Source organism: Elaeis guineensis, chromosome 12, assembly GCF_000442705.2.
Source record: "Elaeis guineensis isolate ETL-2024a chromosome 12, EG11, whole genome shotgun sequence".
In the NCBI taxonomy this organism is placed as follows: Eukaryota; Viridiplantae; Streptophyta; class Magnoliopsida; order Arecales; family Arecaceae; genus Elaeis; species Elaeis guineensis.
Genome location: NC_026004.2, coordinates 11,279,615 through 11,351,703, shown reverse-complemented (window position 1 = coordinate 11,351,703; position 72,089 = coordinate 11,279,615). Strand labels below are relative to the sequence as shown.

At 38.1% G+C, this 72,089-nt stretch overlaps 5 protein-coding genes and 1 pseudogene across 9 annotated transcripts; 2 read left to right on the top strand and 4 right to left on the bottom strand.

Annotated features, from left to right (window-relative positions):
- The first annotated feature begins 16,515 nt into the window (after window positions 1–16,515).
- Window positions 16,516–18,231, top strand: LOC140852815 (glycosyltransferase family 92 protein RCOM_0530710-like; annotated as a pseudogene).
- Window positions 18,232–23,714: 5,483 nt separating this feature from the next.
- Window positions 23,715–33,102, bottom strand: LOC105055227 (uncharacterized). 2 transcript variants are annotated; one of them, XM_010936991.4, is made up of 9 exons: window positions 32,568–33,102; window positions 31,894–31,939; window positions 31,720–31,795; window positions 31,540–31,585; window positions 31,313–31,411; window positions 25,902–25,970; window positions 25,423–25,786; window positions 25,104–25,261; window positions 23,715–24,795 (listed from the first exon to the last, which is right to left on the bottom strand). In XM_010936991.4, the coding sequence occupies exons 1-9, from the start codon at window positions 32,982–32,984 to the stop codon at window positions 23,947–23,949; spliced, it is 2,124 nt and encodes a 707-aa protein (XP_010935293.1). In that variant the 5' UTR covers window positions 32,985–33,102; the 3' UTR covers window positions 23,715–23,946. The 2 variants fall into 2 exon arrangements, with proteins under 2 accessions (XP_010935293.1, XP_010935294.1); XM_010936992.4 differs by having other exon boundaries at window positions 31,720–31,786.
- A 6,449-nt stretch (window positions 33,103–39,551) lies between these two features.
- Window positions 39,552–44,002, top strand: LOC105055228 (uncharacterized). Its single transcript, XM_010936993.4, is given in 6 exon segments — window positions 39,552–39,712; window positions 40,775–40,797; window positions 40,800–40,963; window positions 41,790–41,996; window positions 43,447–43,641; window positions 43,727–44,002. Coding segments are annotated over 6 exon segments (807 nt in total). The 5' UTR covers window positions 39,552–39,629; the 3' UTR covers window positions 43,862–44,002.
- A 1,159-nt stretch (window positions 44,003–45,161) lies between these two features.
- Window positions 45,162–54,602, bottom strand: LOC105055230 (pentatricopeptide repeat-containing protein At2g01860). 3 transcript variants are annotated; one of them, XM_029267622.2, is made up of 2 exons: window positions 54,465–54,602; window positions 45,162–47,114 (listed from the first exon to the last, which is right to left on the bottom strand). In XM_029267622.2, exon 2 carries the CDS (start codon window positions 46,932–46,934, stop codon window positions 45,378–45,380), a length of 1,557 nt encoding a protein of 518 aa, XP_029123455.1. In that variant the 5' UTR covers window positions 46,935–47,114; window positions 54,465–54,602; the 3' UTR covers window positions 45,162–45,377. The 3 variants fall into 3 exon arrangements, with proteins under 3 accessions (XP_029123455.1, XP_010935300.1, XP_010935299.1); XM_010936998.4 differs by lacking the exon at window positions 54,465–54,602 and adding an exon at window positions 47,189–47,433; XM_010936997.4 differs by lacking the exon at window positions 54,465–54,602 and adding an exon at window positions 47,206–47,433.
- LOC105055229 (uncharacterized) lies at window positions 48,346–54,624 on the bottom strand. Of its 2 annotated transcripts, none has more exons than XM_010936994.4 (2): window positions 54,465–54,624; window positions 48,346–49,471 (listed from the first exon to the last, which is right to left on the bottom strand). In XM_010936994.4, the coding sequence occupies exons 1-2, from the start codon at window positions 54,479–54,481 to the stop codon at window positions 48,607–48,609; spliced, it is 882 nt and encodes a 293-aa protein (XP_010935296.1). In that variant the 5' UTR covers window positions 54,482–54,624; the 3' UTR covers window positions 48,346–48,606. The 2 variants fall into 2 exon arrangements, with proteins under 2 accessions (XP_010935296.1, XP_010935298.1); XM_010936996.4 differs by having other exon boundaries at window positions 48,346–49,385; window positions 54,465–54,600.
- A 2,089-nt stretch (window positions 54,625–56,713) lies between these two features.
- On the bottom strand, window positions 56,714–65,606 carry LOC105055231 (protein GET1). The gene is made up of 7 exons (XM_010936999.4): window positions 65,363–65,606; window positions 61,694–61,773; window positions 61,402–61,472; window positions 59,186–59,256; window positions 59,021–59,102; window positions 57,122–57,171; window positions 56,714–57,007 (listed from the first exon to the last, which is right to left on the bottom strand). Exons 1-7 carry the CDS (start codon window positions 65,468–65,470, stop codon window positions 56,915–56,917), a joined length of 555 nt encoding a protein of 184 aa, XP_010935301.1. The 5' UTR covers window positions 65,471–65,606; the 3' UTR covers window positions 56,714–56,914.
- Window positions 65,607–72,089: the final 6,483 nt, after the last annotated feature.

Here is a 72,089-nt window from a genome sequence, read left to right as displayed (position 1 = left end):
ATCTGAGCTCTGAAGGATGTGCCCTGCTCTCTGACGTGGAGCTGAAGTATATCTCCTCACAGACTCTGAAGGGCCAGTCTCGTGATCAGATACAAACTGAATATCTGGAGATACTACTCTGTGATCATGAAGAGGTGAGGATAGTCCTTCCTCCTCTGCTCTATCCTCAGCTCTCTCTTCCACACCTTTTGTCTAACCGCCATCAGTCTTAAAAAATTTCATGCGATGCAGTGTGTGACGGTTGATAGTGTCGGAGTGAGATAATCTAGCAACTGCCTCCCCCTCAAAACTAACTCCGAACCTCCTAAAAACTAAGGTGAGAGCCATACCAAAAGGCAAGTGTGCCTTGGACCTGTTCAAGGTCTCTCTAATGGCCTCAAACATCAATGCAGGGAGGTTCAGGGGGGTTTGTGTGATCATATGGTACATAATACAGATGTCCCTACCAGAAAGAAGATCATGTCTACCACTTTTAGGGAAGAATAATTTGGTTACCATGTGATGTAATAGCCTCATCTCAATAGAAAGAATCTTTGCCTCTAATTTATTCAGACTTTCAGTAAAGGTTCTCCCTAAGATAACATTGATTCTTTCTTCTTTAATAGGGAGTTTCATGTTGGTATACCCTCACAAGGTAAATGTAGGATCTATCCCAAAAGCACTGGATCTAGGCTAATATCTACACCCTTTACTGTAGATTTCACTGTTTCATTGCTATACCCCAAATTTAGGTAAAATTCTCTGACTAGATCAATATATGTATTTTCTTTTAAAGAGCAGTAAAATTTTCATCCTTGGTCTTTGATCTTTGATCCAATAGTGAACCCTTCTTTTTCAAAAAATTTGAAATCAATATTTTTTTCAGGTTCCACTTTCCTATCAGAGAGGGGTACCTTGCCTGGGCTGATTGGAGACTGAGTTGAAGCTGAAGCAGGATCTGGAGCAGGGATTGGAGCAGGAGAGGGTTCGGCTGCTAATCTCTTTCTGCGCACACTCTCTTCCAACCTGCGAATGAATTTTCTCCTCTGTGGAAGCTTCATCTTGGGAGCCATTTGCACAAGAAGGACTTGCACGGAGCTTTAAAAACTAAATGTGAGGGAGAGAGGAAAAGATTCTAGTGGAAAGGCAAAGATTTTGGAGAGGTAATGTATCGATTTGGAGAAGACGGGTAGAGTCTAGGGCAAGCTCGAACCATCTCAAATGAGGAGGAAAGAGAAGAGGAACTTAGTTCCTAAATGGTCGATTTGAAAGATGAAAATGAGTGGGAGAAGAGATTTGAGAGTAATCTAGGTTTGAGGGAGAAGAGATGGAGAGCCTTAGGTTCGGAGGGAGGAAGAAGGTAGAGAGCTGGGTCGGCTCTAGGAGAAATTTTCAACAAAAAGAGAGCGTTCGAAGGGTTTTGATAAAATTACAAGTTTGCCCTAGGGTTGACCCTGGGGGTCGACTCATGGCACAGAGAAATTCAAAAAAATAATGAAATAATTTTAAAAAAATTTAAAATTTCAGAAGAAAGATGTTTATCCAAATATTAATCATGTGAATGATAATTTGAGCTTTTGAGCTCAAAACAAAAAGAAAATTGAGCTCTCAAAAATTGGTTCAATAAATTTTTGGCATTAAGAATTTGGAATCAGAGAGATACTTAAGCTGATGGATCAAGGATTCCTAATTCTCTTCTAATTTCATAAAATCTATCTTCACTTAAGACCTTGATAAAGATGTCAGCAAATTATTTTTCAGTACAAACATAATCAAGAATTATATCTTTATTTTGGACATGTTCTCTTATGAAATGATGTCTTATCTCAATATGTTTTGATCTATAATGCTGAATTAGATTTTTAGTTAGATTTATAGCACTAGTGTTATCACATCTTATGGGAGTTTCATTGAGTTTGATGCCAAAGTCTTCAAGTTGTTGCTTAATCCATAGGATTTGAGCACAACAACTTCCAGCTGCAATGTACTCGGCCTCGGCCGTAGACAGTGCTATCGAGTTTTGTTTTTTGCTAAACCAAGAGATTAAGTTAACTCAAAAAAATTGACAAGTTTCACTAGTACTTTTTCTATCTAATCTTCATCCAGCAAAATCTGCATCTGAATAACCTATTAAGTCAATTAATGAGTCCTTAGAATACCATAGTCCTAGAGTTTGTGTACCACTTAAGTATCTAAGGATTCTTTTAACAGTATTTAAATATGATTCTTTTGGATTTAATTAAAAGCGAGCACAAAGACAAACACTAAATATAATATCTGGTCTACTAGCAGTTAAATACAGTAGAGAACCAATCATGCCTCTATAAAATTTTAAATCTACATTTTTACCTCCTTCGTCCTTGTCAAGCTTACATGATGGGCTCATGAGTGTACCAATTACTTTGAAACCTTCCATTCCAAATCTTTTGAGTAGTTCTCTTGTATATTTGGTTTGGGTGATGGAGATTCCTTTCTTTGTTTGTTTGATTTGGAGTTCGAGAAAGAATGTAAATTCTCCCATCATGCTCATCTCGAACTCTCCCTGCATGAGCTTAGCAAAATCTTGACAAAGAGTTTCATTAGTAGATCCAAAAATAATGTCATCGACATATATTTGAATAACTAAGATATCATCTTGATTTCTTTTAATACAAAGAGTTGTGTCTACATTTCCTCTTGAAAAATTATTATTGAGCAGAAATTTGCTTAGCCTTTCACACCAAACCCTAGGTGCTTATTTCAAACCATAAAATGCTTTGTTTAATTTAAAAATATGATTAGAAAAAGTATGATTTTCAAAATCTGAAGGTTGTTCTACATAAACTTCTTCAGCAATATATCCATTTAGAAAAGTATTTTTGACATCCATTTGAAATAACTTAAAATTCATAAAGCAAGCATATGCAAGTAAAAGTCTAATTGCTTCTAATCTAGCAACAGGTGCAAAGGTCTCATCAAAATCAATTTCTTCTTCTTGATTATAACTTTTTGCAACTAATCTTGCTTTATTTCTTATCACATTTTCATGTTCATCCAATTTATTCCTATATACCCATTTTGTGCCAATTATTGAATAATTTTTAGATCTTGAAACAAAAGTCCATATATTATTTCTTTCAAATTGATTAAGTTCTTCTTGCATTGCATTTATCCAATTATAATCTTTTTCAGCTTCATCTATGATTTTAGATTCAAGATGAGAGATAAAAGCAAAATGATTGAATGCATCTTTAAGTGAAGAGCGAGTTCTTACATCATATGTAGGATCACCAATGATTAGTTCCTTAGGGTGATTGTGATCATACCTTCATTCTTTGGGTAGATCATTTGTACCTGCAGATTGTTCTTCACCTTCCTCATCCTGTTTGTCTTCATGTTCTTTATCATCTTGAATGGTTAAGTCTTTTAGAGTGATCTCCTTTATCCCTTCTATAAGAGGATCTGCATCATCAATACTTTCGTTCTTCCTTGAAGGAAGATCATTAGTTTCATCAAAAATAACATGTATTGACTCCTCGACTATTAAAGTTCTTTTGTTGAAAACTCTAAAAGCTTTGCTAGAAGAGGAGTAACCAAGAAAAATCGCTTCATCAGATTTAGCATCAAATTTTTCTAGTCTTTTTTTATCGTTGTTCAAAACAAAACATCGACAACCAAAAATATGAAAATATGCAATATTTGGTTTTCTTTCTTTTCAAAGCTCATAAGGGGTTTTCTTTAAAATTGGTCTAATTAAAGCACGGTTTAATATGTAACATACCGTGTTAATTGCTTTCGTCCAAAAATATCTTAGAATATTGCTTTCACATAGCATAGTACAGGTCATTTCTTCAAAAGTTCTATTTTTTCTTTCTACTACCTCATTTTGTTGGGGTGTCCTAGGTGCTGAAAAGTTATGGTCAATACCTTTTTCATCACAAAACTTTTCAAAATCTTGATTTTCAAATTCGATTCCATAATCACTTCGAATATTTTGATAGAATTTTGAGAAAACATGAAAAATTTCATCCTTATGTGCAAAAAAGAAGACCGATATAAAACGAGAGAAATCATCAATAATTACAAAATCATATCATTTTTCACCTAGACTAGTAGTTCTAGTGGGTCCAAATAAATCCATGTGCAATAGTTCTATTGGCCTAGAAGTTGAAACAATATTTTTAGATTTGAATGAGACTCGTGTTTGTTTACCCATTTGGTATGCATCACAAATTCTATTCTTTTCAAAATTCAATTTGGGTAAGCCGATAACCAATTTCTTTTTAATAAGTTTTGAAAGTGAATGCATGCTAATATGTGCAAGCCTACGATGCCAAAGCCAACTAGTCTCATTAATCTTAGCATTCAAGGCTACTGGACATTGCATGTTTATTTTGGAAAGATCATTCAAATCTATCATATAAATATTACCATATTTATGCCCAACAAATTTAATGTCTTTATTAATAGGACTAGTTACAATGCAAACTGGTTTCATATATCAAATATATGTAGTTTCAGATCTAAATAAAAATGCATCACATATACATCAAATTTCAGATCTAAAACTAAATTTACACATATCAAATATATATATAATTAAATCTAAAATAATGATTAAGATATTTTAAAAATATCTTTTCAAAAATTGATTCATATCAAACTAGGACAACCTTTACAATATAAGGGGTAAACCCTATATCAGAACAATCTTATATCAGTTTGATGTGAATTTTTTAATCATTCTAATTTTAGAACTAAATTTAAATTAAGCATATCATATATGCTAATTTTTAGATCTAAAAGATTTGATTTAATTATGAAGATTCAAAAATGACTTTATATCCTTTATCACAAAATTGATTGATGCTTAATAAATTATATTTTAAACCATCTACTAATAAAATATTTTCAATATACTTGAAGAGAGTGATACTAATGTTACCTATACTGATGATCTTTCCTTTGCCATTGTCTCCAAAGGTGATCATCCCTCTATTTTTAGCAATAAGTGTGATGAATTGGGATTCATCACCAGTCATGTGTCTTGAGCACCCATTATCAAGATACCATCTCCGGTTTACTCCTTGGGATGCAAGACACACCTGTACACAAGAATCAAGTTTTGACTTTTGGTATCCAAATTTTTTTGGATCCTTTTTGGTTAGTCATAATGGTTCCTTTTGGAACCCATATTTTCTTTACATTGAAATTTTCAGATTTGTTAGAAAAATATGAATAGGATTTGTGTCCTATTCTACCATATTTAAATCAAGTTATATTTGAAAACTTGTTGTATGATGAGTTTACAAAGATATTTTTCAAAAATTTTTATTTCTTTAAAGGGTTATATCCAAGACCGGCTTTATCATAAATGGCCTTTTGATTGTCAAGTATCATGTGAAGTTTATTTGAACTTAAAGTATATTTTTCAACCATTGGTTTCAACTTGACAATCTCATTCTTTAAATTCAGATTTTCTTGAGACAGGGTAGATTTTTTATTTGAAATGCTCTCAATTTTTTTTAGTAAAGATTGATTTCTTGACTTTAATTCTTTGTTCTTTACCCCTAGCTTCTTTAGTTCATCAATTAGATCATAAAAAGCTTCATAAAGTTCTTCAAAGATAAAATCAATAGGAGTTTCAATATTTACCTCATTTTCATGTGCCATAAGGCATAAGTTGGCTTGTTCATTTGATTCTTCTTCTTCGGAGCTTGACTCATCACTTTCGCTCCATGTAGCCATCATGGCCTTCTTCTTATACCTTTTGGAACCCTTCTTCAGTTGTGGGCATTCAGACTTAAAGTATCTCGATTTCTTGCATTCATAACAAATAAGGAGTTGATCTTTATCCTTCTCTTTGCTATGTTTTCCTTTTGTAGGTGGCCTCTTCCTCATTCCTTATCTCCTTTCCTTCAAAAACTTCTTAAACCTTTTAGTTATGAGAGCCATTTCTTCATCTTGCTCTTCATTTTCTGTATCATCAGTTTTCTCATCAGGTTGAGCAGTTGATTTGAGGGTGATTATCCTCTTCTTTTTGACATCTTCTTCTTAATGTTGTTTCATGCTCAGCTCGTGAGTCATCAGCGATCCTAGAAGCTCTTCCAAAGGTAGGATGTTCAGATCTTTGGCTTCTTGGATTATGATCACTTTGGCCTCCTAAGTCCTTGATAAAGACCTAAGAATCTTCCTCACGAGGTCACTGTTAAAATAAGACTTACCAAAATTTTTTAAACCATTAATAATATTAGTAAAATAAGTAAACATTTCAGTTATTGACTCATCATGCTCCATTTTAAAAAGTTCATATTTATGCACAAGCATGTTGATTTTTGATTCCTTCACTTGGTTAGTTCCTTCATGAGTTACTTCTAATCTATCTCAGATTTTCTTAGCGGACATGCATATTGAAATACGATTGAATTCATTAGCATCTAGAGCATAATACAAAATATTCATGGCTTTTGCATTTAGTTGAGCCATTTTCTTATCAACCTCATCCCATTCTCTTTCGAATTTGATTGATTTCACACCATCAATTATTTTAGTGGGTGTGTGCGATCCATTTACTATGATACTTCACATATCATAGTCAAGTGCTTGAATAAAGATTTTCATCTGAGCTTTCCAATAGGTATAGTTTGACCCATTGAAAAGTAGAGGTCGGTTAGTGGACTGCCCCTCGGCTAGTGAAGCACTAACTTAAGTTGCCATAGATCTTTAGCTCTTTGATGGTTAAATCAAAGTAGAGCTAGAGCACCGAGCTCTAATACCACTTATTGCCCAGCTATGCAACCCAAGAGAAGGGATGAATTGGGTTTTTAAAAATTTAAATTAATTTATAACTATGAGGATTATTTAACAATGAGCAAGATAAATGTGGAGAGTGAAATTTATGCAAAGTGTAGAAGTTGGATGCAAGAATGCAAGAAGATAAAAAAATTTAAAAGAAGACCAAGTAAGCACAACACAAACAAAAAGATTTATAGTGGTTCGGTGCCAACCTTGCACCTACATCCACTCCCCAAGCTCCTACTTGAAAATTCAAATCCACTAATCCGTATTCAAACCGAATATATCGTCGGAACCTCCGACTCTAGCTATTCTAAACTAGAACACTTATTTCTCAGGTACAAACCAATCCAATACAATCCGATTCAAGGTTCGGATCAATCTTTTCATGTTTTGGAACCCTTCCAAAACAAAAATAACAACTCAAAAGGAGTATGACAGTTAATTGCACAGAAATATAAATGTAGCTCCTTTAATGAGCGAATAAAGCTTTAAATACATTTTATACAATAAGAAGCAAGCTCTTTTGATTTTTCTCAAGGTGGTTGAAGACTTGAGTGAGCTCTTGAAGGGTTGGTGAACTTGAAATAAAAGCTTCTTTAACTTCAAGATGACTCTTTTGTTAGGGCTGAAATGAATGCTTGAAGAATCATTTTCAAATCCTCTCTCTTGTTATTGATTCCCTCATTTAAGTGTCTTTTATAACTTTAAATAATGGTGGAGAGTAATCTGGGCTGAAATAGAGCCGTTAGAACACATTAAATGGGCATTAAATGCAGCCAGAACGATCAAAAAACTAACCGTTGCGGAGTTTTTCCGTCACAGGGGTCGACTCATGCACATGAGTCGACTCATAGGGTCGACTTCTGTGGCACAAAATAGAAAATGACTTCTGTAAATTTGGCTTATACTGCAGCAGAGGTCGACTCATGCACAGGGGTTGACTCATGAGGTCGACCTTTGTAGCACAGAACAGAAAACAACTGTTCTGTAAATTTGGCCTGCACTGCTGCAGAAGTCGGCTTATAGGATCGACTCATACACAAAAGTCGACTCATGGAATCGACTCATAGGGTGTGCCAGCCAAAAATTCAGTGTGCTGTTCAGCCCCTTTTGCCATGAGTCGACTCATGGGGTCGACTCAAATATATAAACATGATTTTCTTTCAAAATATACATCCAAAAATATTGAAATTGCCTCCAATAGATTACAAATCTTCTGCTCTTGCTCTTGAGGCTTCTAAATCAGAACTTGATAAAATTACGATTTTGTCCCTGAAATACAATAAATCATTTTCCAAGCCAAAATCGTTAGTAACCCCCTCAAATACTTTGTAATCATCAAAATCAATTCAAGGAGCAACAGTTAGCAAGATAATAAGCATGCGAATCATGGGCACAAGTATGCGTATAAACATAATATGGGTATCTGAACGACTGAACCATATATATATCTGAACGACTGAACCATATATATATGGGTGGAAAAAATTGACTGAGCTTAAAAGATTAAGGATTTGTGATGTCATTTACAAAATCATGACTTAAAAAATCTTGTAGACAACGATAATTGTACCATAATCTGAAATATATAACAACTATTATTATGTTATTTTGCCTATCCAATTCTCCTAGTTTAATTTCCTTGTCGGCACAAACAATTTATCTTTGTCAAGAGTGAACAAGTAGTGGTGCTTTTAAATAGGCATAATTTGACAATAGTGAACCATATATAATATCTCTAGATACTCATAAAATCTTATTTTGAAAGAAAGATTAGACCCAATCAACCTCCTAAAATTTTTGTTATAACTCCACATGTGCCACACATGATCGACATTAATATATAAGAGAGAGGAATATTCACTCTTTTTTAATAAAAGATTGTGATTACATCTAAACTAGAGAGAGAGAGAGAGAGAGAGAGAGAGAGAGAGGAGAGATCAACATTTCCAACTGAAAACATGAAGCTGGGGTTTTGGATTATTTTGGAAAGCATAACATAAGGGCCCTAGAGTCATAAAGACAAAGTAAAAAAAAGAGGCATGCGAATTTCTTGTTATATATATTTTAGATTATATTAAGCTAAAAGGACTCATCTACGCTACAATGTGTGTGTGATTGTGCGTGTGCACGCATGTGCGTGCGTGCGTGCGTGTTTGTGTGTGAGAGAGAAAGAGAGAGAGAGAGAGAGAGAGAGAGAGAGAGAGAGATCAAAATTTCCAACCATTGGAAAACATGAAGCTGGGTTTTTGTTTCTCTTAGAAAAAATAACATGAGAATCATAGAGCCATAAAGACAAAGTAAAAAAGAAGAGGCACCTGAATTTCTTGATATATTTTAGATTATATTAATCTAAAAGGACAAACATTGTAGATGGCTTCACCAGAACATTGCATGGCATTGCTCAATAATTTAGTCCCCCATAAGGGAGACACAAGTCACATTGGATACATGGGTCCTTTGGCTTTCTCACCCGTCCACGTTTGGGACTTCTCGCCATCCCCGCCTACCTCTTTGCTTCCCAACGGAGAAAAGCTCCCTCGGTTCTCTACTTTGTTCTCTTTTATTCTCTCCACCTTGGGGGTATCTATCCATTATAACAAACTTCTTGGTGTCTTATCTTATCTGTGTGGCTGCTTGGCGTATAAAGTTCACAGCCATCAACTTCTTTTTCAGACATTGATGTTTTTGGACTGCTGTTTTTGGACTTTGAAACATAACGAACTTAGTAATATTAATGAGATTACATGCATGGTTGATCAACCAGGATGCATGTATACACACATGGGTCGAAGGCTCAACTAGGCCCCATCATGTTAATCATGTAACTTGATAGATCGATGAAGTCCGGTGGAGCAATTCAAATTGCGAGGCATGTATGCGATGGATAACAAGATGAATTTTTATCTCTGTTTGATTTTGAATAATTTAAATATAAAGATGTGTAATATGGCGAGTGACCATTGGACTGGTTCATTGGATATGATCCATCTAATAATTTCTTCACGTTTAGTATTATACAACTCCTAACATAATATGTTCCTCTGCTCGGTTGGTTTACTTGACTTTGATTTTTGTAGATGGTGTCCTGTTACTGTTATTGAGTTACATATCTACTTGCACACTAGATAACAGAATTTATTAACAAGAGAGGCATGATCCAGTGGTTCTTACTAACTAACCTCTCTTTGAAAGAAGTTTCAAGGTTTAGTCCTGGAAATCTTGTGAATATCGATGGCAGAATAGATTGTAGATTGAGTAATATCTGGGCTGTCGTGGAGTTTATGACTGATGTCTTCAGCACTTTCGCCCAATTGTGACCTAAAAATGCAACTGGGGAGCTTAAACTTCTACCTAGTTAATTTTCCCTGCCAGACACCAAGTCTCCTTGCAAACCAATTTGATTGATACCAATCTGTAGTCTGGTTTATTAATTTTGAATCGAGGGAGTGAAAGGAAATGTAAGTCTCTGTGATTATAAACAGTTTTGTTTCTAGATACAAGAGACCAATTTTAAATAGATTCAACACATAACTTTGGCTTCTCTCCTCTAAATTCTAATAGGAAGTGAGAGCCCACTTGATACGCATAACTTTGGTTTCTCTCCTCTAATAGAAATGAGAACCCACATGATACAAATCAACTTCATTTTTAGATCCAGAATACCAATTTTGAATGGAGTCAACAGATATCTTTTGATTTATCTTTTCTTATAAATATTTCATATATTTCTTTTATTTGTTTTGGAAGGTTATCTATGCACTAGTAATCCTTCATATAACTGTAATTGTTTCCCTTTTAGAATCATTTTCTTTAAACAGAGTCCTTGTCACATATGAATGAATCTCTATAAATGCATATACTACTCTCCTTTTTCCTCATGTGGAAGAGTAATTTTATTAAAAAAAAAAAAATCTTTACTTCTTTAGAACTATGTAGATATTATTTCTTTCTTTTTTGATGGAATCATGATTTACTACAGGTGCTCATAGGCATTTTGTTTTGAGTGAGGACTTTCAGAAGTATTCAAATGTTGGTTGACATTCAAAACAAATTTGCTGAAACCTAGGCTTTGGCTCGAAGTACAGCAAAGTATACAAGGATTCCATGAAAGATTTGGAGTTCCGTAAATAAAGCGATTTCGTGACCACCCTTTCCATTCGAAAGAAAGGCTACAGAAAAGTTTCAGAATGTCTTCTCTCAAAAGCTCGGATTCCATCTGCAATGGATGGCCAGCCCCTGGAACAATTAACCCCCCAACTACACTGCTAGTTGCAGTGGTAGGTAGCCGCGGATTTAGAAGAGATTATGCTTTGAAATCTTGAGAAATTCTTTGTGCATCGCGGGCGGCGTAGAAAATCCAATGTGGAGCGCATCACTTTATATAATTAGTCTACATAATCATCACTTTCCAACATGTATTTAATATCTGCAGTTCTACTTTTTCGTTTAAAAATTTTATACGATGAAAATATCTCCATCTTTTGAAAAAAATTATGACATCCTGTGGCATATTATGACTTTCTACACACGGAATGTCATAATATACCCAAAAATTTATGACATCCGGTAGCATATTATGACATCCTGCGTCAAATTATGATTTTCTGTATGCAAGATATCATATTATGGTCCAGAATGTCATAATATAGAAGGGATATTTTTGTTCAATCACTTTTCAATGCATATTTAATGCCTGCAGTTTAGTTTTTTTCGTTTGAAAATTTTGAATGATCAAAATGCCCCTGCTTTTTAAAAAAATTATGACATTCTGTGACATATTATGATATCCTGCGTCAAAATTATGACTTCCTGTACGCAAGATGTCATAATATAGACATAAGATATCATAATTTTTTTCAAAAAGCAAGAATATTTTCATCATTCAAAATTTTTTAATGAAAAAATGAAACTACAGATATTAAATTTGCGTTAAAAAATGATGGCTACGTGAACCAATCACGTAAAGCGATACACTTCACATCAGATTTTCTATACCACCTATAATGCACAAATAATTTCTCAATCTTAAATGTTGTGCCTTCAAGAACTTCACTGTATGTCCTTTTTTTTCTTCCTTTTTACTTTCTAATAGAGTATATCTTTAATCCTCTCCAAATGCTCGAACTTATTATATATAATAAATAGATAACCAAATCTAGCATATTTAATCTATTTAATAAATAAATTACCTGCTTAACCTATTAATATGGATTTTGCTACAGTGCTCCATTAACCCTCAACTTTGAAATATTTACAGTACCAGCCATGCACTTTGCATTTCAATTGGTTGAAATCTGAGTGGTTTATCTTTAATCTAACGGTCAGAAATAGATAAATAGCAAAATAATTAAAAAAATTTTGAAGTACCGTAGCAAAATTCTTAATATCAACTATATAATCTATTAATTCATTAGCATAATAATCTATTTAATAAATAGATAATTTATTTAACTCGATCTGACTCGATTATCAAATAGTTTAAATAAAATAAAAAGATCAAATAAATCAATCTAAATCTGATCCAATTATTAATTAGTCTGAATTAATTGATCTATTTACAATCTAAATATATTTAGTTTAAATTTGTTAGGATTTGACGCCTCAAGATTCAGCCCACATTGAGCCCACAGCGAGGTTCGCGGCGAAAAATGGAGTCCAACGAGACCAAGATCACCTGAATCGGAGCTCGGATGGAGAAGATACGAGCTTTCGAAGATAGCACGAAAACCGAGGCGGCGGAGGACCGCCGGCGACCGGCGGCGGGCGGCAGCGGCGCGGCCGCAGGCGGCGGCGCGCGGGACGCGCGTCCCAGGCCCGCTGGCCCGCGTGGGACGCGGGACCCAGGCCCGGGCGGGACGCGGGACCCAGGCCCGCGCGGGACGCGCGTCCCAGGCCCAGGCCCGCGCGGGACGCGCGACCCAGGCCCAGGCCCGCGCGGGACGCGCGACCCAGCAGCCTGCTGGCCCATTCCCGGTCCACCGTGGACCGGGTGGTCCACGGCGCGGCCTGTGGACCGCGTGGACGTTTCCCACTCGTTTCTCGCGGTCCACGGCCCTATTCCGTGGACCGGAGCGTGATCTAAGGGTCCAGAGAGCTCCCGGTGTTGATCGGACGGCTTGGGACGTGATTTGGCTTGATTAAGGATTCCTAATCACCCTCTAACCTATGTTTAAGCCTTTAAAAGGCCTGAGAACGAACAGAAGGTGTGTGATCGGGTTTGGTTTCTCGCCGCCGTACGAACCGAGGAGAGAGAGAGAGGCGTGAGGCGCTGTGAGAGAAGGAGCAGGAGGCTCCTGGACAGCGGTCGCCAGGCTCTTCAGGGGTTCAGGGGGTCTCCAAGAGAGAGAGAGCTTTTGTGAGGGGAACTTCATGTGAGAGAGAATTGGGTGTACAAGGGTTGAGGGTGAGGTCTCCTCTTGTAAAATTTTCTTTTCATAGTGAAGTTTGCATGCCCCGTGGAGGCGAGCCCTTTTGTGGCTGATCCACGTATTTTGATTGTTTTTCTTTTTGTTTTGTTTCTTCTTTCTTCCTGCTGCATCGCGTGGTACTGAAAGGATCTTGGGAGGTGGTGTCCTGGCCAGACATCCACCCAACAAGTGGTATCAGAGCCAGGTTGGTACAAGGACGCAGATTGCAGTGGTGGTGAGCAAGACTGAAGATGGAGAAAACAGGAACAATCAGGATGGAGATCAACAAGTTTGATGGTAAGAGCAATTTCTCCTTGTGGCAGGCAAGGGTGAAGGACGTGCTCATCCAACAGGGGTTGATCGAAGCTCTCTTGTGCGATGAGAAGCCGACCACCATGGAGGTGCGGGATTGGAAACGGCTACAGATGCAGGCGGTGAGTACCATCCGTATGTACCTGGCGGATGAGGTGGTGATCCATGTGCTGAGCGAGACTTCCCCGACGGTGCTGTGGTCGAAGCTCGAGGAGTCGTACATGGCGAAGTCTCTCACCAACACTCTTTTCCTCTGGAGGCAGTTTTACCAACTGCGGATGACTGAGGGACAGAGCGTGCAGGAGCATCTGAGCCACTTCCAGAAGATCCTCACCGACCTTCTCAGCGTTGGAGAGAACGTTGAGGAGAAGACCAGGGCGCTGGTTTTGCTGGCGTCGCTTCCTTCTTCGTACGAGTCCTTGGTGACTGCTCTTCTAGTGGGGAAGAGCACTATCAAGATGGACGAGGTCACCGCGGCGATACTCCAGAACGAGGTTCTCAGGAGGGAGAACCCAGCTTCGAGCTCAGGTGTCGATAGCTCAGCTTTGGTGGCTTCTGGAGGTGCAGGAGGCGGTAGACGGAGCGACAGGAGATCGCATCGAGGGCGGTCTAAGTCCAGGAGGGACTTGAGCAAAACCAGGTGTTACCGGTGTGAGGAGTTGGGGCATCTAGCCAGAGATTGCCCTCAACTGAAAAATCGGACGGTGGCTGCTGTAGCGACGGCCGGCAGTGATTCAGATGGAGATGTCCTGGAGATATCTGACGAGGTATCTACTTCTTCCCAGCAGTGGATATTAGATTCTGCATGTCCCTATCATGTGTGTTGCAGAGAGGAGCAGTTTGACTTCCTGGAGAACAGTGAGAGCACTGTATATCTGCCGAATGGATCGAGCTGTGCGATCAGAGGCATTGGGACGGTCAGCTGGAGGACACATGACGGTGCAGTGAGGAGATTGGGGGAGGTCCGATACATACCCGATTTCAGGCGGAATCTTATCTCACTTAGCAGACTGGATTCGAGAGGCTACAGGACGGTAGCTGGTGGAGGAATCCTGAGGGTGCTACGCGGCGATAGGATTGTGCTGGAGGGGAAGAAGGGGAGCAGAGGACATTATTACCTGGCAGGGAACCCAGTGCGAGGTGGAGCATCGGGAGCCAGGTGGAGCCCAGAGCAAGGTGGAGCTCCAGGAGGCGGATCGGGCACGAGACAGGAGACTCGGGAGGACGAGAGGCGACGTCGCAAGGTAAGATTCCTATTGCCACAAGATGATGCCCCGAGCAGGTCTCAGGTCAGGAGGAGCACAGCATACGACGGAGATGGGATCGAGCAGCCTGGCTCGACTCCCATGTTTGCCCATCCATGATCAGCAGGCGATTGCCCCAGGGCATGGGGGCGAGGAGATCCAGAAGCTCTCAGAGTTTGGAGGAGGCTGAATATCGAGTCGAGGTGGAGATTGTTAGGATTTGACGCCTCAAGATTCAGCCCACATTGAGCCCACAGCGAGGTTCGCGGCGAAAAATGGAGTCCAACGAGACCAAGATCACCTGAATCGGAGCTCGGATGGAGAAGATACGAGCTTTCGAAGATAGCACGAAAACCGAGGCGGCGGAGGACCGCCGGCGACCGGCGGCGGGCGGCAGCGGCGCGGCCGCAGGCGGCGGCGCGCGGGACGCGCGTCCCAGGCCCGCTGGCCCGCGTGGGACGCGGGACCCAGGCCCGGGCGGGACGCGGGACCCAGGCCCGCGCGGGACGCGCGTCCCAGGCCCAGGCCCGCGCGGGACGCGCGACCCAGGCCCAGGCCCGCGCGGGACGCGCGACCCAGCAGCCTGCTGGCCCATTCCCGGTCCACCGTGGACCGGGTGGTCCACGGCGCGGCCTGTGGACCGCGTGGACGTTTCCCACTCGTTTCTCGCGGTCCACGGCCCTATTCCGTGGACCGGAGCGCGATCTAAGGGTCCAGAGAGCTCCCGGTGTTGATCGGACGGCTTGGGACGTGATTTGGCTTGATTAAGGATTCCTAATCACCCTCTAACCTATGTTTAAGCCTTTAAAAGGCCTGAGAACGAACAGAAGGTGTGTGATCGGGTTTGGTTTCTCGCCGCCGTACGAACCGAGGAGAGAGAGAGAGGCGTGAGGCGCTGTGAGAGAAGGAGCAGGAGGCTCCTGGACAGCGGTCGCCAGGCTCTTCAGGGGTTCAGGGGGTCTCCAAGAGAGAGAGAGCTTTTGTGAGGGGAACTTCATGTGAGAGAGAATTGGGTGTACAAGGGTTGAGGGTGAGGTCTCCTCTTGTAAAATTTTCTTTTCATAGTGAAGTTTGCATGCCCCGTGGAGGCGAGCCCTTTTGTGGCTGATCCACGTATTTTGATTGTTTTTCTTTTTGTTTTGTTTCTTCTTTCTTCCTGCTGCATCGCGTGGTACTGAAAGGATCTTGGGAGGTGGTGTCCTGGCCAGACATCCACCCAACAAAATTTGAACTTTATTAGCACAAATCACACATCAATTAGATTGACGAATTCGATCATATGCTACGGTCATGAACCTACATGTTCTTTCTCCCCCCATCCATTGTCAGCTTTGTCATCTTCTAACTATCACCTAACAACTTAGTGAAAATGGCACTCCCTTCTCCCTCTCTCATTGTCCTCCAATAATAGCCATTTAGCGCATCCCGTTCTATGATAATTAAAAAAAAAAAAATAATGAAAAAAAAAAAAAGAGATTTTGGTCCAACACCTACCTCGATTCATCAGATCATTTCATCTCCCTGAACCATTCTTTCCCCGGCATTTCTCCCAGTATATGCGCTACATTAATAATTAATTGCCCAATAACTGCATTACTCTTGTTACCAAAAATTTAAAAAAAAAATAATGGCATTACTCTTGTACCTTAAAATTCTTTTTTTAAAAAAAAATAGCTTAAAATTTAATTTTCTATATCAAAAATCTATAAAATGCTGCTAATTTTCCTCCTCCATCTGGTCCTCATTTCACTCCCTTGTACACCTCCCCTAATGGAAGGATACCACGGAGTTTCATGACGTCGCTTCTTTCTATCGTCATCTTTGTCGCCGTTATCTGCTCCTTCTACCTCCACCTCTTCGGCGACCTCCTCCCCTTCGCCACCCTCGATGGCCCGCCGCCCCCAGTGGCGGCCTTCCCCCTCATCACCACCCTCACCCAGCCACTCTTCCACCGCCACAACTTCGCCGTCCACGAGCTCTTCCACCACCCATCCAGTCGCCTCTCCCCTCCTCCATCGGAGTCCATCATCTTCCCCGACTAGGAGACCTTCCTCATTCTCCCCCTCCATTCTGCTGCCGTCGCCAGCGGCGATCATCGAAACCTCTCCTACCTCTTTCACAACGGCGCCGTCTCCCCCACTGGCTTCATCGGAATCCTCCCCACCTCCCCCGCCCGCACCGCCTTTCGCTGCCCCATCCCCACAAACATCTGCCGCCTCCGTCCCTTCTACACCCCTCGACTCATCAACCCCACCGCTGCCGCCCCCATTTCTGACGGCCACGATCCCACCTCCGAGATGATCAGGTGGATCCGCCTCGTCTATGAGGCCCTTTCCACCCCCACCGACATTGTCGTCTTTGCCAAGGGCATTGACACTCGCCAGGGCGTCAACCGCCCCGCCTCCGACCTCCACTGCTTCTTCTCCTCCCATACCGGCGGTGCCGCGGCCCCGGTCGCCACCACCTCCGACACCGGTGGCGCCCAGGAGGTGTTTTGCTGCCCTCACCCACCCATCACAAAATCCAAAACCGGTGAGGCCCTCCACATCTCCCTGGAGATTGCGGCCGAGGGCACCCAAATCCCATCCTTGGCCAACTACCATTGGCCACCTGTCACCCGACGCACAACTGATGGCCGTGCGCTAATCTGTGCCTGTACAATGGTCCGCAATGTCGCCAAATTCCTCGCGGAGCGGATTGTCTATCACTCGACGATCAGCATCGAGCAATTCTTTTTCTACGACAACGACAGCGAGGACGACTTGTACTCGATGGTGGACCGGCTTGCCTTGGATGGGTTCAACAGCTCGACCCACTTCTAGCCCTGGCCCAAGACCCAGGAGGCCGGCTTCTCCCACTGCACCGCCATGAATCGGGACACCTACACCTGGATGGCCTTCATCGACGTGGACGAGTTCATCTTCTCCCCAGCCTAGGTCAGATGCGATTCCCCGAACCGGACCATGCTGGGTTCTCTCGTGGATGTCCGACGGAAGGTGGGTCAAGTCTCGATATGACGCATCGACTTCGGGCTGTCTGGTCTGCGGACCCACTCGAGAGATGGTGTAACGCAAGATTACACGTGTCGGTGTAGGACCGTGGAGCGGCACAAGTCACTGGTGCGGCTCGATGCGGTGCACGACTCGCTGGTTAACTCGGTTCACCATTTCGGGTTGAAAATCGGATTCAAGACGAAGTGGATCGGGGGTTCGATCGCCAGGGTGTACCATTATAAGTACCAGGCATGGGAGGAGTTTAAGGTGAAGTTTGGGAGGAGGGTTTCCGCTTACATGGTGGATTGGACGGAGATGGTGAACCCGAGATCCAAGGATCGGACCCCCAGTCTGGGGTTCGAGCCGAAGGGTTGGGCCACTTGGTTCTGCGAGGTTAATGATATGCGGCTCAGGGATGTGAATCGAAGGTGGTTCGGGGTGGAGGGATCCAATGGAGACTATAGGATGGTGTGGGAGTGGGATGGGAACAGAGAGGGGAGAAAAAGAATGAGATAGAGGGAGAGAGATTTATTTTTTAAAAAAAATAACACTAAACAGATATAGTTGGCGAATAGGAAGAAGAAAAAGAGAGAAACAAAGGTGTTATAGAGGATCTTTTTTTATATAGTTGTTATACACAAATACACTAGGCATTTATGAAAATAATTTTATTTTTCTTTAAAAAGTGTGTTGAATATTAGTTTTTTGTTTATCCTTCATTTTGGCTAAGTTTAGTGGCTAATTGTGCATGTCATGAATGATAATTACATGTTTATATATAGTTAATTACTTTACTGAGGATGTTCTATAGTCGCTGGTGCGGCTCGATGCGGTGCACTACTTGCTGGTTAACTCGGTTCACCATTTCGGGTTGAAAATCGGGTTCAAGATGAAGTGGATCGAGGGTTCGATTGCCAGGGTGTACCATTATAAGTACCAGGCATGGGAGGAGTTTAAGGTGAAGTTTGGGAGGAGGGTTTCCGCTTACATGGTGGATTGGACGAAGATGGTGAACCCGAGATCCAAGGATCGGACCCCCAGTCTGGGGTTCGAGCCGAAGGGTTGGGCCACTTGGTTCTGCGAGGTTAATGATATGCGGCTCAGGGATGTGAATCGGAGGTGGTTCGGGGTGGAGGGATCCAATGGAGACTATAGGATGGTGTGGGAGTGGGATGGGAACAGAGAGGGGAGAAAAAGAATGAGATAGAGGGAGAGAGATTTATTTTTTAAAAAAAATAGCACTAAACAGATATAGTTGGCGAATAGGAAGAAGAAAAAGAGAGAAACAAAGGTGTTATGGAGGATTTTTTTTTATATAGTTGTTATACACAAATACACTAGGCATTTATGAAAATAATTTTATTTTTCTTTAAAAAGTGTGCTGAATATTAGTTTTTTGTTTATCCTTCATTTTGGCTAAGTTTAGTGGCTAATTGTGCATGTCATGAATGATAATTACATGTTTATATATAGTTAATTACTTTACAGAGGATGTGCTATGCATGTCATCTGTTAGATCTCTAAAAGATCATTAAAATGCCTTTCCTTGATATTAAGTCCTTTTTCCTTTTTTGCAAGAGAATCAAGTAGAATTGTATCTAATGTATGATGCTTTAAGACATCAAATAAAAGAGATCCATTTAGAGACATCCTAAGAACAAATGGAGCTGGAGACCTCAAACAATTGGAGCATGTACCGAGTAAAAGACCAGCAATAAGAAGGATACAGTAGGATGGAAATGGGAACAAAACAAAAATTTAATGTGAGAAATTGCTATAATTTTTTGAGTCATGGCAATGTTTAGTCTAGATTTGTAAAATTACTATGGAAACTTTTCTTATCGGAAAAAGCTGAGATATTCAAGTGGTTAGTTTTACAAAGTAACAACCTGCCCATCGATAATTTGAAGAAAAAGAAAATGCAAGCTCTGACTTGCAGCCGATCATACTGTAATGAAAAGTGTTGGGGGGTGGTACCAGCTGCACCAAAGACAGGTTTGAAGAGGGCTCACGACAAATAGCATGCAGAAATATTACTGCAATGCCAATCGAAAATAAATATGCATAATTCCAATGACAGATTAAGGCTAGGGCTAAAGTTAAAATCAAGATCGAGATCAAAGTCGAACTATCAAATTTCAAACATCCATCCAAAGGATGCCGTGAGTCAAGCTTTTCCTTCAAAAATTTTTGACCGATTCTTACTCCTAATCATATGTCACTCCCATAACTATGTCAAAATATCACTGAAAAAGTTAACTCCCTCATGGTCTTATCGAATTATAACACTCTACGATGAACCACGTCCCTCCAAATAGCTGACTGTGCACCAGCTGAGCTTATGTCAAATCACATCATCCAACAGGATATAACTGGCTTCCGAAGCCTATTCTCTCCAATCCTTAATTCGATCGTCGCATCTGATAGCATCTATCCAAAGTTTTCAAGCAGTTGTCGAACCAGATCATTAAAGGCAATCATGATAACTCCTAAAGACCTCTCTATGCTCTGGTCACATCATTCCATTTAAATATGAGAATAGCGATGAATAAAACCACATCGTTCTCATGGTTGTCAACTTGCTACATTAATGGGATTGTTCCCCACGTATTGTAAAGTGGCATCATCCATCAATCCTCAGAGACACTTAATGGGGGACAAAAAGGTCATTTATAGCCTCCCCTCTTTTCGAGGCTCCAATCTCCCGTATAAAAAGGTAATCCGGGAATCCAAAGAAATGTACGCCTTCTATCTCTTCCATAAATGCTCATTCTTTCTCTCTTGCTGTAGAAAATCTGACTTGAGCGTCAGAAAATTTTCATCGGAGCCAACTCCGATGGAAATTTTTTTTGCAGATCCGATCGTCGTCGATCCATCAGACGTCGCCTCACTCTAGCACCTTCGGTCGAGAATGGATTTTATCCATAATAAAAGAAAACTACTCTTTATGCTATAATAAAAAAGATACAATGTATGTACCAAAAAAAAAAAAGAAGAAGGAAAGAAACAATGTCAACTCTTCATCGCTGGATTATGGTTAGAATGGCGCAACTAGCTTTAAAAAAATATGGCAAAATTAATATGGGATTGCTTAGTGGTCCCAACATGCTAGACGCTTTGGAAAGAAAGGAATGAAATTAAAAATATTTAGGTTTAAAGCTTTGTCCACAAACAAGTGTTTTCAAAAGCCTTCTCCTTTTCTATAGCTAGACGTTTTGTTACAACGGATAATGGGAGCCAGATATTAAAGAGCTAGCAAACTCCCTTACTTAGAACATGGTAAGCATAGGATGCCTTTTGGAGAGAGAAGAATCCGCCCCTTGTCTTAGATATATTATAGAGCTACCAACCAATTAAACCTTGCAAGTCTTTAGAACTTCACCGTGGTCACAGCAGCTCCCGTCCTGGCCGGAGAACAAAACCTGAGGCCACTGTGTCCAAGGTAATCTTACCGCCTGTACCATAGCCCGACTTGTACTTACCAAATCATCAAAATAAAAACTGGATGGGTACCCACACCCTTGCATTACATCAAAAAAAAAAAAAAAAAAGCTTAAAAAGATTATTTTTTATCACAGAAGAATTACAACTTCTGTTCCGTTGATTTAGACTAGAAATTTTTTTTTTATTATTATTGTAGTTGTTGTTGGGTTTCCTTTCGTTTTCACCGCTTTGTGGAAGCTGCACATCGATCTTTCCTCTGTCATTTTCTTAGTTTGGTCGGATTCGCGGATAATGCCTGGAACCGGGAGCTTTGTTCTTGTCCGCCATGCAAATTATTACATTCCTTTCTTGGCGATGCAGTCAAAACATGCATACGATCGGAGGAAGGTGGGGTGACATCGAGATGCTTTTGTTAGCGCGAAAAATACGATACCGCACCCCGAATGATCACCGAATGAGTATGGTGAACAGCAAAAAGGCAAATTTTTAAGGCATCGTGGCACTCGTAGAACACACTGCACCCAGGGTGGCCGATGTTACTGTTCCTAAGAATAAGAACAGAAGGTTACAAGGGCAAGGCACGTTTAATTCTCAGTGGAACTCGTTAATTAATTGACAGAATAGAACCTGAGACCGTCACTTCCGCAATCTATGTTACGTGAGATTATTGACTACCACGTAGTGAATTGAGCAGTGACTCAACAAGTGATTCATAACGGTATATATTTTGTTCACGTTCATGTATATCAATGCCGATACAAGCACTTCTTGCAACATTATATAAACTTTTTTTACCAAAGATTCCAAGAATAGCAGTGGGATGGTTACCTTCCGAAGGCTGGGGTCTCTCTCGTAGTGCATGCTCTCTACATGATTTGGAGGGAGGGTGCAACTCTTGGGGCTTAACTTCATTGATATATCATGTGGCATGACTGAGTTGAAAGGGAGAAAGCATTGCTTTGAGAGCTTTTCCTTGGCCATGGAGCGTTCCATGCATGGATCCCATCCGGCACATGGACCTCATGCATCAATCCTCGATTGTCACATAGAATTTTGATGAACGGGCCTATGACTTGGTGGGCAATCCGATGGAATATATATATCATCCAGTTAACATAATTAATGCCTGTATAAATATTCTCATTCCAACTCTTCCGGATTGGCCAACGATTGGCCCATGTTTTGGACCCTGCATGTGGTGTTCTTCCTTCTCACACTCACATAAATATGAAAAACTTCATGTTTTGATCGCTATGCTTCAACCATTGTATTCTTGATCGCTGCCTCCGGAGGATTAGAAGAAAGGAACCAAAAGAAGCATTAATTGTCTAATGGCATGAATAAGCAATGTCTACGATTCTAATGATTTAATTAGAAGCATGTACAGATTAGAAGAAAGGAACCAAGAGAAGTCATGGGGCACCTTAGCCCGCACGTATCCACCAACCCTTTCGACCTTCCCCTTCTCGTTTGTCATCATTTATGATTTAGCAAGGACAAAATTCTTGGTTTGCTTCTTACTCTAATAAAGGAAACGATGCAAGGCAACCAACATCAAATATGAATGGACTTATTAAGTTACACAAATAATAAAAATATATATATATATATATATATATATATATATATATATATATATATATATATATATATATATATATATATATATATATGCTGAGAAATAACAGCACTCTTCTTCTACGTCATCAAATTTCCTGGTTTGCCTCTTACTCCTAAAGGAAACAATATAATCCTTTACCAAAAAAAAAAGAAACGATATAATCTGAGAAATAATGACCATCTTCTACATCATCAAGCATGCCCATCTTCTTGAAGAGGATGGAACATACCCACCAACATTTTTTGATGGATAAGAAAAGCCTGATTTGAAATTTCCCAAACACTTTTAACCCATGATCTATCAAAGATTCCAGCAACATGTTTTATGTGAATTTGAAAGCACATATTTTTTGTAGTAATACGGATACTTTTGATGTAGGGCAAAAGCATTTTAAAAATCCAAAGCAGGACATTTCTGGGGAAAAGTAAGGACCAAGGTTGCAAAACTGAAAATAAACATGAATTATATTTGCAAAATTCCCTATAGTTGTCTTTTGTAACCTGATCCTACCATCTCTGATCTAGTAAAAATCAGTAATTTTTGGAGCATGCCTGCAAGATTCAAGATCTGAATTTAGATGTCAGGAAATTTTGTTGCAGCAAAAATCCGTGATAATCTTTTTCATCAATTTGATAAAATTCGAATATGATTTTGCACTTCTAGAGTTGTGGGTCAAGCCCTGTAGGTTCATCAATCATCCCAAACCAAGTCTACGTATGGATTCTAGAATGCACACTTCAATAAAGCAGAATCAACCCCTCCCAAGCAAGATAAAATCCTGGACCTGATTTCAACAGAGCGCTCAATTTGACCCTCAAAACACAAAACTACAAGTTAGTGGAAAACCAAAGGATTCGTTAGCTCCATAAGATCGATTAGCCAAAAAGGCAATTATCTGGATATGAAAGAAGAATCTGTATTCTTAAACCCTGGATTCAATACAAATAGGAAACTGAGCTTCTTCTGGAGAATTAATTTTAATATTAATTAATCTGTACAAATGCCCTCAGAACTTCTACAACACAATGCTGGTATGAATATTTGTTAAAAAAATCACCATCCATCCCCTGTATCATTCTCCATCTACTTCCATATCACCTAGCTAATTCAACACCATGAGGATCTCTCTGTCCATGCCAAACAGGGGATGGATTATGTTAATATCTTCATAGCTGTAATGCTAAATCAGGATGCTGCGAATCTACCAAAACACCTGCCACTGATGACCCCGTTGACTGGAACCCAACATTTAGATCAGGGGGAACAGAACCAGGCTTCGCATTCAACGACAAGCCCCGCCATGGCCCTTGAGAACCCTGGCCAGAATTCGACAATGAACTTGGATTGCACACCACCGTCTTGTCCGCATTTGATTGGTTCAAAGGTGCCTGGTTGATGTGACTGCTGCTGCTTCTAGAAACTGCACCGAAGGCTCCAGCATAGGCATTCATTACCTCTGGACGAGAGCTCCCAGGTGGCCTGGATGGTCTAAGCATCTTTCCAGCATGAGAAGGCGGAGCAAACACCATAGAGGTATTGAAACCATTCACAGTAGGTTGAATTGCTGGATTCTGGTGAAGCAGGAAGGGAGTCTTGGGCTGAATAACACCACTACTACTCACTAGGCTTCCATGGTTAACCACTGCCGCAGTCTCTGAGCGATCTGAGGAGCTGGTGGGTCTGCTTGGCACAGCAGACGTCAAAGCTGGTGGTGGGAGACTTGTGATAACCTGGCTCTCCTCAACAGTCAAATTATCGGAGGGGGGTTCAGCTGTTGATGCTGGGATGGTGGACGATGTAATCTTTGGTTGGGATGCAGAAAGCAGAGATGTGGGAAGGAGTGGCTGAGATTGATGTGGCACTTCGCTTTGGCCAACCCATCCAGGGCCAAACTTCATCCCACGAGGAAGTGCTTGTTGAATTCGTTTGGCAGCAATTTCCCAACCAATGGGGCCAAGGTTTGCAGCAAATCGAGCCAAGCTCCGTGCATATGCATGCTCCATATGAAGACCCACCTGTTTTTCAATCAGAGCATTGTTACAGATGGCAAAGGCAATACTCTACAAGGTAACTATTTTTCTACAAAAAATTATCAAATATGAGAGAAAAAAATTATACTAAAAAAAACAGCCTCATGATTTTCAATGGAGGCACAAGTGAAACATAGAGTTTCATATTCTTTTAATATTTTTTTCGTATTAATTCGAACACATTCCAATAAAATAATGCAAAGCGAAATACAGCCAATCCATTGACCTCATATTAATCATGCCATGAAAAACATTATAAAAGAAAAGGTTCCTGAGCAGCAGCCAGAACTTACTGGCACCAGCTGCTTCCTCTCCCCATTCAATGCAGGTAAGACTGCCGGCTCATACACAGAGGTTGACAGCTGGGGTTGCTTATATGTATTGCGTCGATTTTCATCTATAACAGAAAGTTTCTTTCCATATTTCATTGAAACATTCTTCATCCCAGAACCTGCAAGATAGGACACAAAAAGGGACTCAGCACCAGACCCATAAATGGAAAGGAGACGGTGCCTCAAATCTTAAAAAAAAATTAAGGGATGCAACTGAAATTATATCTGCAGTTCCTAAACACATAACTGAAGGTATGTTATGTCGCAGGTAATCACTTACCTGAAAAATCTTCATTTCTAACTGTTCTATGCCCACTCATCCAACTATGAGTATCGGCATTACGAAGATGATATGTTCCTCCAGGTAAATCTGCAATCCTAGGCTTATCCATCACCAACCCCCTTCTCAACAAATCATTGGCCAAGTTTGATAAGTGACCATTGTCTCCAGCACCAGAAAGTGTTGCACCAGGGGAGAAATCAGAACCAACACGGTCAGCAGGAGGCCTGCCGACTGATTGTTTGAAAGTCTTCTTGGTTGGCGGTCTGCCTCTCCGCACAGGCTTTGGTTCTGGCTCATTATCATCACTTTCTTGTCTAAGATTCTCAAAGTTCTTTTTCGCAAGCTCTTGGATGGATCGTGCCTGTAAGGATAGGGCATTTATGAAGACCAATATACACACAAATAAAACCAGATACATCCAATGTATTACTCCATAACCCAGGAGTGTTTATAGAGGTCTGGATCGCAACAGATACCTGTCGATAGTATATTGTATCTGGTGCATTGTATCGCATTGCATTTGAGCTGATTAAGAAAACATCTTTCTGCAAAAATATACAAAATCTAAGTCAAAATTCCTTTGGCCTAGCCAAAAAAACAAGTTCCAAATTCAAACTTCAACGAAGATAATAGAGAAAGTATATAACAGAAAACATCAGTTCGTTCTTACAAGTAAAACATGGTAGGAAGCCAAAACAATCAATTATATGTCATGAAGCTCGTCTAATCAAAGAAAATGATTGCGTTGGAAGGGTTATCATTGCATCTAGCTCTTTTGCCAAGCAGCTGATGTAGCAATTGAAATTCAAACAACGGCATAATAATGTGGGCTTCAAAATTATCTAGTAGTGAGAAGACACAACAACCATGCCAAGACTAGAAGAATCCAAATTTAGAAACTAAATTGCACTGCTCTTAGGTTTATCAAATAACAAATATATATATTTAACACAGATTTATTCATCCATCGATGTTTGCCACATTTCTTACCCAGGAAAAAATAATCTTGTTTATGAATCCTACTGATTCCTTTGTTTCAAAAATAATTGAGAAAACAAAGATTCCAGCATTGATTAAATAAAGAGAAAAAACAAGAGTTTCAGCTGATGATCCATATATCTTTAACAGTAAATTAATTTCATGAAATGCATTCTTAAGAGGAAAACCAGGCATACTTGATAAGATGCCAACTGAGCATCACAAGATATCATGACATTGTTATGCTTTGTTTTGTGCTTTCCTTAGAAAACAAAATACTTCACAGGTTCCTCATAGAGAATATATATTTCTGATTATATAACCTTGTAAGTCCATTATATACGGACTTTAGATACTGAGATGAATCTCCTTATCTGCTAGGGTTGTACAGGTTTTCATCCTCTTCGGTTCGGGTTCCTGTCCAGCCATTGCAGTTAATTTGCTTGCTGACAAGCACCTACCTAACAACAATAAGCAACTGTACAAAAAGCAGGACTGGTACAATGGAAAGTGGTGTTTGATTCCACAAGAATGATCAGGCAGAAGCATGAACAGAGAAAATCTGAACTCAAATAGTGTCTGTCAAATATATCGTTGCATACCAGTGACAGCTCTATCATGGTGCATTTGTATTTTTGATAAGATGTTTATGAACCTCGTTTGGTGGTGTCTCATTCCCTGTTATGCTTATTTATAACAGTTTGAAGCTAATCATCAATCCTAGGTTCCTAATAGTTTAACAAGGAAAACTGTTTAATTACAACAAGTTATCAGCATTATAGCATGACCGCTATGGAGAACTATATTGCAGTTTCATTATCTCTAAAGCCAGTGATTCACTATCAAGTCTTGGATTTTTATAACCTTCCAACATGTCATGCAGCTGCACCCCCATACCGCCCCCCTACCCCTGGATGGCACCCACCACCAAAAAAAGGGCAAAGATCCTGGCTCTAGCCTCGGTCACATCATATTCAGATCTTTTAAGAACTGAAGATTAATGGTGTCATAAGTGCCTTCATCATCTTAGAGAAGGATGGATGGTGGCAGCAGTCAATGGAGAGATCACCCTAGTATGTAGGGTCATACCTTAGAGACATGCGAGTGCATCAGCTGTTTGTAGTGGAGCCAAAGAGAATGTGAGGTGTCAATGAAGGAGGAAACAGGAATGGTTTCTCCATGGAAAGATCATCATACCGTCAGGTTCAGGTCACTTTTGTGTGTCCGGTTCACATCCATGACAATTTGGTGTATCTATCAATAACTCTACTAAAACACACTACTAAGGCACCTTTCATGCCTTTGGAAAAAAAAAATTAAATAATATATATATATATATATATATATATATATATATATATATATATATATATATATATTATGATATAAAAAAGCCATCATTAGTTCAACATCTACTTATAACAACCATAATGAACACACTAAAAACTACTTATGTACACATTGAACCAATAGATCATCAAATTTTACCAACCAAATTCTATTTGCCATACAACTCTATCACAAACTATATTTTCACACTTCATACTCACCTTCTAGACACGAACTTTTAAAAACTTGCACATCCTACTATGTTACCACAAGGTTATTAATAACCTAATAAACAAGCGAAACTTGTAATTTCAAGGAAAGTATTAAGGAAGGTGATGTAAATGGAAAATTCAAATAAATGAAGGCATAAAGGACACTTGGTTACAAGGGTCGAGTAGTTGCGACAGGACGAGTGAAGCCCCAGAAATGCTGGGCTTAAACAAAGCATCTAAACTTAGCCCAATTTCTTTATTAATGAACCAAGCATCAATATTCAAGATGAAGCAATGTTTATGTTATTTTTAGATGATATGATCTTGGTAGGGTGTGGTGGCAGGAGAGAAGAACATGCTTAAATGTTGAATTAGAATCATGCAGCAGAGAATGAGACTTAGAAATTGGTCAACAAAAGCATATTCAGTTTTGATGGAAATGTAAAGAAAAATGAGGCCTCAACTAAATATGATAGGAAAGAGAAGGTATAGTGTGACCGATTTCAATAACTGGGACCTAATACAAAGAATGAAAGCTGACTGCAATTTGAATAAAAAAGGAGCTGCAAAAATGAGGGGTATCGATGCTTCAGTTATAATTATGACTGATGCACTGCTTGAGAACTTGCACGAATTGTAGGGGGGAAAAACCAAGAATGTGTATGATAATGTAAGGTTTAGATTGCTGTATAATAATAAGGATCCAAGCAAAGAAGACAGAAATGGTAGAAATGAGAAACTTAGGATATATGAGTGGTGAACTAGGAAGGAGGTGGAGCTGTAGGTGCACATTAATTTAAGGCAAAGCAATGTAGAACCAAGCTGATCTGACATTCAACAAAATATGAGGGCTTAGTAAAAATGCAGTGTTTAACATTGTTTTGGAGGTTATTTTTTTAAAAAAAAGGGGGAAGGAAATACTTATAAAGGGTAGTTAAAGACATTGGATCCAGAAAAGCTTACAATAACAGCAAAGGCAGTGCATGATAGGTGCAAGTGGCAAATCAGAATTCATAAAGCTTACAATAACAGCATCCTACAAATTAAACTGTTTTCTTAAATTCAGTCTCATTTTGATCACAGTAAGGTGCATTCTGAAGTGTAAAAACCTCAGGATAAGAATTCAAAAAAGATCTATAGTTTTGGCTGAATGAGCAAAAATAACAAATAGGAGGGCATCTATCAAGGAATAGAAACTATATTCTTTTTTTATTTAAAAAAAAGGACAATCATGAAAACATATGGTTTCCAGAAAGTGTAAGGGTTTAAACGAATCCTTGATAGTATACACTTAACATAATTATACTATTACTGGATTTGATGATAGATAAGGGTGTGAAAATACTTGATAGACATATCTTAAGTTATACATGGTGATGTGTAGCTCCCTAGTGTTTTTCCTGCAATGGGGCAATACCTGCTTATATAGAGGTTGCATTCGCCTTGTTATAGTAGTAGTACTTTGTAACAAGGGTTGAAATCTCAAGGGTCAGCACCCTATTGATGGCTGGCCTGTATGATACAATCACCAGATTAGGGTCACTAAGGGAGCAATTCACCTAGGCCCTAATGAACAAATGAACAAATAAATAAATTGAGTAGTATGGGATCAATACACCTCAATACAGCACCACATAGACCTGGTTCGTCCAATATTAGTGTATATCAGCCCGTATCATACTGACAAGATCAGCAAGCATAGGATGGTACATGCAATATTTCAGCCCTTCTTTTTGCAAATATTAGAAAGAATTTCTTATAAGAAACATTCCACATCCAAGAACAGGGCTAGCCTCACCTTCACTTCAATACTCTGTAAGGATAGACTGCCAGAGATATTTTTCCCCTAAATACTTTCCCACAGCACAATGAAATTGGACTTGACTTTCAGAAGTCCATGTTCTACTTTATCATAGATCTCCACTATCCCTTTTGAGCTCTAAACAGATAATATGAGTAATATTCATATATAGAAGTGATAAAAAAATTCTAAATACATTCTTGAACATTTGAAATAAGCAAGCCAGGGAATCTTTACTTTTTTAGTGATCAAACCGATTAAGTTTATATTCTCACTGTGCTTTTCAAAAGAGAGTAGCTCAGTTGCATGACAAATACAATGCCAAAGGATGAATAAGTTTTTCAAATTACAGTTTAAACTTTCCTTCTGTTCATTAGGGAAAATGGTGGGAAGCCCATTCCAGGCTATAATTACCCAAGTTCCAATACTTGGGGACAGATCATCCAGAATTGAACCCAAAATCTTTGAGGGGTGTGACCACTGTGACAAGCTCCCAGTCATTACAGCTTATATTGTCAGTATAACGTTCATTGTGATTATAATCAAGTGAGTACCTTATAAACCATAACTGATTTTGCCCTAAAAGCTCTTGCCAGGCTAAGAACTTGTAACCTCGAGCATACTCCAAGAAAAAAGGAACCTATTTTAGCATTTTTTTTCCCTCTCTTCAACGTAAATAAATAAATAAATAAATATATATATATATATATATATTACTTATTCTCTCATGAAGAACAATGCTACTTTACGGTAAGACTCTTCTACAAGATTTAAAGAAGAAAAATCTTAGATCTGGAAATAGCATGCTTCCCAACTTCTGTTTGTAAGAAAGAGCATATCACTAATTATGCAGCATTCTATACTCCTGATAGAACTAGATAAAATGGAATATATAACAGCAGTAATTATTCAATCATTTTGAAAGATGGATTTCCAATGATGTGAGCATTCCCATAAGCAGCACAAGAAAATGGAGGTACACAAATAAAAATGGGCAACCATATGATATCACGATACCATGCTGACATAAATATTGACCTAAGAAGCAACCGAGCAAACATCATAGCAAATGCTGGAGGTACATGATGAAGGATTTGCTATAAATTATAAAGCTTGTTTCATAATTAGGAACATGATTTATCTTCTATAAACTTTGTACCAAAAAATAATTTCAGAGCATGTTTACTCAATCAACAGGAAAAGTGCATTCTGTTATGCTGCTGAAATTTTGAGAGAAAAATGGTTACAGAAATTAAATCAAAGAAATTGCAGCTCTACCAATAGATCAAAAGAAGAAAAGAATGAGAGGTAAATTGTCCACCACAACAAGCTCAGTCCAGATATAGCAAGAGCATCTAGAGCAAAATGGAAACCATAGGATTCCATCATGGATTTACTTAGATTCCAAATGAAAATATACCCAACAAATACATGCTGAGGCTTTTACCAACAAACATGAATACATATATACACAAAATAGATAAGTAGATTCGGACATGTGAAAAATCTGGTCACTCAGAACCAGTAGTTCATAAAACAGCCATACAATGCACTATTGGTTACTGACCTCAAACTGTTCCAAGTTCGCATATTCTCCACCTGAAAGCTTCTTTCGGATGGTTCCAAAATCCATAGGATGCTCAATGATATCATGGTAATCCGGAAGCTGTAGGCATCGGTCAGTAAAACATCAGTCCAACAGAAAAAGATCTGCTATGCCAGTAAAAAGGTCATAGAAAAAACAAACACAAAAAAAATCCGTAAATAATAACAGCGATGGCTTCCGAAACACACCTCATTCGGATCCACGGGCTCCGAGAAAACACTATAGGTATCCTTCCTGATGGTCAACCAGAAAATCCAATCAAAATGCTTGGATACAACACTTCGAACATGGAAGTAAAACCCAGAGAGAAAAAAAATAGAAGGGGAGAGATGCAGGTGAGATTGAAATAAAGAAACCGGAGCACTCACTTCTGCAGCCTATCCAGGATGAAAACCAACAACTTTTTGTCCGGCAAAGGTGTCGTGGGCCCGGAATCTGAAGGCTCTAAAACAAATAAACAAACATCACTAAAAAAAAAAAAAACATTCGTTTGAACGTAGATTTTATCTTCCTTTCTCGAGATAAATGCACGAGAACCAAACCTTGAGAAGGATCCGTCGCTTTCGAGGCAGAATTCTGCCTTTCTACCTGCAGAAAAACACATTAACAAATCAGTCAAAAAAATCCAAAAAAAAAAAAAGGGAACAAAAAAAAGACAAAACTAACAGATCTACATGTACCCCATTAAAATTAGAAAAAAAAATAAAAAAAGGGGAACAAAAAGAAATGGAAGAGGACAGAGGTGAACTTTTTTCATAGATCAGTGTACTATTTCCACAAATAATAATAGTAATAGCGAATAAAAAGAAATAAATCCATCCAGACAAAAAAAATTCAAAATATTTCAATTTTTCTGCAAGAAAAGGCACGTAGGTTTTCAAGCAATGATTGGTAAGGTTGACCTAGTCAAATCCGAAAACGTTCTCAGTATGGAAATCCACCAGCGAGCCAAAGTAAATAAATAAGTAATAAATAAAATCCCCAAAAAGAACGGAATCCAAGGACGCACAACCTCCACCGAGATGGCCGCGTGGATTCCCGATCCGTAACCAAAATCGTACAAAACCCCCCAATCCCCACCCCTGCGCCTTTAAATTCCAAAACCCCTCCCTACCCCCATCCCGATCATCCCCTCCATAACCGCCAAAAAAAGGACAAAAACCACACCTCAACCAATTTCAGATTTAAGTTGAAAAAAAGGGAAAAAAAAGCGCACCTCATCCCGATCGGCGGCGACTTCATCGATCTTGCGCTTTCTTGCGCCGGCGGCGGCACCGTCGGTATCGGAGCCAGAGACGGAATTGGCGCCGTGGGCGGGGATGCGGAGGACGAATCGAAGCTTCTTCTCTCTCCTCCTTCCGGTGGAATCGTCGTCATCCTCGTCGTCGTCGGACGCGGCGTCGGCGTCGGCGCCGGGGTCGGGATTCGGGTTCCGGCGGCTGGCGCGGCGGCCGGTGGAGGAGTAGGAGGAGGCGGGGAATCGGAGGTAGGGGTTGGGATTGGGGTTAGGGTTAGGGTTTTTCTTCTGTTCTTGTTGTTGTTGGAGTCGGAGGCTACGTTTTTGGAGGTCGAGGAGGGAGGGGCGGCCCTTCTTCTTCCTCCTCTTCGGCTCTACATGGTTGTTGGTGCCCATTTTTTTCGAACGGCTGCCCCGCCCCCTCGCTTTCTCTCTCCTCTCTCTCTCTCTCTCTAGCCCTTTTCTTTCTCTCTCTTAAATTGTCTCTCTAAGAAGGGGGGTGGGAAGAGGCGATTTTTTGGTAATAATTTTTTGCTTTTATTTTGGAATTTTTTTGGGGGGTTGGGACCTTTCCGAAGGTTGTCGCACGTGACAGCCGCCCGCGGTTTCGTGGCACGCGGCTCTTTACCACGTGTGGCCGTGTGGGGCCAGCAAAGCCGCCTGCTTACGAGCGTCCGCGTATAATTTATATGCAGATCTAGATTTCTTGGCCCGAGCCCGTGAGATGGTTCAATTTAGATGCTGGCACGAGGATCTCGAGCCATGCAGACCAGTTTAATTATACATGAGACAATCAATATGAACCAATTTAAATGATTTCGTATGTGACATGGTCTAACTTAGAAGGGTTAATTTCTCGGTTGGTCCATAATTTTTATGCTATTCTCAAGATAAAAGAAACGTGAGGTGAATTGCATCTGACTTAAACAACAACGACGTTGAGGAATTGTTATAACCATTACCTAAAATTATTATAATAGTTACAAAATCAAGATAGCTGTTACGACCGTTACAAGTGAAAATAGTAGCTAAGAAATATGTTTGAGCTAATCAATGATAAATTATGAATTATAATGAAAAAAGATATATTTGTAGTTACTAATCTTTATTTTTTTTTAATTACTAAATATTGTCATTTATAAATTTAATAACATTCACAACAATACTAATGAAAGTCTGTTATAACACGGTGCTAGTGGACTAATTGATATGACTGGTAATAATAAGACAAAGGTTCTTAGGCCAACGTAGTTCAACGAATTAATTTGTTGAGTATAATAACTCATGCATTTGATTTGAATAACAACATTGCAGGGTTGTTATAATCATTATCTAAAATTATTATAGCAGTTACAAAATCAAGGTAGTTGTTACGAAATTATCACGATCATTACAAGTAAAAATAGTAGCTGAAAAAATATTTTAGTTAATCCACAGTAAATTATAAATTATAATGAAAATAATATATATTTTTTAGTTACCAATCTTTGTTTTTTTAAAAAAAAATAATAAAATATGATCATTTACAAATTTAATAACAATTCATAACAATGCTAAGGAAAGTCCGTTATAACACGGTGTTAGTGTGGTACCAAAGAAAAAAAAACACGGTGTTAGTGGACTAGCTGATATGACAGGTAATAATAAGACAAAGGTTCTTAGGCCAACATCGTTCAACAAATTAATTTGTGGAGTACAATAAGTAGAGTTCGTTCAATTCATACGGCTTTTTGAACTGAATTAAAAGGGTTCTTGAAAACTAGGGGAAAGGTATCAGTTAAAGTACGCAGCCTCTTTTGAACTTGGGAGCATCTTTGGCCAATTGGCAAAAGCCAACCACATAGTGGCCGAGTTTGTTTGGCACACCTTTGTGAAAGTGGAAGATTTTGATTAGTTTTTATGGGTTGCGTTCATGTTTATGATATTGGTGATGTAACGGATATTTGAAATGCGGCTCAATCATGGTTTCATACAGTGCAATTAGACGCGGCTCAAAGTGGTGGATAGAGGTCGTTTGAGGTTTCCATCCTTTGTACGAATCCACTATTAAATGATGCAATGGCCATTTTGAGATCTATTCAAATCGATGAACGAAAAAATTTGAAATATTTTGAGATTTATATAATATATAATTTGATGATTGATATCGTGAAAGGAGGTCGGATACAATCTAAACACAGAGTAATAGAACTAAACATAGTTTGCATGATCTTAATTGCTAGAAAAGAATACAAATAGTTGACCTAAATTTGTATGCCATCCAAGTGCACACAATTAACCTATCATATTTCTAATCCTGATTTAAATGAACCATGTCTACTACAAAAGCCTGACAACAGTGAAAGAACCATGTTTGCTAGAACTTTCTTTTTGGTTTTTTTTTTTTTTTGGAAAGAAAATTGTCGATAATAACTTTAGTGTTTAGTAAATCAAGCTTGCCAAAGTTGAACTTGTTTGTGGAGAACGAATCATGTTTGCTGGAATCACTAATAACTAATATATAACCTTTACTACAAAAAAAAGATTGTCTATATGTAATAACTTCAATGCTCATCAAAACCTTTTAGAACATGACAAGTACAAAAATCAACCTAGTATTACACAAAATAAAATATTGTTGTAAAATAAACAAAATCGGTTCAAGTTGTTTCACCTTTCATGAGCAAAGAATTAGCTGTGTGGTCATACCCTTCTACTTAGAACAGAGAAGTTGGTTTGTGTGTTGAGTCATATATTCTCAAGCTTCTGAACCCACGTAATAATATTACAGGTGGGACCCCTTCCTATTGGTTTAAGGCTTCAAACTTCATCTAGAATTAGTATCAAAGCTCTACTCACCCGTTTGAGAGAAAGGAAGGCGGACTAACCAATAATATGGTTATTCAAATACATATTTTTCATAGACATTATCTACTAATTGAACCCAAAACCTCTAATTGCTAAGCAGAGGGTGTAACCATCAGACAGGCATCGGTCATTATCTCGAGGCTTCTTGTTTCCAACTTGATGTCATGGAGGGCGAATACCGGTTTCGATCACATTTTATATTTTTCTACCTGCTTTTTTGGGTTAAACCCTGTCTCAACATTAAAATTTTTAGATTTTTAAATGGTGCCTAATTGATTGCTCGTAACTATGGAAGCTTGGATATTTAAAGTTTCTTGGGCTTCAAATCATATAGGCATGACCTATCCAATCATTGGTACTTCATAATTGTAGTCCCTTGATAAATAAAATTACTTGTAATTACAATAAACATAGTCTCAATGGATATCATTTTAAATAGGATTTTCTACATTTGTGCCCCTACATATGCAAAATTATATGAATACTTGCATAAAATTGTTATTTATATAAATATTATTTTAAAAAAATTATTTTGTATATATAATATATCCTTCTTTCTCTTTCTTTTTTGCTTGTGTATTCGTACCATCTAATAGTATTAAAAAATAAATAATTTAAAATTAAAATAGCGAAGTATCTTCATAGATAGATATGTTAAAAAAAAATTATAAAGATATACATGTATATAGAAATTCTGTGAGGGTATTCATGGATTTTCGCATGCTTATGAGAGTATACATTCAAAAAAAAATCATTCAAAAAAATGATGATGATCCTAGTTCTTTTCTTTATGAAAATTACAGCATAAGTGATCCTCGATCATGCGTCATCAAGGAAAAACCCAAACCTCTCTAGTTAGCTAGTGGTACCAAAGCCATCTCTGGATGGACCAGGCTGCAACTGCTAGGCTATATCCTTGTTGGTCTTTTTACTTGGCTATAGCTCATATCACAATATTAGGACGGCCGTTTCAAATGAATTCTATCCTTTTCGATATTTAGGTACTTCAACAGTCGAACAAATGGAGCCAAACAACAAAGACTCGGAGATCCTTTTAGTCCAAAGTAACAAGTGACTCCGTATGCCTACAAACGTGACAAAAATGCTATAATGCATACATGACAGGAAGATGTGCAAGTGGTTCTATTAAATGCAAACAAGCAGGTTTCGGTCTTTAAATTTCCAAACCATGATCTCATTGGAGGTTCGATAAGAAACATTAATCAGAAACTCATTTCTCATCGATCGAAACCACTCGTTCGAATTGGAGAAACATGAATCAGAAACTCATTTCTCATTGATGGAAACCTATCATTCGAATTGGACACCACCAAGAGCATGTAAAATCTCACCACTCCAATCTAGCCGATCGAATATTAACAAACATAACCAAAATCACAGCTCACAAATCACTTATCACTTGCATTCTTGTAAGAAGGATAAGCCTGAAAGAGGCAGCTGTGTATGTTCATATGCATCCCAAAATCACCTTTCGCAGAAGATACACTAAGTCAAAAATTATTAGTCCAAGGTCTTACTTTGCTAGATTTACAGCAATAGGGGTTCCATTAGAATCAGCATAAAGGAATCACCAGAAAAAGGCTTAGTGGTTGTAAGATTACTCCATGTTATTATCGTTATTTTTTCTTTCTTTTTCTCTTTTGAGAAAAGGAATGAATTTAGTCCCCACCAACTATTGGAAAGTGTAGGCAGGATTATATTCTCGAAACAAATATATATATACACATACATACATACATACATACATGGACTTTTCTCTTTTTGAGAGAAAAGGATATGTACTGCTCTTGACTCTAAAATCAGGATATCAAAAAATCAATGTCAATACTCTTGATCCAAATCTACATCATTAAAAATATCTAAAAACTAAAAAACATATACTATGATAGTCTCTATTATTATATGTATTATTTGAATATAAAAATGGACAGTATTTATTGTGCTAGTATACTAAAATATACGTTATTTGAGAATCTAACTTATTTATCATGGTCTGTCTATGTTAAAATACATATAGATTAGTTTCAATGTCTAAATTGTAACATAATATAGTTTATTCATTTTTATATCTACATCTGATATATCTTAGAAACTACCAAAATACATAATTTTTGAATCTAGAAGATTTTGTTAGTATAGATTATGATTAAGAATGTTCGATTGAATGTCTTTATCATTGATTCAGGAGTCAAGATCGATGTGTGGTCTCTAGAGAGGAGCATAGTCTATTGCATTACACATACACACACTAGAATAAAGAGATGATCAATGCAATAATGAAATTTATAGTAAGCAAAAAATATGATAATTTTAGAAATTATAGGGGTTCAAATCTCTCTATTCCAGCCCAAAATCTATGTTACTTTAAAACTATTTCTTTTTTTTCATCAATAATTCAAACAAAATTCAAGTTCTTTCTCATTCATTGTAATCTTTCATAAATGGATCCTCAGAGAAGTCCCTGGATCTTATTGCTGTTTGAATAGGTACAGTATTTGTATAGGTAAGAAAAGGAATATACCTCCATATTCTCATGTCGGTGGCAAGGATTTTCTATTACTGAATTAATCATGGTCCATATCATTCACTATATCATTACATTTATTAGATAGATTTTTTTAATACCTTTTTTTTATGGGTGTGTTTATGTGTGTGTGTATGTATATATATATATATTACACATAGGTGCTGGTTTGATCAGTTTGAACAAAATAAAGGACTTCTTTGAGATTAAATTTCAATACAGGAACTTAACTATAAAATTGGCTTTTGCTTACGCTGCACGCACCAAATTCGTTTTTGATTTCTTTAGCCAACTCCAATCCAATTATTATGTCATAATCCCCATCCACTCCTCAGAGGACATCATCAACTCGGTCAATCTCTCTCTCTCTAACCCCAGAGGTTATCTCCACGTGTAGGTGTCACCCAATGGCCCCACTGGCCCATCTCCTCACCAAACGCCATATAAAAGTATAAACAGACAGGGCGAGAAATTCTCTGTGCACCGCGGGCGGTGCAGAACCGCATGCACCGCCCACAGTGATTGATTCACATGCACGATAAAAATATAATATATAAAAAAAAATAATTTATAAATTCCGTGTAGAAATCAACCGTCATAAATGATATGTACGATTCTGTACATCGATGCATAAAAAATTTCTGCGGATAGAACTCTCGTGTTTGCTTTAGGGTAAAATAGAGTTTGGCTCATGGCCCAGCATTAGAATTCTCTGTTTGATACGAAAAATAAATTAGTTAAAAAATAAATAAAATAAAAAATAAATGAAAAAAAAGAGATTGATGGATCTTCTATTAATCCTTGTATATATTTAATATAATATATAAAAATAAATAAAAATAATTTATTCTGTATAAATAGAACGAAAAAAAAAGATATTTATATGATATTTTTATTAAACTATTTTTAACAAAAAATATTATTATTATTAATTTATAATATTTTTTTATACTATAAAAGTAGAACAAAATAAAAATTTATAATCTTTATAATTTATAATTATATAAAATATATAAATATTTATATTTAATTTAATTTAATAATTTTTTAAATTAATTATATATATGAATAAATTTATTTATATATTAACTAAATAAATAAATTATAATTTAATTTAATTAAAATTAATGAATATAAATAAGAAATAGAAGATAATTTTAATTATTTACTTATAGTTATAAAAATTATATGCTAAAAAATAGTGTAGATATAATTTTATATATATTATATATATATATATATAATAAATGAAAAGATAAAAAATTGTTTAGATTTTTTTTTTTTTTTTTTTTTTGATGAAACAAATGATGGATGGGATTCTATCGTGGACTCGAGACTCCAACAAACGGGAAACCGTAACCCATGGGTGTTGTGTTCTGGAATTTCCCAACGGTTTCGGGGGCCACCCAGCCCACCGAATCTCCACTTATGACAGCGTTCGACACGGCTGGAGCCTGGGAGGAACTTTGGTTGTCTCACTCATTACCATGGGCTGTCTCCTGTTTCGTTCCTCGCTGGCGGTGACAAACGGATAAACATGGATTTAGATAGCCGTTTTAAATACGAGAAGAGGGAAGCCTATAAACCGACACTGGAGAAGAAGAAAAAGAAACACAGATTGAGATAGAGACAAAAGAGTACTAAGAAGCATGTGTATAGCTGCATGGATCTGGCAAGCTCACCCTCTGTACCCACTGATCCTTCTACTCAACAGAGATGAATTCCATGACAGGCATGTTCTGACTCAATTGTATTCCTATCGAGCTTTTGTTGCTTCATTGATCTTGTTGGTCTTTGTGTTCTTATGGGCAAAGGAAAATATCGAGAGACTTGTAAACCATTTTGTTCAGCTTGAGGTTTTAAATGGATGGTTCTCGAGTTGGAATCGTGTAGGATATTTCCTGTAATAGTGTATATCGAGTGAAGAAAGTTGGTATGCATTCGAAAGGTTATGCATGTTCATATCTATTATATGCTAACATAGATAGCATCATGATAACATGAAAATAGTATGATCATATGCTTTTGATGGAGAAACGTCTAGAGTACACCGCAGAGTTGATTTGTCTAATTCTTCCCGGGTGTGTCAATTGTTTTTGCAAATCCTCAGATGGTTTCAGGAGGTTTTCAAAGAGGAGTGGTTTGTGGGCTGTCTGTTATTTGTCCCCTGCATTTTCCCAGATTGGGGATGGTGTTTAGGTCCAATTCACATCAACTACTTTGTTGTTTGGTATAGTTTGCTAAGCTGGCTTTTGTTTTAGCTTGAAACGGATTTATCTGGACTATGTTGCAATTCATAATCATCTTATATCTTTAATGTTTTATAATTATTTTTTTATTTGCTGCTGAGATTACAGTACTATCCAAAGTTTTAAATTCTGTAGGACCGAGGTGTCCTAATTCTCCATAGGACATCCCATTGTCCCATCTTGTCCTGGCAGTGGTCCCAATAATATCCTCTGTCTCTCTTTCTATTTTTTTTTCTTTTTTCTTCTTTCTTTTCTTTCTTTCCTTTTTTTTCTTTTCTTTCTCTTTGTTCTACTTTCTTTTCTTTCTAACTCTATTCTCCCATTTTTTTTTTCTTTTTTTCTCTTTTTCTTTCCTTTCTTTTTTTTTTCCATTCTTCATCTTTTTTTTCTTTCTCTCCCCTTTCTTTTTTTTTCTCCTCACATGCATGAACTTTGGAGTCTTGAACTTATTCTAGTTTTATTTTCTCATAGAAATAAAATGGGACTGTCGAAACACCTCCCATCCATATTGTTGTTAATATATATTTGGTTTCATTTCTTGGCAGGCCTACAAAGCCAGTGGCATGGTGGGGGAGGGTGAGCAGAAGATATTGGGAGGGAGGGATATGGTAGCAGGAGGGACATGGATGGGGTGCACAAAGGATGGGAGGCTAGCCTTTGTAACTAATGTGTTGGAGCCTGATGCTCTTCCCACTGCCAGGACAAGGGGAGAGTTGCCTATCAGATATCTTCAGGTATGGACTTCACTGGATCAGCATTTGATCCTTTGGCTGATGATCTTTATTTAGTTGGTCATCAATCCAAAACTAACTTTTACTTATGTTACTGACTCCCAAAGAAATTTATCTTGTTCCATACCAACATCACTTTGCTTTGTTTCATTTCCCTGTTTTCTAAATTCCTCAATACTCAGTTTAGTGCAAGTATTATGCGTAACATTCATGGTTGTTTTTTCTTCTTCTTTAGACCCATTACTAAATGGTTCTTTTATATCTGCTTAATTGCAAACCATTATTTTCCACCTTCTATCTCACTGATTTTGATTGTTTCTCTCTTTTTAGGGTTTAGTTGTATTACAAGCTGTCGGTGGCTACTCAGACATTTTCAAGATTTTATATAGCATACCACATGAGCTGCCATTTGTCCCATTAGAAATGTCTGGTTTACAATCAATAACCAATGATTTTTTTCATTAATTTTCTCTTTTTTAAGTTAAAAAGTCACACCATCTCTTGCTAATTTTTAGTTAATAGGCTCAAGATTTCTTTCATTAATTTCTGCTGCTTTTAATTAAAGTCACAATTATCTATCACATGTTTACCTGTTTCACCACATAATATCTTCTTTGCATACTTTTCTTTTTTTTTCTTTTTTTGGAGAAAAACTTGGTTGCGTTCATGGGTCATATATGACTGGTTCTGTTGAATTCTTTTGCTTCTATTTTCAGCCTTAGAGCATACATATCTCTATCATCTTTTATTAAATTTTGATTCTTTCATTTCAAATGGAAGCTCCTCTGATGATTTTCTTTAATTCCCTGGCATGTGGTTTCAATTACAGAGCAGGAAGAATCCTCTGGAGTTTGCAGAGGAGATAGTCAAGGAAGCAGATGAATACAAGGGCTTTAATTTGATAGTGGCTGATCTTTGTTCAAAAATCATGGTTTACATCTCCAACAGGCCAAAGGAAGAGTCAATTTCTGTCCAACTTGTTTCTCCAGGCCTTCATGTGCTCTCAAATGCAAAGTTAGATACTCCTTGGCACAAGGTAGGCAAGTAACCCAGGTGCAATGACTTGCTGGTAATAGGATCATCTCAAATAATGGCATTAATCAATGTTTTCTGATGACTGCTCTTATAACATAGATTTGTTTTGTTTGCTGTGTTTCTATGGGAATCCTTTTTTTATTTTAAAATTATCTCAAAGTTGCATCTATATAATCAGCCACATCTTTTGTCATTCAAAATCTCTTAACATCATTCTGTTGAACTACTATACAAAGCAAAGGGAAACCCAAAAAAAAAAAAAGTCAGAGAGAAAATCATTACTTTTGCATGTGAGATCAAGTAGTAAAGCTATGTAAATTTTAAGAAATATTTCATTTCACTGTTAGATTGATCAAAGTGATCCTTTGATCTTGTGGTGAAATATTTCTGTAGTTGATTTTTTTGTCTTTCCTTCATGTTTAACATAAATCCCAGAAGAGACACCCAAGAAACAGTTCTACTGGAACAAGTTCTTCTCTGGTCATTCAGTCAATGAAGTACACATTTCTTTGGAGTCTGTAAACACAATAGTCTAATGAATTCCGTGGTAGCAGAAAGGTGGTACATTGAAAAGCTTTAAATCCCATGGGATTGGGGTGTCTCCATTTCTCCTTGGAATAGAAATTATAGAATGCCTCTTTATTCTGCTCCATCTCAATAGTGGTCCGATATCCTCCATCTCTCTCCCCTTCTACTTTTCTTTTCTTCTTTCTCTGTTTCTTTTATTTTCTTTTCTTCTTTCTTTCCTTCCTCTCTTTCTTTTTTTTTTTTCTATCTTCTTTTCTTTCCTTTTCCCTTCTTTATCTTATCCCTCCCTTTTCTTCTTTCTCTTTCCTTTCTTCATTCTTTCATTCCTTTATTTTTCTCCTCCCCTTCTTTCTTTCATTTTTTCTTTTTCTTTCTCTTCACATTTTCCTTTTCGTCATCTTTCTTTCCTTTTTTCTTTCTTCTTCTTTCCTCGCATAGATGGATTTTGGAGTCCTAATCCCATTGGATCCTATTTTTTTCACAAGAATAGGATGAGATGCCCTTCATCCCATCGGGACTTAAAAAACATGATACATTGATACCACCATTGGATCAAATTATTTATTTCTAAATGAAATTAATGCTATAGCAACAAATGATGGCAACCCAATGTAAGTATAAGTAAACGTACGATGCCCTTTCTATTTAACCAAAAGAAAGCTTGCAAGACTTGAAATATTCCATGGTCAGGTTTCATGTTATTAACTAGGTAATATGAGTCACTGTGCTTAAATAGAAATATGGTGATGACACCAAGCAGCTAGTTTTATAGCTGTTATCTTGTATACAAGCAATAAGAAATTTTGGAAGTAAGTTCTTAGTCGTTGCAATAGCATATACACTTTCCAACTATCTTTCATTTTTTAAGGTACCTATTTATGTGATATCTTCCATAGTTTATATGCAATGTTTTTTCCTTTTAGGCACAACGCCTTCGCAAGAATTTCAGAAAACTACTTCAGAAACATGGTGAGGGGGAAATTCCTGCAAAAGATATTGTTGAAAAGCTGATGCAGGACACAAGTAAAGCCAATCAAGATAGATTGCCCAATACAGGCTGTGACCCAGAATGGGAACTCAAGTTGAGCTCTATTTTTGTTGATGTTGATACCAAACTGGTAAGGACAATGACTAATCCATTTCCTTCCAATGATTTTTCCTGAACCAAACGATGTAGACATATAACTATTTTGTGTCAAACAGGGCCGCTATGGAACTAGAAGCACAACAGCTTTATCTGTAAAAACAAATGGCAATGTAAGTTTCTATGATAAGTATCTTGAGAGTGGTCGGTGGAAGGAGCACACTGTGGAGTATCACATAGAAAGGATGAAATAGATGAACAGATGCAAAACAATGGGCCACAGACAGCAACTGCTGGCAACCTTATTTCCTGCCTAATGTTACCTAAAAGGACTGTTACTCTATGTACTTTGTAACCATTCCATTGGTATGTACAGAATGATTGTGATCATAATATATTATATGTTATAGTTTTTTTAACATAAAAAAAAGCCTGTCACTCAAAGAGCACAAACTAAGCCAATCTACTGGTTCAACACATAGCATCAGTGTTTCAATTGCAGTTCTATTCTGGTTAGCTAGAGAGCAACAGAAAACAGTAAACATCCATATCCTGAGTGTCTTCACTTGTAGTAGGTTCTTGTCAGTGAGTCCTACTTTATTTCACAACAGAAGTAACAAATAACTGCATTTCTCACTCTGGAGGGAACTAAATACCTGAATGTATCCATGCAGAATCTGACAGTCAACCATGATAAAGTTTTGGAACATGATTTAGATCTAATGATTCTTTCTGCTGATCATGATCTTATCAGGCTGATGACTTATTTTAGCACTCTTATAACCAGGTAATCTGATAAATTTGGAGATCTGAAAGCTTCTATAGAAGCAGGTTTATAAGTTTTAGCATATAGCTATCAATTTATTCATCAGCCAACTTGTTGAGACGTTTGAATTTTTATCTACTATTTGGTGGAATAATGAAAGGTCGTCTTCCTTTATTCTCCTTCCTCATCAGCGAAGTAGGCATTAATTTCCAAGTTGTAAAGAGTAAAATGAAGTGGGCATAAACCAAACCTCCGAAGAAAGAGGGAAAATAAGAAAAAACGTGAGCTGCTTTTCTTCTATTTAACATGTATCAGAAGATCAAAGTGCTATATGGACAACAGCCTTGGTTCCAGACATGATAATTTTTTCTTTTCCATGGGTTTAATTTGAAGGTGGGAGCTAACAATAATCCATTTCCCACTAGGTTTCATTTACAGAGTATCATGACAGAATGTAAAGAGGAAATTTTACCTGTCATAGGACAAAAAAAACAGTATCATCCTTTACACTTGAAAATACAAATTTTATCAGCAAAATAATTTCTTAAAGATTAAGACAGCACAACCCTTTAGATCCAATCTACTATTTAAACAACAACAGGAAGCCTCAAATATGACTAAAATTATGGTAATGAACATGGTATATTGCTTTTCAAACTAACCAACTTTCTGTGTAGTTACCCTAGGTCCAATACTCTCATGTAGTCTATAGAAACAAATTTAACGAAAAAGGTGCATTCTATGTTGACATGAACTTGAGGAGGTCATCGATGCAAATTGACAACTCATTAAGACGACTAACATATCATCTTTCGATAGCTAATCTACAAATGAAATCAAATAAATAATTTTGGTACAATAATTGTAGAGGCATAAGAATTAGTACAATAATCTTTAACCTTCAAACGCCCATACAATTAACTACTGAGAATACAGCTTCTAGCAATATCATATCACCTGAAAAATTATAGTGGCAATTGAGTCAAACATGCAACAGAAGCACTTCAACATACCGATCTAACTTGTCCTTCCATCTCCGAGAGTAACGAGATGGTCTCTTTATCCAACCTTAGTCCTGCCATCTCTATTTCTCTGCACACCTGTCTACACTTTGCCAACCTCCCTGAAGCCGCATAAGCCTTGATCATATCACAATATATTTCATATGTGGGGGCGAACCCAGCCTCCTTTAACCTTGAAAAGTATCGAACAGCCCTTGCAAGATCATTTAAAGTAACACATAGCCTAATCATGACCCGGTAAGCTGGAAGATCCAAAAGGCAGTTCAATTCCTCCATTTCCCAAACCAAAACCAATGCTTCCCTATACTTCTTATTGCAATACCGGCTATAAATCACTGTTGTGTACATTACCACAGTGGGACTTCTTCCTGATTGCTTAAACCAGTTGAAGAGACTCTCCACTGCTTCGAATTTTCCAAGCCTAATGCAAACCTTCATTATAGCTGTACAGTCCTGCAATTTTAAATCAAAATCCTCTCTTTCCCCAAGTTCATCAAGCAATGCTGATGCAAGCTTGTAGCCATCCGGAGTCTTCCCCGCCTCCAGTATCAACTTTGCATGAATGCTTGCATCCAAGGTCCTCTCATTGTCCTTGGCAAGTAATAGAATTTTCCGGGCCCGGTTCAAATTTCCTGCTCTTATGAAGCCCTTCGCCATAGCTTCAATAACCACCCGGCTGGCGGAGTTCAGATACTTCTCCATTTCAGCTTCAATTTTGAGTTGGCCGAACCGTGCCAAGACTTCAACGGTCGAAGCAAGGATCCGGTCATCAGGGAACAACCCCAAACCCTGCTGCTTCTGAGCCCAGCATAAGGTCTGGAGCGCCCTCTCTGGCAGACCCATGTGACCCAATTCTCGAATTGTCATCGACAAAGATCCCTTCCTAAGGAATCTAGCCCACCTATCAAGAACCTCAGATACATCGGCATCCGGAGGAAGAGCTCCGATCTCTCTAGCTATGCCCACGAGTACTTCCGGGTTCTTGCGCACCTGATCACTGAATGATGACCGCCATGAAATCGCCAAACGAACATGGTGTTTCGGCGTTGGAATTTCCAAAGGACGAACTTTATGAGGCAATGGGAGAGGGAGTTGTCGGTCCTTCGCCGGCTTCACAGGCTTCTGAGGCATTCGCCTTTCGAAGAGGGATGAGATAGCTTCCAGCTCATCTTTGCTCCACACGGAATCATCAGTATCGGCTTCACGATCCTCGTTCTTGGATGACTCTGCGCTGTCCTTCTTCTCCTCCTCTTTTTTCGGAATATCATCGAACAGTTGAGCGATGCCTCCTTCCTTCTTCACCGGCACCCGGTTGATTCCGGGGTCGGGTGGCAATTTGGCACGGCGCGGGTAGCGGAGGTTCTTCGGTAGCTTTCGGCGGGAGGGGGATTTGTTTGAACGAGATTGAGCGATGACTCTCGATGGTGCGTGCATCCAGTTGGAGTTGAATTTAGTTCCTGGAATCGGTCTGAAGTGCTGAGTTTGGGTCTCTGGCAACACAAGGCGAATGCCGGAGGAAGTGGCGAGAAGATGTTCCATAGGGAGGTCTCTGAGGCACTTCACCGAGCAGATGGTGTACACGATTTAGTTCGATAAATCACAGCCCCAGCGACACATGTCCAGGTATCGGACGACAGGACAAAGCACGCGGGCTCGTTTCCGGCTATCGCAGGTCATTCGTGTGGGTTTGGGGAAGCAAATCAACGGAAGTGGTTAGACCTAGCATGCAGAATGATTTGATTAGATTAAGTCACGATAGCTTAAATATGCCCGGATAAGGAAACTAAATATACTTATTTTAGTAGGCTACATGAATTACTGTCACTTGTCCGCGTTCCAAGTTTCCGTTTTCGGCTCATTACCGCAGTCTCTTACGAGCGTCGTTGATAAAAATTACCGACGGTCGGTTACCCATTTTCTCAGCGTCACGGCTCTCGCATGAATTAAATGATGGCCGTTACATTTCGCTCTATATTAAATTAAAACAATGATCGGTACGGGCGTAAATCGTATCGTTAGTTCCGTTGTTGTTTAAATCTTCTTATCCTTTACAAAGGTTTTGAGAATTGCATTGGTGGCGGCACAGTGGCACACGTCCCTAATGAATACATTGCAACATAAATCAGGGACATTGTTCAAAGAAAACAATAATTAAATATATATCTAAAAGAAAAAAAATCAAAAAGCTACACCTATAACATATATCATACGATTAGCCAGCCATTCATGTAGGTGCACCAATATATTAGAGGATCAAATACCAGACTACAATAACTACTCATCAAGAAATTATTAATTAGCACAGTTCTATCACATGTATCGTAAATTATCCAATAAAAAACTATCATACCATCTAAGCAAGTGATCTTTTTTTTTCATTCAAAATAATAAAAATTACCAATTGGCTATTCAGTGAAACTATTTTCATTCAAAATTTGATCAAATTTGAATAATAGTGTGATCTTTTTTCAACAATGAATGATGTGAAGATCCATTATTTGATGATTCAAGATACACATCGTAGAACGGATATCACCAATAATTTCTCCCACCCATAAGAGCAGGATGCAGCAGCGCTTAAGCTTTGCGCTGCCACCAATGATCCATCCAGGCACAAGCGTGAATGCGAAAGATATCACGACTCCCAAAGCTCATTAATCATGGATCACATCCAACGGCCTGACTCAAACAATATGCTTGCTTCAATGAGCAAGAAGAGAACATAAGGATACCTTTCTTTAAGCCTCCTCTTCCAGGATTCCATAGCACAAACAAATATCCAAAGTTTCTCTCAAGACGGAGATGAAAATGTATTGAGAGAATGAAAATGCCGTGAATGCTTAAGCTGCAGCTTTTCAGTACACGCTAAACATGACCTCATACATCATTTCTATCGAGGGTTTTAAAAGAAACCATTCGAATCTCTTATGTTAATAGAAACATTTGAATCTTCAGTGATAAGATCCACCACTATAAACTTTTTTTAAAATTTCAGAGTAAAGCTGTCAGAATTATAATGACATATCTGAAAATAAAGAAACAGTCACCACTCTATCTACCTACGAGGCGTTGCAGACAAACAAGGGGTAAGACAGAAAAGATCTAGGTGAAGAGAAGGCTTATAACTAGTCCTAAAAGAAAAATACCCCAACAGAAAATTCACTGTGAACACCATATATTCAGCTCCAGCAACAAAACAACAGCTCTTAAATCAATTCCTGAATCTAGATTTGGCTCTCCTCGCCTCCTCAGGTGTTGATGGAAACAGCTCCACATACCTCGACCCAATCATCATCTTGTCCTTGCACATCGCCTTCTTTGCTACTTCCGCCGATGGGAACTCCACGTATGCCTCACCAGTAGCCTTCCCATCCGGACGGCATGCAATGTGCACCTTATCTTCAGTCAGTTCAAACTCTGCAAAGAAGTCCACAATGTCAGCCTGGGTTGCTGAATAGGGAAGCCCCCGAAGCTTAAGGACCTCGGTGTACTCCATCTGATCTTTTTCAAAGGATCCCTTCGGACGGGCTGGAGGTGAGATCTGACGGTATTCATGGTCAAAGGACCCCCCATAGTTCACCTCAGCAGCAATTGCATTGTAGTAGTCCTGTTTCTTGCACCGAAAGACCTCAACATACCTGCGCCCCATGTTCTGCCTGTCCCTCTGCAGGGCAAACTCAGCTTGCATTGGCGATGGAAAAACAACAAAGGCCTCACCTGAAAAGCGCCCGTTCTTGTTCACCAGCAGGCAGTCCACAATGTCGAGCCCAGCAAAGAACTTGTAGACATCAAGATCATCACAGTTGAAGGGCAGTCCTCTCAGACGAACCACAGGGAAGTTGTAGATGCCACTGCTTCCACCACTGAAGCTGCTGCCATATGGCTGGTAAAAGCTGCTGGCACCAATTCCCGAAAAGTAGGGGGTTGGCTCCATCATCCGTGGCCTCTTCGAACCAGCATCGTAGCCATCTGAAGCCCCCACACCGCTCACTGCGAAGTAGGGATTTGATTCCATCATTCGTGGCCTCTTTGTTCCCTCGTACCCGTCCGAAACCCCCCCGCTTCCCATCATTGCCCTTCACATTATCCAACATCCCAAGAAAAGGAGATAGCACCCCCCAAGACCCAATCCCCAGTCAATAAACAGACCCAACCCGCAAATAAACTTTTTTACTAATTATCAAATGTTCTCTTAATCAAACATCGAACAACCACAAAAGGCATGAAGAATTTCGACTATCATACAGAATCAGTGAACTACATAAAACATCATCCAACAAAAGAAAACAAATGCAAGCAACAGACAACTGCAAGCATGAACATACTTGTATATATTTATCACAAACAAAGGTGTCATCAAAAGATGTTGTAAAACAAACTTTGTTCTGCCAGACGCCAATAAACTCATATTATTAGACAAAATGAGATTATGCAAAATAGCTACTAACAGAGAATATGAAGCGACAGACAGGAGGCCACCAGAAAGCATGTGGGATGCATGCAGAACAGAAACAACAGAGGACCCAACAACAAACTTAAAGATGTACAGCTGAAATGGAAAAACAAGAGATAATGATATGGGTCTAAAGAGCTAATCTTGATGACAAAAGTCATGTGACATCACAAAACCCAAGATGACACCAACAAGTTAACAGTCCTTTTCCCCCGACTAACATATCACAGAACCCAAAATGATACCTTTCAAACTCCACAAGCTGACCAATCCTACAATTTCATGGTAGTAGATAGGCTGTTTCAACCAACATATGCAGGGAAAAGAACGGTGTGGATGTCGCTACAAATCATTTCAAATTTGACATCGGTTTTATTCGGGTAGGAAGTACAGATGTACATTGTAGATGATCTTCCAAATAAGTCACCAACGGTTTCTTGCATTTATAGATTTTTTCATTCTCTAATGATTCGAAGAGCATGGATCCCAGAAATCTGAAGCCTAAAAATAAAGCTGAAATGGTCTGAATCCTCAACTTCAAATGACTCAAATTTTTCACACCATCTTTTCCACATATCTCTGATGAAGTCCCTCCAGCCAGTAACTTCTCAAAGTCTCCCTGTCATCCTGTAGCTTTGTGTATCACCACCCAGCTTAATTAAGTTAATGCATCCAGATGGCACAACAATATACAGTCATTAAAATCCATAATCTTGGCATCATTTCTACAACTTGCTGTCTAGCATACCCTTGCATTTTTATTATTCTTTTCAAGCTTGCATATTTTCAAGAAAGGCTGTTCTCAAACTTTAAACAAAGAATTAGAAGAAAACCAGTTTATGCAGCATACATAAAGCAGACATGATTTTTTTTGACAAAAAAGATGCTTCCATAAACTCACAGAGAAGCATTGTAGTTTTTTACACCCCAACTTCACTTTCCAATCACCTGTTCATTTGATTTCTCCCACCCAAACATCAAACAAATACACTATGCTAACAGCGAGTGTGAGTGGGGGAGATAAAGAGAGAGAGGGATGAGAGAGAAAACCAAACCAATGGCTTTTAATTATTTATATGTATTGTTAGAAGAGTGATAAAACTAACAAAGACATTGGTCTTTGACAAATATATTCAAGAACCATCAATTCAACAGAAGGATCATTATGATAGGACTTACTCTATGAGCTTTGGAGTGGCTACACCACTAAGATGATAGAAAAGAAGAAAAAACACAAACAACAAATGTCACAATGGCGGTTGAATAAGTGGTCCAACTACAACAATGTTCCTGCACGAGCAGAGTGCCCTTTTTTATTTTTTTTTGGTTGGGGGGGTGGGGTGCATGTGCGTGCATGTGTGTGTGTGTGTTTATTAGACATGCAGGAGAAACAAATATAGCTCTCCCCAAGTGTATATTTATTGATCATGACATTGCTGCAGGCAAATTCTTGGAACTGTGATCCTGAAGACACGAAGATCCATAACTATTCCCTTCAAATTGTGTCAAGAAGTTGTTTGGTTATTGATCTACATACAAACAGGTGATTCCCTTATAATTGCATGCAGAAGATAGAGTGATGGAACAATATATGACCAAATAAACATAGAATTTTTATAGCACCCCCCCCCCCTTCCTTTTCCTCCTTACAATCCCTTTTTTATCTTAACTAACAGAAAAACTTGACAATCCTTTGCAATAGCTGGAAATTTAAAGGAAAGGGCACAAGAATCACTAGTGAAGGTAGGCAATCTGGGCAACAATGATCTAAATGGGCAGTTTTGTTGTGTGCATGTGCATGCATGCTCAGACATGCATGACGAAGTCTCTTACATAGTTTTCTGATCATGGACTCAAACCTTTTATCATATATATAGTCTTAAATATCCAGGATCAGTTCTAAACATATGATCAAAGCAAAGATATATTAGCTTCATTTAATTACTAAAGTCATATTCAGATTGTAAAACCCTTTTCTAGGCATAATAACATTGATCTGGTTTTATGAAACAGAGAGTAAAAGATGCTGTTCAAGGCAATGGACGAGATAATGACGAAAACTCTATCATTGTGAGACATGATTAAGGAAACTTAATAAGGAATGTCAAGAATATGATGTTTGACGACATGCAAGACTACTAATGGCTATATACATAACCAAATAGGCAGGTAACTTCTGTATCTTAAAGCAAACATGAAACCCTATTCTCATGGACAGTTATTTGCAGGGAAAACTTGCCGGTTATGTGGAATTAGAACCAAAACAAGGGATCAAATCAATTGGTTTCCTAACTTGTCCATACCAAACTGCTAATCAAAAGGCTGTTTTGGACCAGCTGCTAGATCCCATCAGAAATATAGAAACCTAGTTCACAGTCATGGCACGCATAGATTATTAATCATTGGAAATCTGTTCTTAAACCTAATATATGTTAAAAGGTTTTTGACAAGTAGTTCAATCCAGATGTTTTACATAAATCATCTTTATTTCCTTGGATGTTTGAAAAAGAAAAAAAAATAAATAGCAACTTGACTGTTCAAATATAGCATAAGTATTCTTTTTTTTCCTCCATCATATTTCTTAATCCTTCTTAATGCCCACATCTCATAAAGAACTCAAGATCCATCACTATTGACCAAACAAAGCTGGTCAATTGATAGCATAAAATATATCCAGCAGATCAAACAAATCACGATGTTAAGTAATTTGATGGATATCTCGGTGCATCCAAATGGTAAAAGCACAACACGGAACAGCTTATCCTTTCTAACCCCCCTCTCCACCTCTAGCTTCAGTCCCAAAATTTCATCTATTTCTACGGTTAGAATTGCACATAGTCACCATCACAAACTGGACTCAAGTGCAATTATTTTCCACTTCCAACATGTTCTCAACCGGACCAACAAATAATCTCCAGGTAGTAAAAAATTGAGGTAGAAGTTAACTGATCTTCTGATATTCTCAACCTAATGTATGCTGAATTCAATGCATAGGCTGCCATCATAAATCTACAAGCACTTCCAAAATTAGATATGAATAACAATTATGATCTGCTAAATTCAGATTCAAACTTGTGATTAGCAGCCTCATTAGGCAGAGGAAGAACAAAATAGCCTCACATTTGTCCATCCATAATTGGAAAGAAATATTAGCTCTCATCATGATGTCATCAAGCAGATCACATGCTAGAAAAGGATATCTATATCTTAACCCTTTTATATCTACATGCCAAATGAAAAGGAAAAGCTACTGCAAGTTGCAAGGGTCAAGCACAATTAAAAGTGATAATGTTACATGTTGAAATGAGCAAGAAGAATAAGGCATTTTAGGGTTTTTTATTTTTTTTATTTTTTTTTTAAAACTTTTGGAGAGAGGTTCTGTTTATATCTCAAATTACTAGATTTCTTTTTAAGGTCTTAAAGGCCCGATAAAAAACTAAAAAAGTTTTAAGCAAGGCTTGGAGGATGAGGTACCTAATTTCCAAATAGGCAAAGCGCATAAGTGGCCAAATCGGCATAAAATTGAATTTGAAGGGCATGAAGAAATAAAGCATCTTATGATTGCAGAAGACACCAATATCTCCAGCAAATAGTCCATTGACATTTCTTGTACTCACCTCTCCTTTGAGTCAACCTAGGACACAATAATTCCCAAATGAAAACTCCCATCTAAATTCATTTTCCAAATAAAGAGCATCTGTTATTACTCCAGCATGACTTGCTTTATGATAGGCATGAATTGCTTTCTGGAGTACTAGATCACATCACGGGCCTTAATGAGTCTGGTTGGATTCTTCCTTTTTTTTTTTTTTTTTGGCCTTTTTTTGGGTGGGTGCACCAAAGGGGGGGCGGCAGGGGATAGGGCAAGTTTTGGTTAGACATTTTAGTTAGGATAACGAGTGTTTATCTGCTGTCATGAATTGTTTATTTTCCTTGTTTTAATATTTATAAAAATTTTAAATTTTACTTATCTTTGATCAAAAGTGCTAAAAACGGCAAAGCATAACTCTTTTTTACCTTGTCCAAGCCTCAAACCATGCTTTCAAACTGATCTTTTTTTCGACCAAAACCTTCCTTGTTAAAAGAAAAACTATAACATTGGCATGTTCTTGTATCAAAAAAGAGCAATGGAACCCCACCAAGTTGGCGATCCAAACAGATTGGCGAATATAACTTAGTGCCAATAATCCTAAACAAAAAACCACGTGTATCTAACAAGCAAAATCCCATGAAATATGTTGCTTAGATCTCGCACAGTGCACACACATCATGCAACCGTGGCCTATAACCCCAAAATCTGCAGTACCACAAGCAACATCATACATTTGACCACCAAATTTAAAACAACAAGAACCATCAGTCCATCTCCCAACCCCTCCAACCTTAAAGCTTAAAATCTATCCATAGGAGACTCCCGCGTCCATTCGCTGTCCGTCCCATCCAAACCAAGCAACCAACATATAGAAACCAATACAAAGACGAGAGATAGAGAACAGGAACTCAACGCGTCGAATAAAAACAAAGGTTAAACGAAAACCTCATGCAAATAGAAATCAAAACGTCAAGAAATTTTCTCACAGAGACGAAAAACTAGGGTTAGGGTTTCCTCGACTTACCCCCTAGATCCGTACATGGTCGTCGCTCGATGAATTCCTTCCGCCTCAGCACCAGCGTCTGCCGTCGTCGTCGCCTCCGCTTCTCCTCCTCGAATCGAACTCCGAGAAGATTTACACAGGGAGATAAAACTGGGGGTGCGCTCGAAGATGGAAACCCTAACGTCGGTTTATAATTTTTTTATCTTGTTCGAAACTTATTTATAGTCATTGTTGAATTACCGAAATAGCCTTCATAAATGGGCATGAAGAGCCGAGACATATGAGGGCTTTATCGTAATTTTAGGTTCTGGATTATAATTGTGACCATATATTTGTATGGGTTTTGACGAGATCGTATGGTTGATTTGAAGTGACGCTCGAATTTGGATTCTAACATAAGACGGAACAATGGATTCGGATTCTGAGGCCCGACGCTGTTAATGGCCCCAGTTTTTTTTTTTTTTTTTTAAGAAAGCCGGGCGATGCAGTGAACAAAACCGATCCGGGTTGATATCTTACCATACGACCGACAGGCAGAAGAAGATGTGCAATGCACAGGAGAAAAGAGATTTTTTAAAAAAAAAAAATTATGATAATGTAATCAAAATGTATTACAGTTGGCCAAAATAAATACTAAGAAAATATAAGGGTTGAGGCAGAGTGAGAAACTTTAGCTCAACATCAGTTATAAGTAGAAGTTCACTGTCTCATATTAATTCACTGATTGTTCTTCTTTCAAAAGATATCTTTTTGAGCTTAAGTTTGGACCCAAAAGAGTAAAGCTATGCGGTGTACAAACCGAAGCAAACAATATTTTTTGTTAGGATGGAAACCGATAGCGTCAACACAATATACGATATAAATTATATGAATCTATACCGATATAAATTATAGATTTTATCTATACTGATATAATGGAAAAACCATGGTTTTCCTTCTCAATCTTTATTTAGAGAAATTGCTGATACACCAATTTGTGTTGATCAAATGCATTGGGGATGTTAGATTCAGCTCTTTTAAAAAAAGTTTGTTTGGTTGAGAGTAATCTGACACCGAATTTAAGATAATCTGAGAAAATAAATTTCATATCATGTTATCATATTCAGTATGAAAATAGATAAAAAATATAGTTAAAAAAAATGATGGATCCAATGCCTACTCTATCAAGAAAAAAGATAAAATAAATATCACCAAGAAGATGATTTTTTTTCTATATGAAATTATTGATTGAAGATAATCTGAAATTATTACCGTTTGACAGAAACATCTTAGCTTTTTTTATTTAAATCTACAAAGGCCCTCTTTTAATATTACTAATTCCACAACAGTCCTAACTCAAAACATAATACTAGTTGACCATTTCCGGTGAACCTCTCTTGTCTATCTCTCTTATTAGACATAAATATGACCACTGGAAAAAAAAATCATTACTTAAATTGTTCATTCAATATGATTGTTAAAAATTTAATAATATTTTCGTATAAGATTATCTCTGATTAAATATAGTAATTTTTTTTAATACAACTTTGTGAAGTAATTTTTTTACTAACCAAGAATACTAAAATCTATTTTACCTAATAATCATTTTTTAAAATAAATAATTACTAACAATCATCAAATTACTTTATAATCTGATTAACCTAACCAAACGAACCTATTAAGTGTTTTTGAAACATTGTTTCCTTCCTTCCTTGGATAATTCTAATGAGCTTTCTTTCCAGGGAGTCAGCAATTTTTTGTGGACTCATGAAGCAAAGCGTGCATTCTATCACCCATCATGGCATAGTTAAAATCTTGATTCTACATACTTCTTTGTTTAAATTTTTTTTTAAAAAAATATATCATCTTGATTATTCAGAAAGTTTTGTCATCGATAATTTATTCAAGCCAGCCAACTAACAACTCCATCAAACATAAATCCAATCAAGTATAATACCCCCACAATTCATGTCAGAGCCAACTAAAATTGATAATGTAAGGTAGATCATGTCATTATTTGAGTCATATGAATTAATAATAGTCAACTCAATTATCTTGTTACTGAATGGATTTATTCAGAAAGTTTGGTCATCAATAACATAATCAAGTCGTCCCCATTGTAAACACCAAAAATGCATTCTGTCAAGTATACTTCTCACTCCATTCAGATCACATCCAACAAAGATTGATTATATGAGAAATCAGATCAAATATATTTTAAACAAAGGCATGTGCCAGCCATCCATCTTGAAAGAGAGAAAAAAAATCTCAACATGCAATGTTCCTGTCCAAGATCAAAAAGTAGAATACTCTCGTTCATGCCACACTCCATGTTTTCTGAAGTTTCTCATACAAGAACTCATGGGGTGACTAAAAAAAACTGCCCATTTCAAGGAGAAAGAAAAAGGAATGCTAGAGATACAGCAAGCAGAGATTACGTACATCTCTGGATATTCAAGAACTACATATATAAAGTGTGGATAGATAAAGTTCTAGGATTTGATCGTGAAAAAGAATTTTGACAGCTTTTGACACAAAAACTTGCTAACTCGATTAGTTAAGACCAGCCATGGTATTATTCCAACCTGCATTTTAAACTTTGAATTAGTAAAAATGGTTCAAAATTATGAGACAGGACAGTTTTATAAGTCTTCTGAAGAAAACCGTAATATACATAAGGAGTATGTGTATATCTCTACCATGACTTGGCCGGTGGCGGGATTTCCAGATCTCCAGGACAAGAAACTCCCTGCCAAGAAACCCAGGAAACATCAGTTCTGCATCAGACCAATAGAATGTAAAGTAGTTTATCATAAATCTAAGCAGAAACATCCAAAACTTTTTCACCAAATAGCATTTACTCTGCTTATAAGAAATTGAAAAAAAAAAAGAGTCACCATATTGGAGAATGACTTTGATAACAATTCTTGGATTAATTTATTTATTAAAGGAAATCAAAGTAAAATGTGCAGACATAAGCTAGTTATTGAGGCATGCTAAAAGAGCTCCTGAATGATAAACAGTTACAGTGCCCGACGCTCATAACAAGAGCTATCTTACGAGGGGCATTTGTTGAAGGACAAGTGCTTGGCAGTAAGGACTTTTTGTCTCCAACATGTATGCAAAGAAAACAACTTGCGGAGTGGATTGATGAAGAAGGCTACAGAGAATTTGGTAGAAGAATTTGTGCATGCACAAACACAAAGATACATGAAGAATCTGCTAAAGCATGCATCCATGACAACAAACACACATACACACACGTTATATTATATTATATTACATCACATCACATTATATTATATTATATTATATATATAATGTGAGAGAGATATATATATATATATATATAACCTGCTCTCTCCCACAGGCATATAATTAATATATCTCATACATCACTTGTTGGGTCATTTAATATCTTTAATATATCTCAATATATTTTTTTCAATATTGCAATGTAGAAAACTGCTGAGATTTTAATAACCTTCTTCTGATAGTTCATTTTTGAAGGAGACAGAATTGACACTTCCATAAGTGTGAAAAATCAGAGTTTTTTATCATATGATAACTTGAATGGCAGCAACAAGACAAGAATCATTATCCCATCATACTGGTTATGTTATCCAAGTCTACTCTAAGAAAAGTGCTGGATCATAGGGTCAGCGACTGTAAAGAATAATTAATTTACATGCCATAAAATTTACTATGAGATGTTCTATAGATTTTTCCCTTGATCAAATTGTTCATGATGGGGATACACAGGGGACATAAAAGAGTTAGATCACCTATTGAGCACCATATTTCACATGCTTCGGTCCACAGAAAATGCAACTATTTCTAAAGGGCACAATGGTGTTAATTCCACAATTTCAGTAATGCTATTTGCACTTCAAACAGAGTTAAAGCCAAGAGGATGACACCTAAACAATTTTAAGCTTTTGTAGATTTTTTTCAATAAAAAACAAAACCAGGCAAGAATTAGAACCTAGTTACCTAATCAAGCACAGGGCAATGAGACTCATGTCACAATGGCCGGTTTACTATTTTCCTTGAGCACTAACCATGCTCAAGGTTAGACTTGGCTATGCTTTGCATCTTGAAATCTATATGATGAAATGGTTCATCAGCCTGTTAAATCTTTGAATACTTCTAGCATTTTTTAACATCACCAAACTGCAAACCTCCTTGTATTTATAGGTGGAACTGGTTCTTAGAAATAGGATAGAGTGTGTACTAGAGAAGTTAATGGAGATATTTGAACAGGAAGAAGACACTGACATAATGATAACCCCACATCACATATTCAGAGGCAGAAGGATAATGTTTTGTTGTTAACAATAATCAACTAAATAATATAAAATTTAATGAAATGAAACAAATCATTACCACATGACAGGATATCATTGATAAAAATAAAATGATGGTCATTAGGCTACAAAAAATACAGAAAACATTCTGTAACTATGTCCAGTCATTATCATATGACAAGATATCATTGATAAAAACAAAATGCTGTTCTTCATGCTATGAAAAATACAGAAAATATTCAGTAATGCAAATTTCCAACGTTAAAGAGAAAGAGCTGCGAAATTTGTTACCAAAAGGCTGCAAAAGATGTTGTGGAACTTCTGCGACTGGAACACCCCAGAAATGCCAAGTCAGTCCAATATATAGTATTACCTACCAGAGCCAACCAGTGAAACAATCTTTTAACCCTCAACATCCATGAGAGCACAGAAACCATTGCATGCATCAAGAGGTACCTTAAGGATCAGCAGGGCTCTTGCAAACATATCATATGACCACCTCTTCTCCTTGCTGTATTCCTCATGTTCTGCACTTGATTCAGAGTAGTCATTCTTCACTTAAAAAAATAGAATTAAAAAAATGGAGGTAGAGAACATAATGAGATATAAAGCAATACCTAGATTAGCAATCAGATAAACAGTTAAGATAACTTCTCAGATATAAAAATGTTGGACTTTTTTGACTTGCATGGAAGGATTCAGCATATTAATTAGAGGGGCAGAGGGAGTCAGTACTGAAAATTTATCAAAGGGGATGGGATGCTATCACCTTTCAGTGCCAGCAAACATAATATCTTGTCATAATGAGAAATTATAAAGGCAAAAGAGAGGGTTTCCAAAAGGATAGACTGAGATGTAACTACAAAGAGGAAGCAAGCTACTGCAAACCGTTTTGTCTCCCCTGACCCTGACCATGGCACGAAGACATGCCATTTTCTTGGCACTATGGCAAAGATTGAAAGCAAGCCATCAGAAGAGGGTGCAAGATCATTAATTTTGGCACATGTGCAGCTTTGTTTCTGAGGTTTATGCTTCCTTGTCATTCAACAGATAATATACTTGAAATCAGCATGGCAACATATTATACATAAGGTGGCTGCATACCAATGTTACCTCATCCTTTAATGCACAGGTCTCCACTTAATTCACTAGTTTGTGGACTACAAAACCTGGGAAGTTGAGCAAGCCATCCTCTTGTAATCTGTCAAAACTGTGACACAAAAAGGGCACAGATTTCCAAGGGAGACCCTGGATCAATCTTTACCAAACCAATATGTTGTGGGATTTATTTCAAGTACCTTCAAAATTGGCAATATCTTCCAACCAACAACATTGACGAACTTAACCTCCTTTAAGGACTATATTAGCAAATTGATCTAATCCACTTAATGCCTCCATATTGTTTGAGGATTTATCTCCGAATACGTATGTTAGTTTTTTTGGCCTGTCACTCTGGAACTTCTCAAGAGATCACTCTTGCATGAAGCCTCAATCTCTTCCACAAATAACAAATATATTGACATCCATCTAGCTGTTTCAATGAACACAAAGATGAATACTAGTTGGTCTTTTCTCGCATATTTAGCATGTAGAATGCTGAAGAAACAATTTTGGATGAAAAACACTATAGACCCCAAGGATCCTTAAATAATTATAAAAGTTATGTGCAATACAAAAAATCAGAGCAATATATAGTCAGAATCAATGGAGATAGAAAATTGTTTTCCATGCCATTCCCCACTCTATCACTTCTTCCATATGTTTCCACTTCCTGATTTTTTGAAAACCAAATCAAATATGTTTCTGTAACATGTTCTTAAAGAGACAAGTCAAAGGAATTGCCAGACCACCACGTTCAAAAATCAGAAAAACTATATAAAATTAGTTGTCATAAGGGTAGACATGTAAAAAATGGAATGTAAGAAAAATTAGATGCAGCTTTATTTCATTGTCCTATTAGTTATTAAAACTAACTACATGTTGATTGTTTACATTGTCTGGTAACTTATTCGTTATTTTAGAAACATAAACAAACAATCAGCTAACTAAAGCCACATGGTGCATATACCACCAATTTCAACTACAAAAAGCATTTTAATAATATTTATTTTATCATGGACGTACACAGAAGTAAACAATTCTTGATATGTTACTGTCATATATTCTGTAAATTATGGTTCTTGATTGTTCACAAAGCCACTTCTGTTTGCATTAAAGAATATAACAATCATAATCATAAAATCTATTTCCCAAGGTACACTTATCACATTTACATGGTCATAAGATTCCGAGAATAATTGCATAATTGTCATATCGATAGCTTACTCAAAAAGGTTGAAACATTCCAAAAACTGGACACGACAAGAATTTCCCATCATGCAAACACTTAACTAACAATGAATGATGCATGCAGCGATTGTAGGCCCTTATGAAAGTTGAGCTAATATGATAGGTAAGTAACTTTTCATTGAATGAGAAGCAAGCCCCCTCCAAGTAAAAAAGTCAAGGATCAAACCATACAGTGTACAACTTTGACAAAATATTTCAGTAAATTAAATAATTAGTCAATTATGACTTTGTATTCTATCCACAACACCTTTTCCTTTGTCTAAGCTCCAAGTCAAGCCATTTTGAAAAAAGACAGACACAGAAAAAAGTTCCGAATGACATACTTTTAGATAGTTCCTTTTCTTTAGTCGCAGCCATTCGTCTAAGTTTTGCAGCTTGAGCAAATGTGGAGGGCCTGCAAGCCACAAACAGAACCAGTGGAATGTATCTCCTCACAACATATATGGGATGCATGCTTAATGAAACCTGATGAAAAATGCATGAAAATAGATGCTCATTGTCTTATTTGACGTCTAAAATGCATAAAGAGTAAAAAACGATCTTGATCAAACTTTATGCCGATTAACCTCATAAAATGTCAAACAACAACATTTTATAGAGAGATTGAAACACTACGTTGATAATTTGCCGGCCTCTTTTAAAAGTTCCTTGATTTCTTGTCGCAGTTGAACTTCTTCACTGCTTCTCAATCCTCTCTGGAAAGAATATGACTAGACTTTTAATAGGAAAATATTCAACAAAAGCTTACTCAGAAAAGGACCAACTGAACCGCGTCAAGATTTAAATAAATCCCCACATGATAAGCAATGAAAATGAAATAAGTTCAAATGGAAATTGATGTATTAGGAAATCAACTGACAGACTTTTATCAGATTACAATAAACCGGCAGAGCAAATGATGAAGAGAGATCATCAAACAGCAAGCAATACGCTTTTCAGGCAAAAGACACAAACTTAACTTCATGCATGTGTTTGTGAAAAAGGACCAGCTAATGTCAATAAATATGCTGAAAGCAGTATAATATAACTACACATTTTAAGCTGCAATCAGTGCACAGTTGCCCATTGATGTGTTTCTTGTCAGCAGTATGTTTCCCTCTAAACCCAACAAGGAGACTAGACTAACTTGGGCTTTCCCAAAAATGCTAAAGGAACACCCCACTAATTCAATAAGTAAAGCAAGGGGATACTTCTACACAACATTGCAAATTCCCACACACTACCCTCATATGTTGCACTGGACTTCAGAATTTCCCTGACCTGTAAATTTCTGATGCTTGAGTCCTGCATCCTGTTGGCCTTAGCATTTCCCACACCCATTTCCCAAAGTAGCAGCATAGGGTCCACTAACATCAACATACTTTTAAAAATTTGAAAGGCTTCAGAAGGCAGTGCCAATGTGAGGATAGTTGTAAATTGGAATAATGCATAGCAATTTGGTCAATTACTTTGTCACTATTGGTAAAACATCACATACTTTAATTTTGAGAAAAAATGAGCGATTGTCAAGCATTTTTTGAGTTGGAGAATAAGGAAAAATGTGCAGAGACATCATTAACTTATTTAAACTCTAACTCTTTTAGGTGAGGAAATTGGTAAGACTAAGATATTGAATACATTTTCCATGTTAGATAAAGCATGTCTATGTATTGACATTTGTTTGAATGTGAGCTTCACAAAATTTTAAGCTGTAAAGGCAACTCATTTTTTCTGCCTCCGCACTCTCTTTCAGATGGTGCAATTTAACATGCACTCCCTATTGGGCATTGATATTACCATGCAGGACTCTTACACAAGAACTTCTTCCACAGTCAATTGCAACAGGTTGAAGCTAGTAAGGCATGATTTGAATTAAGTGGTTACCATTAATACACCAAGGTCAACCACCCCCCCCCCCCCCACCACCACCCCTAGGGGGTGGTATTGTCTGCATTGAGTTTCAACAAATGAGCTGCAAAAATTAAATGTCAATTTTTTGCTAAAGGATGTCAGAGCAGTAATGCTTGGGGACACCAAGGCATCTACGCAATAACTTGGTTTTCTGAAAAGGACATCACAAGACAGGGAACTCATCTGGTGGGCAATGGAAAGGACAGCATATAACCATGCATATTTAGAATATTTATAATGGGCATATAACTTTGCATATTTATAGGGTAAATACTATCGGAAAAGGGAGAGCTTAACTTTTAAAATATATTTCACAATACTCCTTGTTCATCTGATTAAGAATAAATATGTTGTGCTGGATGAAGCTAAAGGCAAGTCAGTAGACTGGATTAATGAACCAACCTGGGATATCAAACATTCATACATCACCTGGATGTCACAATCGACATTGAATTTAACATATATATAAAAAGCCCGGTGCGTGTTTTCAACTGAAAGTGGATCATATGAAGGACAAGATTTTCACAGCCTCCAGTCAATAATAAAGAAGTCAGAGCAAAAGGAAAAACGTCATATAAATTTAAAGCAATGTAGATGAAGTGCAGATGAAGCTGTATTATCTTGTCTGTTACTAAGCTTTGCAAGGAGAACTTTTACAACAGACTAGCTTTGCCAAGTAGATGTTAATGTAGGTTGTTGTAAAGGGTGACCATGTGCCAATGGAGAAGATAAGAGTTTTGAGCTCCATGGACATTGACTTCTTTTTTTTCTTTTTCTTTTTTTTTTTGGAGGGTGGGGGGTGTTTGCATTGAAACGAGTGCACTAGAACAAACCTAGAAGATAACTAATATAGAACAAGCTCAGGAAAATCATATGAGATGTTTCAAACAATCAAACAAAAGCAACATAGGATGCAAATGAGCACAACAAATGAGGGCCTCAAACTCACATAGCACTGATTGAGAGAAGATAGAAAAATCAATAACAAGATGGATTCAAGTACTACACATTTATTTGAAAAATGTCTGCAATATTATAATGTTTGGCCTGTAGGAACATTATCTGAGATTTGATAACATATATGGAATTAAGCTTCTTGTTTGTGTTTCTCTATTAGTGAACCAATTGAATTTATGATTATAATTTGTAAACCTAAGAAAAAGACCCAGAAGGATAAGAAGATCATCATTGAATATTTAAAAACTTGCGACACTCACTTTTTTCACACTACTAACAATGAGTGATGGAGATTTAAAGAAACTTAGATGGAAGTTTGTAGTGGAAGGACTCCAAGAACTTCGTCCTTGCATAAGTGGAGGTCAAAAACTTACCCAGCTTGATCAAACGACTGGGATGTTGCTAGTTAATTATGCTATGGATAAAATCATATGCCCCTTACTCACAGTGAATGAATTAAAGAGTATCACTTGTATCAGTCTGAGATTGTAAAATATGATGTTTCCAGGAAGAAAAACAACTCAGAAATATCTTTTTTCTTTTTTTTCACTAGCACAATCCTTTACCAGAACTATTTTCCCTCTAAAAAGAAGGAGAAGAAGAGATTAAAGATTTTAGCACATACCCTTTCCATGTATCCACGCACATTCTTAATAAATTGGTTCAGATAACCATTAATGCCTTACTTGCATGTCAATAATGAAGATCTAGATATTTTGATGATACTCCCCCAATCCCCTGTAATATGCTGTATGCCGAGGGCCTCAAATATCTCAGGGAGATTTCTTTTATAGGATAAAACTAATAGCACCATGTCCACGCATTAATATGCAATTCCATATAGACCATCCACTAATTGGATCTTTGACAATAAAGTAACTTGGACATAATTTTCCTGGTAAAAATTGATTGTTATTTCAATTTATCAAAGTAACAGAAACAATAAACGAATTCCTCAGTTGGTGATTCCAGCCTTTCCACTAGGATGCAAAGATGCCACGAACCTGTAGTCCAATATAAATACCATTAAGCTCGGCATTCCCAGTTTTTATTGTTATCTACATCTCTAACATGCCTAAAACCATATCTACAGTGACTTTATACATCTGCAAGACCGCAACCAGATTTAGAAACCAAAAGAATACACGTCAAGATTAAAACTCTCGTCACGCTATAAAAACTGGAGCATGTACATCATGGTTTAGATCAACTTACAAGGTATTAGGATACCTTTAATAGAAACAACAAGATCGAAAATTAGCATTAGAAAAAAGGCACGATGAGACTCCACTGAAGACATCAAATTAAGCTCCAAGGGAGCAAATTTAACCAGAAAAAGGTGCGGGAAACGCAGTTCATTGACAGATTTCCCATAATCCTACGCGAAGAGAAGGAAAATCCGAGAGGAACTCGTGGAAAGGTTGGGGATCCGATTACCTTTCGGAGGAATTCGACGAATCCATCGAGGAGATGCAGAAGAACAACAAGGAGGAGGATGGATAGAGGGGAGAGAGGACCACCGCCGCCCATCGTTGTTGCCGCCATAGAAAGGGTTTGCTATCGGGTCGACGGGAGCGAAACCTCCGGGCTCATATCCTCGCGGCGGCTCGTTGAGTGGATTGACGGCGAGGGGGAGGAAAGTAGAAAAGGCCCGATGCAGGCGACGGTCCAGAATCGGCCGTCCGGGTCAAACGGTTTCTAACAAATCGGTTGGTTCGGACCGGGTCCTGGGCAGCGGTTTTCTGGTTCTTTGTGAAACCGACCTTTTCCCGAACTCAAATGTACGTGCCTTTGGCTTCTTGACTCAAAATGTTCAGATTTTGCTCGTTTCTTGGTAAACAAACTTGTTATCGTGTTGAGTGTCGGCAATTATATTTGCAAGGTTAGTGAATGGAAGCTCATTTATGACTCAAGCTATGAATGAAGATTGAGCTTGGCTTCTTTCTTCATCATGAAACAAAAATCATATGGGGTGGACTCCAGAGAAAGAAACATGGGCTGGGCTTTATGTTTTATTACGTATTTCTTAATACCAATCCTAAAGAAGAAATCTAAAAATTAAAGAGTTAATGGAATCATTAGTTCCATGATTGAAAATGAAATTATGGTATCTTTTTTTTTTTTTCACTTTTAGAGTATACCTTTTACCAATATATACTATATAGTTAGATGAAACAACTTAAGTAAATTAATTATCTAATAAGTCAATATATATTCTATGTAAATCAATATATGATTTTTATAACATATAGTATATCAGTACATGGTATACAACCAAATAATATACATTTAGAAAATTAATCATCTAGCGATCTAATACATATCTCCAAGCAAATTCATATATAATTTTCAAAATATAATGTTTATCAATATACACCACGTGACCTGATGATACATATTCATTAATTTTCTTATACATACCATAAGCTTCTTTTATATACATCCAGCAATAGCTTAATATATAGTATAAATTGATACATAATTTTCAGAATATATTTTTCATGTAAAAATATGTATGGGATCACTATTAGATATGTATTAAACAAACTCGCAATATGTATCAAAAAGTTGACAATTGTATATCGCCAAGTCATGTAGTGTGTATATTAGTAAATATGATATTTTGAAAATTATTGTTAAATGACTAATGCTAAGTGTTTATCACCTAGCCAGATATTATGTATTAATGAATTTCATATTTTAAAAATTATATATCAATTTATTTAGAAATATATATTGACTTATTTGATGATTAATTTATTCGATGTACATCATATGTCCATGTACTATGTATTTGTGATTACTGTATTTTATAAAATATGATCAATTTATCTATAAGTATGTATTAACTTATTAGATGATTAATTCGCTCGGTATATATTACTCTGAGCATATAATATGTATTGATAAGAAATATATTATAAAAATAAAAAGAAAAAAAAAAGGATGTCATGTTTTTTTTTTTTTTGAACCACAAAATAATGGTTCTATTAATAAAGGGAGTCCTTGACTTTCATGTTCTCTCTTTAAGATATGCATTAGAGAAGACGTAACAAAATCAAAATCTCATACCATATTTCACTTTCTAAAGACCACCTCATATCATTTTTGTTCCTAATCATGTGAGCTTGATTTAGGTTGTTATTAAATTGCATCTTTAATACCCATGAATAACTATGATCATTTACAATTCTAGGTCTTGCTGCCCTAGCCAAATGTGAATTTTTGTTATAACCAATGAGCCTTTGTGATTTGAGAATACAAACATGGATTGATAGAAGATGATTTTTTAAATTTCTTGTATGCATTGATGCAAGCTTAGTTGCACATAGGCATGATACTATTCATCTTTGTGTTATTGTAAGTTTGATGGTTTTAGCACATTAAAGGATCCACCGTTTTACATGACTTCCATGGGTGGATCTTTTTTTAGCATTGAAACACATTAGTTTAAAGGAGTGATTCTCATGTGTTGAGTAATTTGCTAGCTATTCATGCACTACTTGTTGAAGATTGCCTTATACTGCTACATGATGAAAACATTTTGAGATCACACCACATTTTACTTGTTAGAGCAAGTATTGGAATATAATGAGAATTTCAGTTTTGACTCCATTTCAATGCTCGTTTTGGCAAGAACAAGAGAGCTACATTTTTTTTTCTGGAATCAATGTCGAAGAAATATAATTCCATTCAAACTTGTTTGATTGCTAATATACAAGTATGCTTTTAATCCATCCTAAGGGCCATCAATTTACCAACAGAGTGTATTTAACCGTTGCAGCCTTTTCCCAATGGGTAGTCGGTAGTCGATCAGAAGCCGACTAAGAATTGTGCCTTAAAACTGACTGCGGGATTGTCGATGAATGAGATATTATCGTCGAAAAAGGTGTACATAGTTAAGGTCAAGACGAAGGGCAATGACGGATATTTGAGTAAAGTGGTGCTGGTTCTGCTTGATGTCGAGGAAGGAAGACTTGCAAAATAAGTCCCACCGGAGACGGCTCCGATGAAGATCCTCCGACGCTCAAGTTAGTGAATGACTTTAGAAGGAAAGAGTGACAGAGTCTTTGAATTTCAAAATTATATATTTATGCATATCTGGAGGGGTCCCCGCTTACCTCTATTTATAGAAAGAGCAAAATGAATGATGAGAGGATAGGTGATCATGTCGATCATGTCTTATCATACGGTATCGCATGGTGTCGTGTGGGCGTCTTTAAATATTGACGACGAGTGTGCCTTCTATTTGGTGCCCTCACGATGGCAAATGCCATCGGACGTGGGGCATAATTAACGATCCTTGGGCGCATTTAATGAGATCGTAGTATCCCATCATGATGCACAACTTACCAATCAGATTATAGTACCTGAATGACATGACCTTGATATAGCCTATCAGAGTCGTATGATGGCTATGTTCGGTGCTCAGTAAGTTGACAGAGGTCCATTTTGTCTGAGTTAGCGGGATGAAATTATCAAGATGCCTTATCTTTGATTGGTGTAGTCGGCTGTTAACCGACTATTAAGTCGATTATAGACTGAGCAACCATGGGAGGCATATTTATTTTAGTCGGGATGGTGCCGACCAGGGGCGACCAACCTCCAGCCGGTTGGATGTCAGTGACGGTACCTGACGTCCGCCCAACTAGGGGAAAACTTTGTATATCTGAGCCAGGTTGATTGTCGGTTAGTCAACACAGCTTCCTTAGTTAGTCCAGAGATGAAAAGCCAGGATAGTCGGCTAAATGACGGGACCTACCCCAACACTTGCCCCTTAACTTCCGAGTCCGACTTAGCAACTACTCGAACAAGAGGAGTTCGTCTTCGGGCCATCATGAGTTGCTTTAGCTGACTGCCACTCAATTGACGCTTCATGGGGTGGACCATCGTCTTGTCTTTTCATGTGGCGGTGCCATCCTTTCGCAGGTTGTGTGGCAATAAATGCCGCAGAGCTCGAGATGATCTTCCGTATAAATGATGGAAGATCGGCTAGCAGGATAATAATGAGCATGCATACCCGAGTCATCCACATGTCAGCTACCCATTGATCCAGTCTGTGATCATGCGGATTGAGCCTACTCGACAAGATCTGAACGGTGGTGCGCTGAACGGATGCTGGGAGGATCGATCGAGATCGTCGTCACGTGTCATGATCTTCGGGTTAGGCATGGTACTCGACGTCGATCCTGACCATTGAAGAAACCAATATATAGGGGTTGATCTTCCTCCATTTCCGACTTCACTATTTTCACTCTGCCTCGAGTCCACGCCATCTCTTTTCTCTGCCGAGAGTCTAGCTGCCAATGAGTCTTCTCCTCCGGCATCGATCTTCTACCGCCGTCAGCTTCCATTACCGGTCTTCTTCATTTTCTTAGAGGTTTCTTCCTCCATCTTTCTTCTTTTTTATCTTTTCCTTTCTCTATCTTTTCTATGATTTCTTCTAGTAAAGAGTTCGAAGACGAGACTCTGGTCGGTGACTGGAGTTCTCGGGCTCCAACAACCTAGAGGGCGATCGAGGAGATTACTTGGGATAAGCCCAATGGGGTGTCTTCTCGATAGGGTCTATTAGATCCGAATGAGTCGGATGAACAGCCGACTACGAGAATACCTTCGGGCTTCTCGTAGAGAGGTTTGAGCTGATTGAGTCGACAGTTGATCGATTGGGGGGACATTATAATATCCCTAGTCAGTATCATTTGATGGCGCCCGATGAAGAAGGTTGGATCGTTTGTCTTTTTGATGGCTATATTGTCATTTATGAGGAGTTCCTTCGATCAAGACTCCGATTCCCCCTTTATTCTTTCTTCGTCAATATTTTCGACTTGTATTAGGTCGTTCCCGCTCAAGTTGCTTTCAATTCCATTCATATTCTTTCTTGTTTCGTTGTTCTCTATCATCTTGTTCGGGTTGCACTCCGAGTCTCTCTGTTTCAGGCCATTTTTGTCTTGAAGAAATATCTCCGAGAGCAGAGATGGTGGTTCTTCTGTCCTCATCTCCGACAACAACTTTTCAAGAAGCTTCCTTCTTCCATTCATGGGTGGAAGAGCAAGTTCTTCTATATTACCACAGACTACCCATGGGGCTTCGATTGGACCTGGATGACTCCAAATCTTTTCCCAAATAGGAATGATGTAGTCTTGAACGAGGATCGAGAGGCATATGAGAAGCTTTTTGAAGTCCAGATCCCTGTGCATCAGGAGCTACTCAAAGAGCAGTCCCTTTACGATGTCGAGATTAGTCCGACCAGTCATCTCAGTAGTTTTCTTTTTTGTTAACTCTTTTTGTGCTTTCTACTTTATTCGTTGGCTAATCATTTTTTTTTTGATTGCATTCACACAGATATGTGGGTCATGATGGGATCACTGAAGGAGGCAATCCGAAAGAAGAAAAATAAGGTAGCATCCGGGCCCGGGGGCCCATCCAGGCCATCAAAAAAATCGAGAGAGGAGTCTTCAGTTTGAGAGCTTAAATGCACACAACCGTCGTCGCCACCTCGAGCTTCGATGGCGCATTTATCTCCACCTCTTTCCGTCGAGGTCGTGATAGTCATAGCCTCCACGTCGATCGATGATGTGGTAGTCGTTGAAGCACCGACAAGGTCGACGGAGGTGGTGCAAGCCTTTTCGGTCCAAGTCGGATCAGAAGGAAGTCGGGCAGCCAGTCGAGAAGCTACCAACAAGGATGTCGATAGGGGTAAAGCACCGATGCTTCTCAGCTTCATCGTGGACTACAATCTAGACATGCTTTTCGGGGAGACGACAGTTGCGATCGGGATGCGCTTTAAAGCCACTGATCAGGTGCTCCAAAACTGCCAACTCGTTGGAAAGTTGGCGAAGATGGTGATGTTTCCCATAGATTAGGATGTCAGAAAAATGCACCAAGTCTCGGAGATTCAATCGGGCACCTACATGTCATTGATCGGGGTAAGTATTAAAATCTTCTTTATTCAGCCTCTTTCTTTCTTAGCCGAGTAGATAACTTAGTTATTCTTTCATATTGTAGATGATACACGATATTACAATATTATCAGAAGGGTTGATCAAGTCTGCCCAGATCAACCACAAGTTGGAGGAGCAGGCCCAGACTGCATGTGCGCGGGCTGAAGTCTCCGACGAGCTCCTCTAAGCTATCAAAGAGCGGGAAAGAAAGAGCAGAGAGAAGATCTCTCTGCTGGAGGCCGAGTTGACCAATTTGGCTATCCAGCAATAGAGCGACAAGGAGGAGTTCGAGAAGCTAAATGTTGATTATCAAAAAGAGATGGAGTCGGTCGAGAGTGCCCTCATCGAGGAGAAGGAGAGGGTACTGAAGGCGGAGAAGGCTGCCAAGGAAGCTGAGAAGCTTGCTGTTGAACTCTAAAAAAATTGACGTTTGCAGAAACTCGGGCCTAGGAAGTTACTTCTCCGGCACTAGCTGAGTTCTACGAGTCAAAAGAGTATGAAGACAAGTTTGCCAATGCCGAGGTGGATGCATTTCAACTCGGCTTCTTGGAGTGCAAGAAGCAAGTTCACCGCTTCATGGCCAACGTGGACTTGAGTTCCATCCAGCTCGACAAGAAATTAGATGAGTCAGGTGACAAGGATGCAGAGGCCGAAGTGGACCGTCACCAATCGAGCTCCTAAACATCTCTTATACTCTTTTTTTTCTTTTATATTTATCATAATTTTTTTTGAAATGAAATAAGAACTTTATTCATGAATTGTCCAATCTCTTTTGTGTGAGTGTGTCTCTTTTTTATTTTCTTGGCAGACTTCCCACAAATTTGACTAAGTAACGAAGTTGATAATGAAGTAAGATAGTTTGTAGGAAGTAGTTAACCAAGTAGGCTGTAACCAGATTAACCGAACTTGAAAAAATTCTTTAAGTCACATAATCGACTCTCACAGGCGAACTCGGCCAGAGCAAAGTCGTAATCATAAATCATTCATCATAGATTGTCTCGTTAAGTAGAAACTTGTGGGCAATTTTTATTTAGGATCGGTAGATCTTTGGCTAGTCGGTATTGAGTCGACTTAGCATAATTTATTTTCGTCGGATCGTATGATGAACCGCACCTCTTATGCTCGCAGCTCTTAGGCTATGGCGAGTATGGTGGTAGTTGTCGGACTGTGCAACTTCGATAATCAAGTTTTAGCCGATTAACGTAATGATTTTGCTTAGATCT

Excerpts from the sequence above, each read along its gene's own strand:
- LOC105055227 (XM_010936991.4), bottom strand. The coding sequence starts at position 32,984 with ATGGGCACCAACAACCATGTAGAGCCGAAGAGGAGGAAGAAGAAGGGC. Across the intron at positions 31,940-32,567 it reads TCGCCGCCGATCGGGATGAG|GTAGAAAGGCAGAATTCTGC; the intron begins GTGCGCTTTTTT and ends GTTTTTCTGCAG. Across the intron at positions 24,796-25,103 it reads AGAGGAAGCAGCTGGTGCCA|GTGGGTCTTCATATGGAGCA; the intron begins GTAAGTTCTGGC and ends ATTGAAAAACAG.
- LOC105055230 (XM_029267622.2), bottom strand. The coding sequence starts at position 46,934 with ATGGAACATCTTCTCGCCACTTCCTCCGGCATTCGCCTTGTGTTGCCA.
- LOC105055231 (XM_010936999.4), bottom strand. The coding sequence starts at position 65,470 with ATGGCGGCAACAACGATGGGCGGCGGTGGTCCTCTCTCCCCTCTATCC. Across the intron at positions 61,774-65,362 it reads TCGTCGAATTCCTCCGAAAG|AGAGGATTGAGAAGCAGTGA; the intron begins GTAATCGGATCC and ends TATTCTTTCCAG. Across the intron at positions 59,103-59,185 it reads GAGCCCTGCTGATCCTTAAG|GTAATACTATATATTGGACT; the intron begins GTACCTCTTGAT and ends TGGCTCTGGTAG.